Source organism: Beta vulgaris, chromosome 2 (genome assembly GCF_026745355.1).
Source record: "Beta vulgaris subsp. vulgaris cultivar EL10 chromosome 2, EL10.2, whole genome shotgun sequence".
NCBI lineage: Eukaryota > Viridiplantae > Streptophyta > Magnoliopsida > Caryophyllales > Amaranthaceae > Beta > Beta vulgaris.
The window spans coordinates 29,829,373-29,901,461 of NC_079203.1; the positions used below are offsets into that span (position 1 = coordinate 29,829,373).

The following is a 72,089-nucleotide window of genomic DNA, read 5'->3' on the forward strand; positions in this document are numbered from 1 at the left end:
CCTCCCTTAGCATCTGACCACTACTATTCACCCTGTTCCGACCTCTTGCTACGACCCCCACCCCACAACCTGTGACCACCGCAACCCCACCCCCTGCAAGCACCGCCACCCCCAAAACCAGCTCTCCCCACATCTTTCCCCTTCCCGTTCTCGATATTAACCCCCATCCCCGTTACCGATTTCGGCTACCCCTCCCCTTCCCTTCTCCATTTACGGCCCCCCCTCCATATTTCCGGCGACCCCTCCCCTTCCCTTCTCCATTTTCGGCACCCCTTCCCTGTTTCCGGCACCCCTCCCCTTCCCTTCATGTTTTTGGTGCCCCCTCCACGAAACCCATTTCCCTGAAACCTTAACCTACAAGAAAAGTGGAAAGGATGGAGGTGCGTGAAGGGGAGGGGGTCGAAATTGAGGATGGGGTAGGGAGTTGGGGTGGCTGAGGTCGGAAATGGAGAAGGGGAGGGGAGGGGGCGCCGGAAATAGGGAAGGGGCGCTGGAAATGGAGAAGGAAAGTGGATGGGGTGCCAGAAATGGAGAAGGGAAGGGGAGGGGCGCCGGAAGTGGAGAAGGGAAGGGGAGGGGGCGGCGCCGGAAACAAGGTTACCAAAGAAAGTGGTAGGATGGGTGATTATGGTGGGGGGAGGGTTTGACTTTTTTTTTCATTTTATAATCAGTTTTTTGTAATTAAAAAGATCAATTTTTATTTAAAAAATAATTTAAAAATATAATAAGGTCAAAGAAAATACAAAAAATAAAGTAAAGGGTTACCAAATAGAGGAAAGATAAAAGTTGTCTACCAAATAGAATTTAAAAAAGTTGAGGATCACCATATAGAATTTCCCTATATCCTATCAAGGAATTGTTTCTAAACCTGGAGTCAGTATTGTGTCAGCCATGTCATTCAAAACCTATATTAGGAAGGGTTATCCCATATATTTGTGCCATGTGAACGATGTGCGTGTGGAGGATGGAGAGATATCTCAAATACCTGTGGTGAGCGAGTTCCAAGATGTTTTTCCATAAGAAATTCCAGGAATGCCGCCAGTGAGAGAAATGGATTTTAAGATTGACCTAGTGCCTGGAACTGGAGCTATTTCTAAGGCGCCATATAGGATGGCACCTGCAGAGATGCAAGAGTTGAAAGTGCAATTGGAGGAATTATTGGAGAAAGGGTACATTAGGCCAAGTGTTTCGCCTTGGGGAGCACCAGTGTTATTTGTTCGGAAGAAGGATGGAACCTTGAGGTTGTGTATTGATTACAGAGAGTTGAATAATGTTACAATAAAGAATAAGTGCCCATTGCCTAGGATTGAGGATTTATTTGATCAACTTAAGGGTGCTGGAATTTTCTCAAAGATTGATTTGAGGTCTGGGTATCACCAATTGAGAATTCCGGAAGAAGATATACCAAAGAAGGCGTTTCGTACAAGGTATGGGCATTATGAGTTCACAGTGATGCCATTTGGACTTACTAATGCACCTGCAGCATTTATGGATCTTATGAATAGGACTTTTTAACCGTATTTAGATAGATTTGTGGTGGTGTTCATAGATGATATATTGGTGTATTCGAAGGGCAAAGAAGAGCATGAAGGTCATTTAAGGAAAGTTTTGGAGATACTTCGAGAGAATAAGTTGTATGCTAAGTTATACAAATGTGAGTTTTGGATTGAGAAAGTTGCATTTTTAGGTCATGTGATTTCGAAGGAAGGTGTTGTTGTAGATCCATCAAAGATACAAGCAGTAACGAATGTGCAGACCAGTAATGTGACTGAGATTAGAAGTTTCTTAGGACTTGCTGGCTACTATAGGAGGTTTGTGCGAGATTTCTCAAAGTAGCTCAACCTTTGACAAATTTGATGAAGAAAACAACTCGATTTCAGTGGGATAGAGTGTGAGAAAGCTTTTCAGGAATTGAAGCAAAGACTTACTTCAACACCAGTTTTGACGTTACATCTGGATTAGAAGGTTTTAGGTGTATAGTGACGCTTCTAAGAATGGATTAGGATGTGCATTGATGCAACATGATAAGGTGGTAGCATATGCTTCGAGACAACTTAAGCCTTATGAACAGAATTACCCTACTCATGATTTAGAGTTAGCTGCTGTAGTATTCGCATTGAAGATTTGGAGGCATTATTTGTATGGTGTGTCATGTAAGATTTTCACTGATCATAAAAGTCTGAAGTATATATTTACTCAGAAGGAGTTGAACATAAGACAGAGGAGATGGCTTGAACTTATTAAGGATTATGATTTGGAGATATTGTATCATGAGGGTAAAGTGAATAAAGTTGTTGATGCATTGAGTAGGAAGACTAGTCATTCGATGAACATGATGGTATTATCTGAGAGATTGTGTGAAGAATTCAGGAGAATGAGTCTAGAGGTCATGGAGCAAGGGCAAGTGGAAGCTCAATTGAATGTACTATGTGTGCAACCCACCTTATTCGATGAGATTCAAGTGAAGCAAAGTAGTGATGAGTGGATGGTGAAGATTAAGAAAATGAAAGAAGATGGAGTTGCCATCAAGTTTGACATCGATGAAAATGGTGTTGTGAAGTACAAGGGAAGATGGTGTGTGCCTAAGGATGAGGAGTTAAAAAGAAAGATTTTGGAAGAAGCTCATTATACGCCATATTCTGTGCATCCTTGAGGAGATAAGCTTTATGAGGATTTGAAGCAGCATTTTTGGTGGAAAAACATGAAACGTGAAGTGGCAGAGTTTGTTGCAAGTGTTTCGTGTCAGAAAGTAAAAATTCAGCATATGAGACCTGGTGGAATGATGCAGCCTTTAGAAGTGCCGAGTTGGAAATGGGAGTCTATTTCAATGGATTTTGTGATGGGATTACCACTTATTAAGTCAGCTAAGAATGCTATATGGGTTATAGTAGATCGTTTGACAAAGTCGGCCAGGTTTATCGCAATGAAGGATACTTGGAGTATGCAACAATTACTAGTGCATATGTGCGAGAGGTTGTGAGATTGCATGGAGTACGAAAGGATATTGTTTCAGATAGAGACTCAAGATTTTTGTCCAAGTTTTGGGAGAGGTTACAACAAGCCTTTGGGACATTGCTCAAATTTAGTACAGCTTTCCACCCTGCAACAGATGGACAGACAGAGAGAACAATTCAAACATTGGAGGATATGTTGAGAGCATGTGTGATAGACTTTGGAGGATCTTGGGATGATTATTTCCCAACTATAGAGTTTTGTATAACAACAGTTATCACTCAAGCATAAAGATGGCACCGTGTGAAGCATTATATGGGCGAAATGTAGGAGTCTTTGTGTTGAAGTGACATAAGTGAGACGATGACTTTAGGGCCTGAGATGATTGAAGAAACAAGAAACAAGTTAGCTTATTCAGGAGCACATGAGGGCAGCTCAAGATCGACAAAAGGCTTATGCAGATCAGATAGAAGGGAGATGGAATTTGAGGTTGGGGAGAAGGCTTTGCTGAAAGTGTCACCAACAAAGGGGGTCATGAGATTTGGTAGGAAAGGAAAGTTGAGTCCACGTCATATTGGACCATATGAGATCTTGGAACGAATTGGGGAAGTAGCCTATAGATTAGCCTTACCAATGGAGTTAGCTTATGTCCATAATGTCTTTCATGTGTCTCAACTTCGAAAATATGTCCATGATCCTACCCATATCATTCAACCTGAAACCATTGAACTAGATGAGACCTTATCTTTTGAGCAACGCCCAGTTAGGATCCTTGATACCAAAACGAGAAGTACCCGGAACAAGGCGGTAAAGCTAGTCAAGGTGTTATGGTCAAGTCAAACTTCTGAAGAGGCTACTTGGGAAGCCGAAGATGATATGAAAAACCGATATCCCGAACTTTTTCAGCAGGTACGCTTGAGTTTCGGGGACGAAACTCTTTAAGGGGGGTAGAATGTGATACTAACTTTTTGTTTGCATATTAGTAGCGAGCGATAACGTTAAAGTTCGAGGACGAACTTTCTTTTAAGGGAGAGTAGATGTAATATCCCAAATTTTTATAACTATTTTATAAATTTATTTCGTTATAATATGATTTTATAAATATAAAATTTTGAAAAAATAAAGTAAAATCATAATAAATCAGATTTTTTTTATGAAACTGTTTATATTTATTAAATCAGATTTTTATGTTTTAAAAAAAAAATTCGAAAACAAATTTTTTTTTTTTTTAAAATCAGATTTTTCGTTCAAAAAGAAAGATAGAGAGAAAATAAAATTTTGAAATTATAACTTGAGTTAGTTTTGGGAAAGGATTGAATTTTTTAAAATACTTATCTTTTAGTGAAACCCTAGATTTACATACATATATATATATTCCCAAACACCCAAAAATTCCCACGTAATTCACTTTCTTCATCTCTTTGGTAAGTTCATTTCAGATCTGAAATTTATAATGCCCGATACCGCGATTCTAACGACTTAGCCGGAATCCGGCACCAATCTTCTTCTTTTACTTCTTTCTTCTTCTTCTTCTTCTTCTCTTTTCTTCTTTCTTCTTCCTTCTCTTTCATCTGGTTCTGCGTGCCAAGAACTTGTTTGATTATTTACTCCAAGCTTTAAAAAAAAAAAAAGCAATAGAAAAAGGGGAGTGTCAGGGTGTGCAGCAAAAGTCACGAGGCATTGTGATTTTGCTGTCACACAACATCAAAACCTTATTTAAAAAAAAAAAAAGTTTCTTCTTCCAAGAATGACAATTGTCACGTTTTTTTTTTCTAGTAGGAATTTTTTAGTTTTTCTTTGTTTTCGGATTTTGTTATTATTAATTTTGTAACTTTGGTTAATTATTCTTTCGGGATATTATATTAAGTGACTAATTTTAGGTAATATTATTTGTTGTAGACAGAAATTTCGTAGAAGATGACTTTTAGTTGATATTGCTATATTTGGGACGCGTTCGAGGTAATTCGCAATGTCCATCAACAATTAGAATCCCGTTAGGAATTGTATGTGCTATGTGTAATACATGTGGTTATGTGATTCTATGTTTATGATAGATGTATATTATGTGACAGGAATAGTATAGTACTTTCTATGACTAAAATTATTATTATTATTATTATAGTACTATTATCCCTGCGTATAATATATATGTATCTACTGGTATTGTTGTTATGAATTTGGATTTATAATGTACCTAATTATACCATCGTATTAAAATTATACTAATATTGATAATGTACTTAATGGGTATAACTAGTGTGTTAATGATGTAACGAACGGTATTATAAGTTGATATATACTGTGACTCTATGAGGCTCTAATGATGGATAGATTGGTTACCATGAATTATGGACATTGATTATTATAATTTTATTAAGTGACTAAGTTGTGAAAATATTATTTGAACTAAAGACGTTCATGTTAATGTGATATTTGATGTGTCATAACTCTTAAAAATATATTAATCACGTAAAGTGGAAAAATTATTGAGGGAAATAGCCTGTGGACTTGGATCCTCCATAGGTGATGAACAGTACTTGATTTTTATTCTGTTACAACTCTTTATTGTCTTCCTCCTAATACTATTAGTGCGCATTGCGGATACCCATTAGATTAGTGAGGGTGTGCACACTAGGGACGTTCTGCAAAACGATATTGGCCATTGCTCTTAAATTATTGGGTGACGACCCATGTTGAAGTAGGTGGTTACTGGGATTAGTCCCGGCCTACTGACGTTCGATTCCCTCTAATAATTAAATTTGATGTTGTGTGAATCATATAAACTTGGAGTATATACATTGACTAAGTGTGTTATATACTTGTTTGTATTACATTATACATGTCTGTTTTATGTTATACTTGTCTGCATTGTATTATATTTGTATGTATGTTATAAAAACTATTTTTAAAATATAACTATTATTATTTTACGGGATGGAGTTGTAATTACATAGCTTTCGCTAATTTTTGTGTTTTTGTTTTCCTTTGTTCTCTTCCTATTTATATTGTGCAGGTTGGTGAAAGGGACTACGTTGCAAGAATGAGTAAATTTATAGTTTTTAAGTTCACCTAGTTTGATAAATGTTATAGTACTGTTATTTGGGATCGTTTGTTTTGGATTGGTTTAAATTAGATAACTTAGTTGGTTTATTTTGATACTTTGGTTTGTAAGTTAAATTTTTATTTCTAATAATTAGCCTTGCATTTATTTTGAACAATAGATGCGGCGGTAACACCCCAAAGGTTTGGTCAGTTATTTTAATGGAAAGAGAATATTTTATAAAGTTTTAGAATCAAAGTTTTGGGTTGTTACACTATTATTTGGGGTTGTACACTTGTTGTTTTGTTTCCTTTCTTGTATGCAATCGAGCTTCAAAGCTTGTAATGTATTGAAGTGGTGTCATGTATCTGTTATTTGGCTAGTTATCAAATCCTACTAGCCAGCTATTTAAATTTGCATACTAGCTATTAATGCAATAAAGTACCAAAATTTATTAAAAAAGTCATGCATTAGTTTGATTTTTTGTTCCACAAGTTGATTAGGTCATCAGATATTCTCGGATATCTGGTGTTGAAAACGTATGTTCTCGAATATTTCGGGTCGAGTATCCGAAAATATCCAAAAAAATCCCATGTTATGGGTATTTTTTTATATCCCAAATTGAAAGCTTCTAATTCGTATGTGATCCGAAATATCCAAACACCAAAAAAATCAGATCGGATATCCAATTTACCAGATCAGATATTTATGTACACCCTAATTTCCTGTTATTGTAATTTTTTAATAAAATTTTTATCTTATTTATATTATGATTATAAAATGAAGGGTGTTAGAGTTGGTATTAGAGCAAATGAATCAAAAACTCACATTGAGTTGCAACATACTCCATGAGAAATGTGTAGTCTTGCATCTAGGGGAATTAGTACTTTAGGGTTCAAGGAAAGTATTTAGTGAGAGTTATTTGGGTAGGAAGAAAACCTTGAGAATTGTTTTATTATCTAATATGGTATATGCTTTTCTTATGCGTTAGGTAGTGATCTCAAGAGACTAATATTTTCAAGGTTCTTTACACGAAGGTAAACGTAGCGGTTTAGGGGGGTGTATTTAACACTCTACGAGGAAATAATGGATCCAATTGGAGAATGGTGGCTAACTGGCTATGAATGTGATACAAATTTATAACAATGTGCATGGTAGATTGATACGCTTATTGAGAGTATTAGGCAACTTCTATACTCTTCTCTACATATAGCATTCACCATATTGTTTGTGAAGAGAATCGTATTGTAGATTGGTTTAGCTAATTTTGGTCATATAGTTCCTTCGGTTTCTTGTGTAAATGATGTTCGAGTTTCAAATATATTGTTATACCTTCTTGCAGACAAACTAGGTATTAGTTATTACTCTTAAGAGGCGAATCTTTTTGTTGTATTTCATCTTACTTATCCAAGCCACAAACACTTCTTATTATATGGAATTCAAGACCGCTCTAATCTTTAGGACCAAATATTCTTAACTAGGGAGAATATCTTTGGGGTGGGGTGATAAGGTGTTCTATCTTGACCTTCCATATCCACAACCTAGGTTTGATTCTTACCACCCCTTCCCTTACGGTAGTTAGCCCCCCGTATTCCCTAAGATAAGTGAATTGGGATAAGGCTCGCCAATGTACCCAAAAAAAAAATCTTGGCTAGAAGAAAGAGGAAGCTCATTCTCATTGCAATATTTCTCCCAAAAGGCCTCATTTTAAACAATCTAAAGAACTACAAAAAGTCGTTGAGAGTTTTTTTTTTTTAAAAGAGAAATTTCATTTATTGAATGTCAAACGACATCTATAATAGGTATTAAATAAACACAAAATACAATCAAACAAGATTAAATACCTATTGTATTTGATTGTATTTTGTAGAATAGCACAAATTACAATGAATCATATCGAACATTCAATTAATAAAATTTCTATTTAAGAAAAAAAAAAACAAACAAAAAAAAAAAAATTCTGGGGCAGATCAGGAGGAATGGGTTTATGGTGGCGTGATGTGACGGTGAACGTTTGCTCCTTTTCTAACCATCATGTAGAGGTGGATGTTTGTGATGGGAATAATATCGCTCAATGGAAAGCGGTGGGGGTGTATGGTTGGCCTGAAGCAACGAATAAACATTTGACATGGGATCTTATGAGATCCATTAGACATGGAAGCGCTTTACCGATGCTTTTGTTTGGTGATTTCAATGAGATTATGGGGATGCACGAGAAGGAGGGTGGAGCTATTCGCGGAGAGCGACAGATTGATGCTTTTAGGGCGGCTTTTGAGGAGTGTGGGTGTCGTGATTTGGGTTACAGAGGCAACATTTTTACATGGCAGCGAAAGTCCGTTGATACTGTTATTAGGGAGCGGCTGGATCGGTGCATGGCAGATATTAATTGGTGCAACTTATTTCCATATGCGGAGGTGATTCATTTTCCTATTTGTCATTCGGACCATGGGGCTATATTACTGAAGTTTGGAGACAAACCGGAACGAAGGCAGCAGGGGAAATTATTTCGATTTGAGGCTCTTTGGTTGTCGAGTGAGGATTGCAGCAAAGTTGTTGGGGATGCGTGGTTAGCTGGAGTCGGGGACTCAATCCATTCTCGCATTGAGCAGGTTGCAAACTCTCTCTCCTCGTGGGCCTCGAAAACTTTTGGTGATGTGCGTAAAAGAATCAAGGAAACTGAACGAAAGCTAAAAGCAACGCAAGGGGGTCAGCTGGACGCCCATTTGATGCAGCGGTGCAATGAGTTAAGTGATGAACTATGCGATTTGCATAAACTAGAGGAGAGCTACTGGCACGCGAGAGCGCGTGCTAATGAACTTCGGGATGGTGATAAAAACACGAGCTACTTCCATCATAAAGCAACTCAACGCAGGAAGAGGAATTTGCTTAAGGGACTATTTAATGAGCAGGGTGAATGGAAGGAGGACAAAGAAGATATGGACCTGATTATTGACCAATATTTCTCGAAATTATTTGCATCAGAAAATCCGAGTGGTTTCGAGGAAGCAATAGAGGGTTTAGAAGAAATGGTAACGAGGGAGATGAATGAAAATCTTGACTTAGAGCCCACGGGGGAAGAAATTCGAGACGCCTTATTTCAGATGCATCCTAACAAGGCCCCGGGGCCTGATGGAATGCATGCCCTATTTTTCCAGAAGTTTTGGGGCACTATTGGGAGTGATGTGATCCAGTTTGTGAAAGCTTGGTGGCGCGGAGATGTGGACTTAAAAGAGGTAAATAGCACTTGTATTGTTTTAATTCCGAAATAAATGACCCAAAGAGAATGACAGAGTTTAGACCTATAAGCCTGTGCAATGTTTTGTACAAATTATTTCTAAAACTCTTGCAAATAAGTTGAAACCTATGTTGGGATCTATTATTTCCGGTAATCAGAGTGCTTTTGTACCTAAAAGGCTTATTACTGATAATGCGTTGGTGGCTTTTGAGATCTTTCATGCTATGAAGAGAAGGGGGGAGGGGAAGGATGGTACGTGGCATTGAAATTAGACATGAGTAAGGCGTATGATAGGGTGGAGTGGGGGTTTCTGGAGAAAGTTATGTTGAAGATGGGGTTCAGTCGTAGTTGGGTACAACGTGTAATACATTGTATTTCGAGTGTGACTTTCTCGTTTAAGTATAATGGCAGTATTTCGGGATCTCTCTCTCCTACTCGAGGTCTCCGGCAAGGGGATCCAATTTCGCCGTATTTATTTCTCATGTGTGCAGACGCTTTCTCCCGTTTGATTACGAAAGCGGCAAGTGAGAATAAGATTCATGGTGCGTATGTTTGCAGGGGAGCACCTAGAGTTTCTCACCTTTTCTTTGCTGATGATAGTATTTTATTTGCTAAAGCTAATTTACAGGAGTGATCTAAAGCGGCTGATATAATCAGAACGTATGAAAGAGCATCTGGGCAGAAAGTTAATCTAAGTAAAACAGAAGTAGCTTTCAGCAAATGTGTGAATCTTGAGAGAAGAAAGGAAATTGTGGAGACTCTGGGGGTTAGGGAAGTTGATAAGCATGAACAGTATCTTGGCTTGCTAACCATCATTAGGCGATCGAAGAAGGTGGTTTTTATGTGTTTGAAGGAGAGGATATGGAAGAAGATGCAAGGGTGGAAGGAAAAGCTGCTTTCGCGACCCGGGAAAGAAGTTCTGATTAAGGCTGTAGCACAGGCTATTCCCACTTACATGATGAGTATTTTTAAAATTCCTGAAGGGCTCATTGATGAAATGCACTCAGTTCTAGCAAAGTTTTGGTGGGGGTCCACTGCAACCTCCCGGAAAATCCACTGGCATAATTGGGAATCTCTTTGCCTCCCAAAAGCTATGGGTGGCATGGGCTTTCGGGATTTGAAGTGTTTCAATCAAGCTTTATTAGCAAAGCAGGGGTGGAGATTATGTCAGGATACCTCTACTCTTCTTCATGGGGTGTTGAAAGCTCGTTACTTTAAACATGCGACGTTCCTTGGGGCTTTGAGGGGTTTTGACCCGAGTTATAGTTGGAGGAGCATTTGGGGAGCAAAATCTTTGTTGCTGGAAGGCTTGAAATGGCGGGTAGGTAATGGTACTTCGATAAAAGTGTGGGAGGATGCTTGGATACCGGGGGAGGGCGCCCATTTCGTCCCGACTCCTCTTCCAAATAGCAATCTTGAGCTCTGAGTTTGTGATTTACTGGATGTTGAACATGGGGGGTGGAAGGAGGATATGGTGAATGAAACTTTTGATGTAGCAGAGCGTCAATCTGTGTTAGACATTCCTCTACCGTCGACTTGGAAATGTGACACCCAATATTGGTGGCAACTAATGATGGTAATTATACGGTCCGCCAGGGTATTGGTTGGGGCGAATGGGTCATGTGCACACATGGGATTTGTTCTTTGGACGAAGAGAGAGAGACATATGGAAGCTTGTATGGAAGATCGCAGGGGCCCCCAAATTGTGTCATTTCATTTGGAGAACGTGTAAGGGGAGTTTAGGTGTGATGGATGTGCTCTATAGGCGACATATTCGTGAGCATAGCACTTGCCCAGTTTGTGGGGGTGAAGAGGAGACCATAATGCACGCGCTTTTTAATTGTACCTATGCCTCTGAGATATGGCTGCACAGTAACTTTCAAGGCATGCTAATGGAAGCTCCGCGCACATCTTTTGCTGAGAGGTTTATGTGGCTCGTTGGAAGGCTTGATAGCGAAGAGTTAGCTTCATTTGGGGCACCTTGTGTGGGCGTGTGTTCTGCAGAATCAGAGTTTTAAGAGATGCGGGTTGAATCCGTCGCTACTGCGGCCGGATTTCGAAGCTGAAGGTGGACTATGGATTACAAAAATAAGGTTTGCGGTCTCTCTTCCTCGCCTAGGCTTGTTATTGTCTCCTCATGGCAGCCCCCTCCACAATCTTATGTAAAAGTGAATGTTGACGCGCACATAATGCATGGTAATGGTGTGAGTATGGGAATGATTATTCTGATGAGCATGCAGCATCAAAGCTGCGGGCGTGAAGCGTATTGCCTCAAACTGGGCTCCTAGCTAGCTGAACGGGGGCAGCAAGATTTGGCCTTGACGTAGCTCGAAGGCTGGGTTTGATCGAGTAGTTCTGGAGTGCGATGCATCAAATGTGGTGTCGTTATTAGGGAAAGAAGACAAGGAGCAGCTCCTATTTTCCTCTTCTATGATATTTCTAGAAATTATTCCTCATTTCTGTCGTTTGATTGTGTTCATGTTAAGAGTGCGGTAACACGGTTGCTCATTCTTAGCTAGGGGAACTGATGTTAATTCTGAAACTATTTGTACTTCTTTGTTTCCCCAAAGTCTTCAAACTCTGGTGGAACTTGACTTAATATAATTCCTGGCTCTCTTTTCCCCTCAAAAAAAAACAAAAAACATCTATAATAGGTATTAAATAAACACAAAATACAATCAAACAAGATTAAATACCTATTGTATTTGATTGTATTTTGTAGAATAGCACAAATTACAATGAATCATATCGAACAAAGTAGTGCATATCCTTATTTTTTGCTGAAAATTTCAGCTATTAATGGAACACTTTATCATTTTGACATAATTGAAAAAGAACATTCTTGATCAAAAAATATTAACCACATGAGTTTCCAATACTTTCTTGTTGATAGTCTTGAACTTCAACAATGAGAACAATTTCTCATACATACAAATAAACAAACAAAACTTACAACTCACATATGGAAGAATGAGGCGTTCCATAACAAAGACAAAAAAATTTGTACTCGAAAAACTCTTATAAAGAGAATAATTTATTCAACCAAAACAAGAAAATAAACTAAAAATTGAAAACAAAAGGGAAAAAAAAACTTACCATTAAGGTAAAATATCCGTGGCAATCCCTCACAGATGGGAGATTGGTTTTGTAAGCAAATCAAAGAGTTTAATAAAAGTCGTTGGAAGCTTAAAATCGTCATTTGGAACATTCCTAGGATTCAAGATTACTCTAAATTACAACAGTAGGATTGGCCTAATGAGCCTACAACAAGATATTAGAAACATGTATTAGTTACTGGAAAGAACTGTATATATCCACCTTTGCACAAAACATAGCATTCTCCTAAATTGGCTTCAAGCCCCAAAGAACAAAAAAAGATATACAAATAGGACCAAAATTTGAGCTTGTCAGATATATAGAAGTTGAAAAAATATAAAAGTTGAAACAATATAGAAGTCGCAACTAGAAGACCAGGCATCTAAGCACTTTGAGCCTTAGCAGCCTTCTTTGCTTTGTTTTTTGAAGTCTTCTTAACTGGTTGAACTCCAACATCATCCACGTCAGTTACGAGCTCAATCCTAGCAAAGACTGGTTTTGCTTCAGCCATGACCCGCCCTGCCTTGAGACCGCCCCACTTTGTTTCATGCTGCATATGCAAGATCCAAACCAAGTCAGTATAAGTTCAGTAGCCAAGTAACATGGCGAGGGAGGTAAGGGAAGAGATAAGGACCCAAGTCAGAGCATTGTATTCATCTTCTGAGTAGCCAAGCTGAGAGTATATTCTCCAACATAAGCTTGGAGCAGCCGGCAATAATGCAATGGCAATAATGCGCATAGCTTCCAATATGATTACAAGATCCTGAAAAGCATAAAAGAATTTACAATTACAAAGGAGTAAATTGTACTGATTGAATGCAAACTTTAACTCAAAAGTCGCATCATTTTTGGAAAAATAATTTCTGGTTTCCTTTCACCAAGCTTCTAAGAAACAGTTGGATTAGAAGTTTGTTCTTGGCTTTTTTTGAATAAATGCAGGCTTCATAAAGCCTAGCAAGTTGTAACTAGCTATTCACATGTACATTTGGTATTGAAAAGCAATATATGAGTGTGTCTCTAATCTTAATATTCAGGAAGTTTAGCTGAAACCTTTCTGAACCCTTCTGTTGGTCAGTGAAGCAAATATGTCTTATCTTTCTAGCTATAATCTAAGTGAAGTCGTAGCACCTCAAACAGAACCCTTGTACTTATCTCTACTGGGTAAAGGTGAATGGAATTCTAAGTTTTTGCTTTTTATACGCATCATTTCTACTTATAGTGAGAAGCGCTTGAAGGCTGATTCAACGACATCATCCCCCAAAATGTGCAACTAGGTGTTTGCTTCCAACCTTCCCTCCACCACAATCATAGCTAATAAACTGTAGTACTTTCCCCAATATCTCATATAGGAACATCTGCCAAGGCTACAGATGCAGAACAAACAAACCTTAGCAGCAGCTTCTGCAGCAGTGCCCCCTTGCTTAAAAAGAGACCACGGCGCACGCTCGTCCATATAAACATTTCCAGCATTTCCGATTTCCAGAACAGCCTCACAAGCAGATGACAATGAAAGATTCTGATAATGGGTACTGGCTTTCTCAACCTGGCAAAGCAACAGAGATGTGAAATTTCAAGGAAAAGTATTGCTTTAGATGACAATGCTCTGTGACATGCAAAACAGAAAGTAACCCAAGAAAGCTGGTTCCTCTCAGCTTTTCTTGTCTGTATGCTTAGGGGTAATTTGCTCATTCATATAGGTAAAAAGCTTTCAACAAAAGCACATGTAATATGGAACCCTAGATACTAAGAATGATGGCCACTAGAAACAAACACAACTCTCCGACAACCTGGATACTCTGTAGTCTGTACTACAATCAGTCATGCTTATTAGAAACCATATTCACCTCAATGCACACAAAAACTTCTTTCAGAACCAAATAACGATGCAGAAGAAATCAGTCACTTCTGAGAAAATAAGTCCGATTGTAACTTCACCAGACTTGGGAAGTGTATGCATCAGCATACCAAAGTTATCATGCTTTCAGTTTTAGGAGCAGAAAATTACAACTCAGATTTTACACACAAGACCTTGGCAAGGGGTGAAACAAGACATTGTTCAAAGATGAAGGATGAAATGAAACTATTGGGTGAAAATACAACATATAAATATATATGAAAATTTTGTTTTGCCGACTAGTATCATTTATTATTGTTGATCATGAAACACCGATATATCTTGCTTTTCGCTCGCAGGAGTCAGCATGTTCTGGTGTCAGCTTGGCCATTTCAATCAAAGACAGAGTCAAAAACACTTGGTTTAGATCACTCAAATTCAAAAAGGCCTCACCAAATTCTCTACATTAATCTTGAATGTGTTCCCTTCACCAGCAATGGCAGAATCGACAGGCAAAGTTGACTGGCAGTTCTTTTTGAGAAGCCCAAGTGTGCGGTTGAGAAGGTTCCCTGTGTATTGGAGAATTCAAGTTAACCCAAAAGTCACAAATTTATACCGACATTCAGCGACAGGTTCTAGAAAGTAAAATTATGAGCAGTAGAATCACCAATTGTGTTGGCAAGATGTGCATTAACAATGTTGATGAAACGATCCTCTGAGTAATCCCCATCACTTCCAAACTCAACTTCCCTAAGAAAGAAATACCGAACTGCATCAGCCCCAAACCTCTGGACTAACTCATTTGGCTCAATAGTGTTGCCTATAGACTTCCCCATCTTCATGCCATCCTATAATTTCAAAATAAAAAGCATCGCTGCATAACTTGAAAATTTATAAATAAGAAAAACTATACACATGCAACTAGCAAATTTTTCCCGTGAAGCATCCATCACATGGTATTCTTTGAGAAAATCAGTCTGAGATGCAAATATGCAAATAAGTAAATATAAGTGTAACTGTAATTTAACTCTCTTCATTCTCTTATTGGGCTAGCAATATCATCAAGACTGATTATTAATAGGATGATTATAGCAGCCAAATTAACACTCTAACTGTGAGTGCACATTAACTGACCTTCTGACAATTTTCTTGGTTTCTTATTATTGCGTCTCTGAATTTATCTTGTCACGTAATCCAACAAGATAAGAGACAAATTACGAACATTCATTTTATATATTTACACATGCAAAAGAAAAGCTCAAGAGGTTGAAATAAGCAATAGGCAGCTTAAATAATTGATACGGAACCTTGGACCAATTGCAGTAAGCTGCAACTAGGGAGAGACTTGGACCTGGCAATATTGAACCTGAGGTCAATTGCCCAGATAAACCCACAGTATACCCGATATTACATGATCCGAATGACCTGAACCAAGAATCAAGGCAACCAATGGGCAATAACATTTAGATTGACAATACAACTGAATATGATCTGACTTGAACAAACCAAATTTGACCAGAATGACTCGTCACCCCAATATGACCTAAACCAAACCAGTTTGATCGATCCTTTTACCACCTCTGTAAGGACTAAAGAGATCCATCAGAATTTACAAATTACAAAAGAATAGGACTATGAGATGCTCTTAGAGTGCCTTGTTGTTCACTAGCTTTGCAAGCAGCATAATGTTGAGCTCTCTAAGGCCTAACCTATGACTTTGGCAATACTTGCATTATGTTGCTTTTACTACGGCATTTGGTGGTCTCACAAGTGAAAAAGATCCGAAACACTTTCTTTATCTTCCTACATCCATCACAACCTTTTTTGACATTAAGCACTTGGACCAAAGTGCATCACTTAAGACCGCAAAACAAAAACAAGACCAGTTACCAAGAGTATATTGACATGGAGTGATGAAACTCATATATTTAAAATAATAACAGAATCTGACATCGGTAATAAGGCAAGCAGTAGTACCTTTGTCAAGAAACCATGGCCGAAAACCTTTTTTGGAAGGCTTAATTCAGCTGACATCAGCATAGCTGGCCAATACACTGCATGGAATCGTAAGATATCCTGCAAAATAGAAATATTGCTTAAGAGAGCTTTGAGGTATAAGTTATGTAAGGCAGTATTGTGGCATGCGGTATCATAATCAAGAAATTCTTGGAAAAGCAGTCAGCCTGTATACAGGAATACCTGTTACCTACAAAACGAAATGGGACACGATTTGAAGACTAGAAGTGTTCTCAGCAAGCATAATTGTCTCTTCCTTTCTCTCCAATACGTTACTATTGTCTTCCAACAGTTTAATGATTTTTACAAATATTTCACATACAAGATCATGTAGGTGGTGAGAATGACTTGGTCACATATAATTTATTATTCCCATATATTAGAGTTTGCACAGTACCACTTTGATCTGTATTTAAGGTAACAGAAGAGCTACTCAACCCTAATTAAGAAAGCTCATTATAAACTTAATTAATCAAGAAATTCCTATGTAAATTTTCTGAGTTCAAACCTAGGCTAAGCAGCGCAGATCCTCCACAGGTGAATCTGGGACAGGTACTCGGTGTGGAAAGAGATTGAAGGGTCAGATTATATATAGGAGCAGTGACGTTAGGATTGTGGATTTGCTCTGATTCCCCCCTTTTGAATGTGATACTTATCAAGATTGACCTCTTTCAAAGATTATCACTTTTCTAATTTGATTGGCTATTGAAGCATGAGTAACATGATAGATAAAAAGAGGTTTTAAGTTCATGAACAGTAATGCCTTTACCATTAATTGTCTTCCCTTTTTTTTAAAAAGGAAATAAACATTAAAAAGAAATTGCCAAATCAAGTAAAAACGTCACATGATCGGCAAGTGAAGGGTGCTATGTGGAAAAGATATAAAGAAGGTCATACCCTTTTTATAATATATGATAGATTTTTAAAATACATGAAAGATTGAACAGGCAGGGACAATATGTGCTTTTCCCCCAGCCCTCTAAAGGAAATGGCAGCAACTTCTGGGATTCGTTTACGTCAAAAATCCACTGAGATTCCATACCTTGATCAATTTCTCAGGAAGAAGAGAAGAAACAGAAAGGCATTTATGCATGAACCATAAATGAGCACTTTTTTCAATCTTAGTAAGAAGGGAGAAAAAAAAAAACAGAAAAGTAATTCCGCATGAATCTTATAGAATCACCAACAAGAACTCCACAGAAAGTCTCATACGAAGCAACAGAGGGAGAGAAACAATAGAGACATTTGACAAGGGATCAGTTAGTCCTCCTGTCTTAGTTTGGTAACAAGAAGGAAAGCAGCCTCGAACCAACAAATTGTTCATTTGGAAAAATCCTACCTTGCCAATCAAGTGAAGTGAAGCAGGCCAGCCAGAAGCAACTGTATCTTGTAAACTAGGCTGCTCCTCACTCTCCAATAATGCTGATATGTAACTGGTGACATTAATAACAAGGGTATTAAAACAGTCTTTGAAGATTGTTAAAAAATAACATTAAGAAAAGAAAGGTAAGATACCAATTGATCTGCAGAAACAATGGCAGAGCAGAGTAATATAGGAAGCAAGTACAAGAGGGGGAAGAAAGACTAGCAAATAAGAGGCCGTCCTGAAGAAAATTCTTGTGATCCGTTTTGCTATCCAAGTCTTCCAGGAATCGTATTGTCATATTGATGAAACCCAGACCTCTCAAGTGCACAAGAGCGGAAACCTTCTCCTAAGGAGCTGAGCGAAGATAAGAGTACTTAACCTTCTAGACCAAACAATTTTTAACATCACCCCAAGGCCGCCATAGTATGTCCCCCATCGGCTAAATTTTTTTTTTTTTTTTTTTTGGGGGGGGGGAGGGGGGATCGGACATTCACAGCCATACTCCTGTAACTAAGAAGAGGCTATTCCATTACCTGTAGACAACGACCTTCTACTACTTTCCAATACAAGAAACAAGTGAGAAAATTAAATGACTTTGATTTAGACCAATAATACAAGAGTTGATGAATATCAGATCTTTGACTTCAGGGGAAATGGACACATTAGACCAAAAACAAATAGCCCAAGTGGAGTGGGCCCTGAAGGCTGGAAGGTGGATGCTTCAGTTATAATATACAATGTAATACAATAATGCAATGATGAAGCTCCTCGAAAACCTGATTACTGTAGACCCTTACAAAAGTCTCTCCCTTGCCCTCGAAACATTTTCTAGATGTTGAAATTGAAGGACTCAATTGACGGTCCTTTACAGCCAAACAAGTTAAATATAATCAAAAAAAGGTCAGGAGATATGTTAATTTATGAGATAACTCATGCACTTTGCCTAGATAGATATCCCTCCGAATAAGCTTTCCAAAAAGGTACTATAAGGGAAAGTCTGTTTTAACAGGAAGAAGAAGATATGAGTAATTTACTAAAACGGGCAAGAACCAGACACCTTTCATTGTTTGGGTCATATCATGTTCGTTAAAAATGCAAATGGCGATAGAAAGTGGACACCCGTAAGTTACAAGCTCTGAAGGATCTGTGTGCACTCAGATTTCAGCACACTCTGCCCGGTTAGCACAGCAATATCCCTCTGTGCATTATATCAGTCTTTTCGTCTAGCAGCCCCAGAAACTTTCTCGATATATCATCAAACGTCCTCCAAAGTTCAGCAAGTTTCTTCCAAACACTTTCAGTATGTTACTCAAACTCAGCTACAAGTGTCCACTCGGATACGTGTCCCGGTGTTGGATTTGGGTATTTCACAAAAAATGTCTTAGATTTTGGTTTAAAATGAAGTATCCAAGCGTTGAGTCAGACGACATGGATACATAAGGAAATTAGAAGAGACGAAGTAACCTAGCTTTCAGATCTCAAACAAAAACACTTATACCTTCAATCTTTTTCACACCCAGATTCAACTACTCAAACAAACTCTTGTGATACATAGAAGGAATCCTTTAAAGAGTAAATATAATTTCCAAGGGATTTAAATCCTCTTCTCTATTTCACAGATCATATTTCTTTTTTTTTTTATCCTTTTACTGCTATGTTTTATTCAATACTTTCATCTTGTCATGATGTAAAATCTTATATTTATTGTGTATTTTCATGTATGTTAAATTATTAATTCCTTTTCTTTTAATTAATTGCTACATATGGGCCTGGCGTACAAATTGGTAATGAGGAAAATTGATGAAACGGGACCACATTCACATGTGATTTCAGCAAAGGAAGAGAAAGAGCTCGCACATGAGTGGTGAATATTTCATAAAATGGTTTGCAGCAATTACTGTAAAACTTTCAGAAAAGGGAACTGTAGCTACTAATAAAAATACGGAGGAAGTTTTATATTCATAATTTATATAAATTTTTTTATACTTCCACCAGTCCGAAATAAATGAAACACTTCTCTCAAAATACTCTCATATAAAAGATTTATTTCAGAACGGATGAAGTATATTAAAAGCAACATCATCGTCATGAGAATCTTCAAACTGGAAAGACACTTTTGCTTTCTTAATGAAATTGCGAAACAATAGGATGTAGGATAAAGAATGGCAACAAAATAGGAATAAATAAATTAACAATTCCTAAACCTTTATAAGATGAAATCATAAAATCATCATCGAGGAGAATGAGAGAACTTTAATCAAATGATACTGCAAACACGAACAACAAGAAGCAAGGAAAAATCATCCAGATCCAACCTATGACTTTCATCATGAAATAGAATTTCTATGGGATAGATTGTCCCTTCAAGTAATTCAAAACATAGATCAACAACAAGAACATTGTGGGCACTCAATAAGTGTTAGAACAGATAAACACTTGAAAAATGTAACATCATGCCTCTTAAGTCTCTTCCCAAAGTAGAATTACCTATGTTACCTGGACTCTTCGTTTTACTTCAAGTACCCGTGTCGGATCCTCGACACTCGGACATGGGTATAACTCTTAGACACTTCATTTTGGGCCAAAATCATTGAAAACTTTCACAAATTAGCCGAGTCGGACACTTGGATGCGTACCCATGTTAGACATGGGTCCCCGAGTCCGAGTAACATAGAGAATTACATAACATGTAGATAAACAAGGTGGCTAATTCAAATGGGCATCTTAGAAAAAATCAAATATGATATTAGATCTTCAAAAAAAATGAGAGATAGTAGCCTGGGATAAGGGGATAATTTTTTTCTTGGATATTAGTCTCCTCCCAAGGTAGAGTTACATAACATGTCTTTTAAAGAACAAGGTGGCTAATGTAATCCACGGGCATCTTAAGAAAAAATCAAAATTAGATCTTTACAAAAATGAGAAATAGCAGCCTCAGATAAGGGGATGGTTTTTTCTGGAAGATACAAATAATATAAGGAACATAAACATGAATATTAAGTGTAGTGCTCAAGCTACTGGGAATATGCTAAAATAAATGTCTACAACATGGTTGCATGATGAGATCTGAACTCTGAAGACTATGGCTCAACAAAGATCATATGGAAACTCAACCCAATGAAGCCAAACATTTTTACAGCTGAAAGCAATATGATAAGCAAAAGGAGAGAAAAATATTACTAGAGGGAAACCATTTAAGGCGTGAATTAAATGCAGCAGACCATTGGCCAATAAAGGGAAAGGAAAATTCTTCGTCATCAGAGAAAATCTTACCCAAGTAATGCATCAAACCAAACATATATTGTTTGTTTATGGTCACCAGGAACACGGATACCCCAGTCGACAGCTGCTCGGGAAATTGAAAAATCTTTCAGCCCAGTCTTTACCCAACCTTGGACCTAAGATTATTTATCAAACATAGGATAATAAGGTAGGCACTTCTCTCAGAGCAAACCATTAAAGAGATGAGATGCCAACGATAAATGCAAGTGTTAAACAAGAATTTATATGCATCAAGTTGTTTTGGGGAGTAAAGAGCGACAGATTGTGTTGGAAAGTTAGACAGAATGCATATGAAATGGCAACTAAAAATAAGCAGATTTAAATACAGATTTCACTAAAAAGGTTCGCAGCCTTCATAAATTTTCACCTGAAGTCTACATGACTACATCTAATCACGATAGTGCAGTGTTATTTTCAAGCCACCCACAACACTACAGATACACAATATTTAAGTTCAAAAGATTACTCATCTCAGTTATGTGACACATAAGTCAGCAGGTATATGGCATTCTTGTTAAGAGCTCATACACATCATTAAATCGGTTTCAGTGTCTCGGCATGCTTCAACTAACTTTTTGAAAATGCTATGAAAATAACTTAACCCACTATGAAAATATTTTTTTAAAAAAAAAGACGAAAAAGAATGCTATGCAAAGCATGACCTAAACCATCCTTTTTATAACCATCCAAGACAGGCATAAAACCTGTATCCATAGTCCATACAGTATAAAAATACTTTATCTCTGCTTTATATCATGATATTATACAGATATGGTTCAACCACCATAATTTTAACAGCTCCAGCAACTAAAACTAAACTAAATCTTTGCAAGACAGCCAATTAACAAAAGGCAACAAAAAAAGACAGGCAGAAATGAATAGTAAGAGGAGTTATTTTACCTCATTCAGACGAGAAGAAGGCTGGACAAAGTCAGGATTCTGCTCCAAGAGATCTTCCAACTTTTTTTGGTATTTTGACAAAGCAAAGAAATAATTATCTTCCTTCCTTGCTATACACGGCTTAAGATGAATAGGACAACAATCATCCTCATTCAGTTCATTTTTGTCCTGAAGAATTTAAAGAAGTAAGAGCAGCTAGTAGGGCGCGCGCGCGCACACACACATGTATAGGGGGTGTACTAATACATCTGTCTACACACAATGATGCAGGAGCATCTAAAAACAAGGTAGATTTGGCTATTGATGTTGTACAAAGTAACACCAACAATGTTTCGCTATCATTTGAGTCAATTGTGAATGTGCACAGACATATTGTCAGGGCGAGCATGGCCTTGTCTGTAAAGGTGTGCACTAGCAGCGCCACTTGCTGCATGCAAAGTTGTGTAATCTGACAGCAGTGTGGCTGACATTCTGTGGAACTTTGCTAAATATGCCTCATGAGCTAGTGTTTTGTTACCACTAATTATCTTCCATGTTAATGTTCTCTTCAGGTGAGTTGTGGTCTCTTTAGGTGAGTTACTTTATGACCTATAGGGGGTTCGTTCGTATAAGTAACTTGCTTTATCCAACGTTTGTTAGGATTATCTTCAGCTTAGGACTATTTTTATGCAGTCCAATTTGTTGAAATAAGCTCATTATTCAGTTCATTCAATTGAGATTACATAAACTGTCTCCCAAACCTTAGCTGTTTATCTTCCTTTTCTTCAAGCGATATGATTTGAAAATCCTTGCTAAGCGTGATACTTTGCAAGTTAATTCCACCAAATTTGAGCCTTGGACGAGATTCTAGATATTATCAATTTAGAGCCTTAGCGGAGTCTAATCCTTTAGGTTTCGTTCAGTCATGTATCATCTGTGTTTCAAAGCATCAGACACATACCCAAACGTAAGAGTGCGGCTAATAGTTCTCTCTTATTCACAATATTTATCTAACTGAAACTAAATTTCCCTTACTTATTTGTTATGACATGGTATACAGGCAAATCACTCCAACTTTAGGGGCCCAAACAAGGGGGAATAGTTGCCTCTATTTGCACAAATCTTACAGCGGGGGATTTAGGGTGCCACTGACTACCATGGTAATCCTGTAATTTATAGGTCCTGACCTTTACCCAAATTGGTGTTGATATTTGATATTCTTTTAAAAGCCCATTGCAGGTGTTGTCAAGATCCAAATGACATGCATAAGAGGTGTCACTGATCAATATTTTAGCAGTTATGCCACCAAACTATGTGATATAATAGATTCCCTTCTATTTCTAGCGGACCGAGGACTCCTTCCCCTTCTTCTAATCCAATATTGAGATTTTAAAAGAATTCCTAAAATTATTCGTTTCAACAAACAATTTGTAACACCCAAAGGGAAGGAAGGTCCCACTGAGTCTTCAGCTGGGAATAAAATGGAGCAAATTACCAGACTCGGCTGTGGATGACTTTTTCTCTCAGATCCACAGAACCATTAACCATTATATACACTTTGGATACAATGCAATATCATCGGTTCTCACGATGCAATGAAAGAGAAAGAAAAGGACTATGCAGTGGCAAATGAGCTGAAAAGAAAAATCAATAACCTATTACTAAGGTTTATTATTCTAGTCAGATCAGAAATAGGAATATAACAAGCACCACCGACAGAACTTTGTTTTTTGTCAACCAAATAAATGAGTTGACACATGATCATACTGAGTTACTGACTACCATTATAAGATTAGCTCTTTTGATTGTTATGATACCCATTGCATAGCTGGTTGATCTGTTGATAGTACTTATCCTCACTTGTTCGTATAGGTGGACAAAATTTTAAATCCATTGGTGTCATTTTAATAAAATCTTTATCACTTCAAATAACAGAAAAACAAATGGAAGAGATGTTAATCTTCTTTAATCGACCATCATTAATCTCCAAAATGGCCCACTTTAGTAAACACCTCTGCATTGAAGACAAAATGATTCACAGATGGCAGAGTGGGAGAACTACTCTGAGAACTCATCAGATTGGGTTTATGTCAAAGGTACAGCCTGGCTTCAAGCTTATTCTTAAATTTCCTTAATAAAAACAAAGCTACAAAACATAAACTCGACAATCATATATAATAAGAAGCTTAAGAAAGCTAGGAATGGGCTCCCGAGTTTCACATTAGGTCTTCTTTGTGATAGTGAAGTAAATTGTACTTTTCATTCTATGGCATAAAACATTTCTGTATCTATTCCTGAAAATAAAAAATGTCAAATACAAAATTTAAAATTTAAAATTTGCTAAATCTTTTTAAGAAAGTAGTTCCAAAAAGTCCCAAGCCAACAAATCTAAGGCATACGGATCGATAATACAAAGTTCATAGATTCCCTCTAGTAGGAATGACGCTAATGGTCATGACCGTTTTCTATATATGGACTCTCAAGCTGCTGTATTTGATAAAAAGGTAGGATACCAATGTGATATGTAATGCTTATTTACATCACTCTTATAGTGAAACATATGGCTATTTCATAAGAAGACACCAGTAGAAGCTGAAACGATTTAATTACATCATATCAAGGTGTCAAGAAAGGCAAAAGCTGTGGAGACTCTCCAATTATGTTAACAGGAAGCATAGAGTGAAAGTAAATAATACAGCTTATACTGAATGAAGAAAACAAAAGGTTCTTTATTACAGTCAAGAATAATGTCAGCAGGAAGAAAACAAGAAAGTCAAACATCATATCATTCGCTTATTAAGATTTTCCCTTCATCATACTGAATGAAGAGCTGTCTTCTAAAGCTAATGACCCATCACAATTCACAGGGGAATATATCACATAAAAGCATACCTTATACTCTTCGCAATTGACACAATAAAGGCCCTCATAATCAGCCCGGTAAATGTCGCCATTAGCGAGAACTCTGGAGTAGAACTCATTAACAACTGCTTCATGCTTGGGGTTGGTTGTACGAATGAACTTGTCATGAGCAATATCAAGCTGCAGGGACATAGAAGGGATAACTCCTTAAAGAAAGCATTTGTTTTTAGCATAGCCCAACAAAGAAAATAAAATGCCTCTTACACCTCTTTCCATAGCGTTCTATATGCTTGAGAGATGGTATCGCAGTGGTCAGTGGGACTGGAACCAGCTGCAGCTGCTGCTGTAGCAATTTTCTCTCCATGCTCATCCGTGCCAGTAACAAATATGACTTTCTTTTCCATTAACCTCTTACATAAGAAACCAATCAAAACAATCATAAGTTAATTTCCGCACCCTTATCAAACCATAGCGTGTTACTTTCACATATTATTGGAACATTACCAGTGTTGGGATGCAATCCAAGAAGCACAACAAAATTAATTAGAAGTCTATATGTGTAGGGAATCATTATGGAATATTAAGTCTTTGTGTTTTAGGAAGTTTAATAAGATTCAGATATATCATGTTTAGGACTTAGGAGTTTAGGTAGAAAGTAAATTGCTTATTCTCCGAGAATATTGTATCTTAATTGTTCTAGTCTTCTAAAAGGACTAGGAGATCTAGGAAATTATATACTTGTATGTTGAATAGTAGGGAGGTATTATTATGTAGTTGAGAGGAAGAAAAACGGTTAAATATGGGCCTAGGTCGCACCCGTCACAAGGAGAGAGAGTCCATTTCACAACACAAAGGAGGTTCCACCTTAAAACCACATGACAATAAGGGGGTAACCCCCTTGCATTATAAAGTAAACCCATCTCTCTCATTTAATCAATGTGGGACACTCACATGTGTGCGCTATACATCATAGCTTAAACAAAAACGCAGTTCGTAGGAAGAAAAAACATTGAAGTCATCATTTTTTATGTTTATTAACATAAGAGGTGGATTAAAACACCATTAAAGAATCCATATATGTTATTCTTGTTATTTCTGAAGAGAAGTTCCCAAACAAGCAACAACCAGCAATATACAGTACACATAATTGCATAAAAGTCCGGGTAGTAAAACATCATCAGTGAGACCCAATATTACAGCAATGCTCTCTCTTTATCCGATTACACCAACAAAATGCGCGGAACCATTTTTTCTATTCTCTGCATCACATCATACTTCCCCTACTACCCAACTCTGGCTAGCCTCCAACATGGTAAGCAATATCTACGAACCCATCTATGAGAAAGCTGACCACACATTGTTTCTAGGGTATCTTTGTAGAAAAGAAGACTAACAGCGTGAAGAACAAAAAACATAGCAACAAGAAATACCTGAAATCGAGCAATGGCGTCGGCTGCAATGGTGGTATAGGCACTACCCATATGAGGAGGGGCATTGACGTAATAAAGCGGGGTAGTGAGGACAAAAGTTTCATTATGAGAATTGGAGGAAGAATTGGAACAGGTGCACAACATGGAAAATTTTGATGAAACTGGGTTTGGACGAAAAATAACAGACTTTTTTAGGAAATTAAGATTAGGATTAATGGAAGAAAGAGGAGAGAGACTCCATAAGCTGGTTTGTAGAGTTAGAGTGTGGACTCTCCCTGCCATTTTTTGAGCTAGTTGGATAGTTTGCTCTTGTTGCTGTGTTTGATGTTGCAAAAAAAACGAAGGGATGATGGATTGAGAAGATTAGAAACACAAGTGCTATATTAAAAAAATAAAAAAATAAAAAAAAAAAAAAAAAATCAGGCTAAATACAACATTTAAAAGTATGCCTAATTTAACCATGATTAATTTTAATTTTTTTAAATAAAAGAAAAAAGATAATCATGTCTCCCGCATAGCATTGCAAGCATTAACAGTACATCCGCGGAGAAGATGTTGCAAACGGAAAAAACTTTATCTATCCAATGGGTCAACAACCCACTACTAATAGAAACAAATAAATAATGGAATCCAACTCATTACTTCTAATAGTTTTTAATACTCTATTTCTAGTGGGTTAACTACCCACTGGGTAGATGTTACCAGCCACATTATAATCTAATCAGTATTGTGAATTGTGATGCGTGCCGGAAATGATGTTATAACTGGTAAAGAGCAACTAAAGACCAACCATCCCAAGAATGGAATTGTAGGGGATGTTGATCGCATTTTAAACGAAGAAAAAAAATCAACGCTCCGATGAGCCTCAAAACGGGACGAAGATTAAGGAGGAAGTAGGCCCACTGTGCGCTATTCCCTACCAACCCAGTTCAGAATTGCAGCTTACCACCCCCCGGGAAACCGGACCAAAGGAGACCCCAAGCAAAGGTAAGAATTTAAAGTTCCTACCCACTAGTGCTAAAGAGAATTTAGTGGATCCGAGCCTCTTGGGCCCACCAAGACGATTAGCAGGCCGCCCACCGATGCCCAAGCGCCAGATTGTTCAAGCGCTACTCTATGAAAAGAAACGCAAGTTTGAGGACTTTGAGCCTCTCATTGAAGAATTTGTGAATGAAGTCACCTTGGACCTGCATAAGTGGATAGATGAAAAAAGGCAGGATATCCTCCATAAATTCAAGAAATTTAAGTACAGGGCGTTCTTTGGGGAAGAAGGCTTGGACACTGGGTCGAAGCAGTCTCCTGAGACCCCATGAAGATTTTAGCATGGAATTGTAGGGGCTTAAAAACAGCGGACTCCCCTACGATTCCATTCTTGGGATGGTTGGTCCGCCACTTTCTACCTCAAATCTTGTTCGTGTCAGAAACCAAGTCTGATGGTATTACTATTAACAAGCTAGCAGTCTATCTAGGTTTCCCTAATGTCGTCACCGTTGATCCCATAAATAATGCCGGTAGCCTTGCTTTATTTTGGAGAAATGATGTAAATTTAGCTCTAAGTAGCAGCTCTACTAATCATTTTGCTTGTATAATCAACGATGCAGTTGATATTAATGTAAATAAATGGAACCTTATTTTGCTGTATGGATTCCCCTATATAGAGTCACGGAGGGAAATTTGGGAACTAATAACTTACTACCTAAACCAAAACAATTTAGATACTGTAGTTATGGGAGATTTCAACCAACTTGAATTTCTAAATCAAAAAATGGGAGGATCAGCCTTGTAATAGCCCTGTTTTTAAGAACCTTTATTTAAAAGCTAAAAGTGGATAATATCATCATTCTTAATGGTTAAGAAAGCTTATGGATAAGCATCATCATTCTTAATGGTTAAGAAAGCTTGTGGATAAGCATCATCATTCTTAGTGGTTAAGAAAGCTTGTGGATAAGCATCATCTTTCTTAATGGTTAAGAAAGGTCAAAGAGGATAAGAACCATCATTGTTATTGGCTAATAAGGCTTTGGAAACCAATAGATAAGTTAGAAAGTCCTTGAGAGCCTTAAACATTAAGATTATGAAAATCGTTTCGAGATTGTTTTATCGGGTAACGATGAACTTCTAGTTAAAGAGCTTTTCGGGGTTGAATCCGAACTCAGAACCTAACCAAACTTGATATATGACATGCTTGGGATGTCTTAAGGTTAAAATGGTCATTTATCCCGAAGAATTACGTGGATCAATAGGGTAAATTGCTTACATAGTAAAACCTGGCCAGCTGAAATTACAACTCAGACCTATCCTCAAAGAAAGCTGCTTAGCAGCTACTTTATGCATGAAAGCCAACACCTTAGGCTAACACCTCAAGCAAGAATCACCCAAAAACTCCAAGAAACCGACCTTGCCCAGAAGAGGTTTCCCTCCCCTGGGGGTACCGCCAGAACAGACTATAAAAGCCTGTTCTGGATTTTCGTCTCTTTTCTCTTATTCTTCCTCTTGGACACCCATTTTTCCTTACATGTAACTCTTCTAGACATCCATACAAAGTAGTTCAAGCTTTGGTTCCAATCTTTAGACCATAAACTCATATAGAAAACCTTGCTGAAAGATCACATAAGTTGCTGTAAGTTCAACAGTTTACACCTCTTGTATTTAAGCTTAGTTTTTCATATCTATAAGCTTGTTGAAACTAATCTTTAGCATTTTATACGTTTAGGGGAAGCTGTAGGAGTAGTTAACCAATGGATTAAGGAATTTCGTGGCTTTAAGCATCCTTAGTAAGGTACACACTTAGTTTGGTTTTACCCAGAGATTTCCATACCTATAGTTAGGTGATTGTTTCTTTCTAGTGTAAATGTCTATGAAATGAATTTACTTATGATGTGTATTTTATTATGTGTATATTGAGTATATTACATGAGTATAAACATGCTAAGGTTCATTAGAGATGTTTCATTTGACCTAAACAACACTTATACACTAAGTCATTACGATTATGATTCTTAATGGAATGTGTTTAGTACATGGACTTGTGGAGTAATTATGATGATTAAGGTGGAGTTGTTATGTTATTGTTGTTGTTGAGTTGTTGTGGTGGTTGTGGTGAAGTTGTTGTGGAGTTGCTATTGTTGTTGTTGCTCTATTGTAGTAGTGTTGTTGGGTTATTGTTGTTCTGTCATTGTGGTTCTAGTGGAGTTGCTGTGAAGCTGTTGCCTATTGTTGTTGTTGTATCGTTCTTATTGGATAGTCGTTGTTGATGATGCGAGGGAAGTCCTAATCTTAGAATTGGGAAACTGTTATAATTATTGTAGTTGGAGTTGATATGTATGAAGTCGAGTTATGAGTTATAGGAATGACTTCATTAATTTCTATTTGCGGGATTCAGTTTTATTAGCATAATGATTGCGTTAGAAGAAGATAATTAGAATAGTTAAGATTGGTTGTTGATTATTGTTATTGTTATGAGGTGATTATTGGAGGATGATTTTGGAATGGAGTATCATTCGGAATTATGAAGGAGATTATAATGTTGGAATTGATATATTGGTTAAGGATTTGAGTGCAACATAGAAATCAGTTTATTGAGGTTTATTTACGAGTCGAGCTAGCTTTATATTCTCAATATAATTGTTGGTAGCACAATTAGGTGCTTAATTTAGGTTTAGTTGTGAGTTATGTTTAGTTTGTTTAGTTATATAATTTGGAATTATGATTATGAATTGGGATGCAAGTTGATGTAGCTAATATCATCGAAGTTATAGATATTAATTAAGGATTAAGGAAACACTAGTAGAATAAATGCTATTTGCTGCGGTGATATTGCTGCGGTTTTACCTATATGCAGCAATATAACACGCAAAAAGAAAAAAAAATAGAAAATAACAATATTGCTGCGGTTCCCGTCCAAAACCGCAGCAATATTGTTCGACGAATACATTTAGAAAAAAATGTGGGGCCTGGAATAGCTAATATTGCTGCGGTTTTGGGCGGGAAACCGCAGCAATATAATAAAAAAATATTTTTAAAATATATTGCTGCGGTTTCCCGCCGAAAACCGCAGCAATATTGTCTGCTCCACTCACTTACCAAAAAAAAAGCACGCGAATTTCCTTTAAATCTCTCATCCTCCCTTTTTGCCCAACCATTTTCTCTCAAACCCTCACAGTCTCACTCTTATCTCTACTCGTCGTTTTCTCTCTCCTCTCAAACCCTCACACTCATCCCCTCCTCTCCTCGCCATTTTCTCTCTCCTCTCAACCTCTCAACCTCTCAAGCAACCACTCACACTCATTACTCCTCTCATCTTCCAGTGTCTTCATCGCCAACCCCTCGAGATTTTTTCGTCGGCCGTTCGTCGTTCTTTGCAGCCGTCGGCAACGTTTCTTCGTCGGCAACGTTTCTTCGTCGTTCTTTGCAGCCGTCGGCAACGTTTCTTCGTCGTTCTTTGCAGCCGTCGGCAACGTTTCTTCGTCGGCAACGTTTCTTCGTCGCTGTTCGTCGTTCTTTGCAGCCGTGCTCCTCGCCACTCATCCTCGAGATTTCTTCTTCATCGGCTTTTAGATCTGTTTTTCGTTTTTTTACTGTTTCTTCATTGGCTTTTAGATCTGTTTTTCATTTTTTTGTTCATCAGTTTATTTTCATTTTTATTTTCGTTTCTGATTTTTTTCGTTCATAAGCCTTGTTTATAATTTTGTTTTCTTTTCGTTCCTGTTTTTTTTTCGTTTTTATTTTTATTTCTGGTTTTTTCGTTCATTGTCTATTTTATTTTTTCGTTTTTTTATTATTTCAGATCTGTTTTATCATTTTTCTTTTATCGTTCTTTTCTTCATTTCGCAGATCTGTTTTTTTTTTCCGTTTTTCAATTGTTCTGATTTGTTTATTTTTTTCGTTTTTCTTTTCTCTTTCTTTTAGATCTGTTTTTTATTTCGTTTTTTTGGTTTTTTTTTTGGGTTGGCCTCTCATGGTGCTGTTTTTTTGTTTTAGGAAGTTGATGAAGGTTGGAATGACTGAAACGCAGATGAAAACGAGGAAAACTTACATTATTTAGTTCTAATTTTGTTAGTTTATATTAAGTTTGTCTAATGTAATGTTAAGCTTGTTTCTTTATTTTTTTTGTTAATGTATTATAATTAATGTTAAGTTTTTCTGATATATTATTAAGCTTGTCTCTGTATTTTTTTTTGTTAATGGGTTAGAATTAATGTTAAGCTTTTCTAATATAATATTATGTTTGTCTCCATTTTGTTTGTAATGTTAAGCTTCTCTTTCTTTTCTAATGTTTTGTAGTTTAGATTCTGTTGAAAATTTATGATTTTTAGCAATTTTTTTTGATTTATGTTATCTTTCGAATTCAATGATAAATTTTTTTTTTTTACCTACTTATTGCTGCGGTTTTGACTGAAAACCGCAGCAATATAAATATTATTTATTATTAAATAGGGTATATTGCTGTGGTTTGTCTTGCAAACTGCAGCAATATATCGAACTTTGCTAATATAAAATAAATATATTGCTGCGGTTTTTGCTAGAAACCGCAGCAATATGTTCAAATATTGCTGCAGTTTAGAACCGCAGCAATATAATTAATACCTATTGCTGTGCCCTTAATTGCTGCGCGCCCAAAACCGCAGCAATAGGGCACTTTTTAACCGCAGCAAATAGCATTTATTCTACTAGTGAAATTAGAATGTTAAAGGTTGATAATTTGTGAATTGGGAATTAGTTTAAGTTTGGTTATTGATTATTGATGTTATCGTGAGATGGTTGTTGGAGAATGGCTATGTAGACGTATATAATTCAAGATGATATGGGAAATCAAGTTATGATGCTTGGAGGTTTCGTATAATTGTTATAGAGTTGAGGTAACCTTTGGGTTCAGCAAAATATATTTAAATGCTCCCGTGAGCGTTATATTGAATTTTGGATATCATATATCGTTTGTGGTAATGGCCATGATTATAGATACATCTCTGTGAGTTAGTTGTGAATTGCTATTGGATTGTTATAAAAGTATCATTTTGTTCAATTATCGAAATCGTTCGAAAATACTATATTTCTCAAAATATGATTTGGTATGATAATGGGGAAATGATTCAGATATGAGTTAAGACCAGATAAGGTCGAATATGGTGTTATGTTATGAGTATTGAGGATTCAAGTATGAATCATTAAATATCTTATTTTATAAATATGAAAGTGAGGCATGAATAGGCACCCCGAATTAGGGCGGGTAGAGTCCCTAGCTGTTGCTTCCAGGAGGGGCGAATTCCTGGCGTTATAGGACATGTCCGGGTAAGTCTTGCAAGCATAACAATAAAAGGCTGGGTGACGACCCTCAATAGTTTGGAGACAGCTGGTACTGCGTGGTACCCCTCTCCACTCGCGTTCATGCCAAATGATCTGATTTTGTGAAAATATATCGACTAAGTTGAGTGTGATTATCTGTTATTATAACTATGTGTTAGTTTTCAAAATACACCTAAACTTGTATTTTCTATCATACAGTGTGTACTCAGCTTTGCGGATAGTGTTGTCATTTCTGTGGCCTGTCACTTGGTGGGTGGCAAAGTGAAATATTGTTGCAGGTTTGGTGTTGTGAGCTTAGGATTCTAAAGTGAAGCAAGATAAAGATGTCGTCGTAGCTTATGGATTGAGTTTGTATTTTAGATAGTCAATTAAGGAATAGTCTCTGATATATTTCGTTGTATATAATATTTGGGAATATTAGTCGAGATATCGGTGTAATTGAAGTCTTATATAAAGGATTTTGTTTTGTGGGCCAATGACCCACAGGTCCAAGATCGTTTTCTAGGTTATGTTTCCGCTGCGAGTAAATATTTTATTCAAGGCTTATTAAGCATTGATTGTGTTTAGTGAATCTTAAGTGTACTTACCTAGCAGCTCGGGAAAACGGGCTGTTACAAGCCTACATTCCAGGGAAAGATCATTTCTCTAATTGGAGAAGTCACCTAGGGCTTTCGGAAATTAATTTCCGTGGGCAGAATTTCACTTGGTGTAACAATCGATCAGGAACTAAAAGGATTTATTAAAGATTGGATAGAGCTTACGCCTCAGAAAATTGGCTACATCTATACCCGGAGGCTAAAGTTTTAAATCTTCCCATATTTGTATCGGATCACAGTCCAATCCTACTAATTACTTCGCCGACGCCGATCAAGAAAAAGTCGCCAATAAAAATGGAAGATTGGTGCCATGACTTCAAGGAAGCCACACACATCATTTCTCACCACTGGAACCAACCAACGACTGGATTCCCGATTTTTTGCAGTAGCTTAGAAGTGTCGCCAAGTTAGATTCAACCTTTTTAAATGGTGCAAAGACTATAAAGAGCAACACCACATTCAATGGGAAGACCTGATGAATCAGTGTGGTGAAATTCAAGCAAGCTTGTCTGAAAGTAACGGTGGAAGAATAGAAGAAGAAACCAGACAAGAGATCCAGTTAAAGTTCTGGCAACAGAAGGCAAAGAGTAAATGGAAGGCCTAGGAGGACTCCAACACGAAATGGTTCTTCAGAAAGGCTAAAACCAGGAGACATATAGAAATGAAATCCTTATGCTCAAGACTCCGTCTGGGAGATCGGTCACCTCCAAAAAGGACATCCAGCAAGAATTGATTCGACACTTCACAAGCATCTATCAAGGAATCCAACATGAAAATGAGTTTTGGGAAGATCTATCCACGATTCAGAGTCTGGTCCCTCACATCACTCCTGAGCAGCAAATGAAATTAGTGAAACAAGTCTCGAAGGAGGAAGTAAAGAATGTTGTGTTTCAAATGGGTAGCCTTAAAGCTCCTGGTCCCGTTGGAATTTCCGCCAGCTTCTATCAAAAACACTGGGCAAACATCTGCCCAGTGTGATATATTCTCCAGCAATGGAATACTACAAACATCTGCCTAATTCCCAAGACTGAGCGACCTGAAGAAGTAAATCAATTCAGACCAATAAGCTTATGCAATGTGATATACAAAATCATTTCAAAAATTATCACCAACAGACTCAAACCAATCTTAAGATTTATCGTCTCTCCCTACCAAAACGCATTTGTCCCGGGCAGACTCATGTCCGATAATTGTCTTCTCGCTCATGAAATAATCAATACTATTAACCAGCGGAAAAAAGGCAGTCAAATCTTTGCAGCACTAAAGATTGATATGTATAAAGCCAATGATAAGGTAGATTGGGATTTCCTATCATGGCTGTTAGAGCAAATGGGTATACCGTCCATTTGTCGGCAACGGATCATGCAATGTGTCACCACTGTCTCCTATTCTATCATTGTAAACGGAGAACCTACAGAACGCTTCAAGCCTACTTGTGGACTCAAATAGGGAGACCCTCTATCCTCCTATCTATTTATTCTGGTTATGGACATTTTATCTAGAATGCTAACTAACAGAGTTAATGAAAACCGTTTTCAAGGAATCAAGTGTTCTAGGCAATGCCCGTCTTTGTCACACCTATTTTTTGCAGATGATTCTCTAATTTTCTTCAAAGCTACCCCAGAAGCTTGCGAGGAGGTGAAGAAGATCTTATCAAGTTTTAGCAGGCTTTCAAACGAGGTGATAAATTACAATAAATCCCACATAATGTTCAGTCCAAATACTCCCACTAAGTTCAAGAGATTTATGAGAAGTATTATTGGTACCCCATCGGCAGATTCCTTGGGGAAATACTTAGGATGTAATATTGAGGTAGACGGTAGAAGCTCTAGAAAATTCCACCCGCTGGTTGAAAAAATCGAAAAAAGAATTTCGAGTTGGCACCACATCTCACTTTCACACGCAGGACGAGTTATACTCATAAATAGCATCCTGTCAATGCTCAGCCTGAATATCCTCAGCGTGTTCCTCATCCCAAAGAAAACAGCTGATAAGATAAACTCAATATTTGCTAGATTTCTTTGGAGCGGCTCTAGAAACTCCAATCCCATATTCCGGAAAAGTATGAGAACTCTCGAGCTCCCAAAAGGTGGGGGAGGGCTTGGAATCAGAAACGTCCACTTGTTCAACAAAGCCCTACTAGCAAAACAGGCTCTCCGGATTCACAACTCGCCTCAATCTTTGATCTCACAAGTCTTATGTGCCAGGTATAAGGACTCTTCTGTTAACGTAGCTCTACATAGACTTAAACTGGGAAGAGCCTCCTGGGGTTTCCGCGGTCTTTACAGATCTATCCAAGATTGTCGGGAAGGTTTACTAAGCTTATTGGGAATGGATCACACACTAATATACTAGATCATAAATGGCTTCGCAGGGAACCAGTCCAAATCAAACAAGGCGCTTCTCTGGAAGAAGTCGGCGCTCATAGGGTCAAGGACTTAATGAACCCAAATCAAAAAGTTTGGAACCACATTCTTATTAGGCAAATTTTTACTCCGGACACAGCTATAAGGATCCTTTCCACCCATATCCCCAAAGAAAATCTCCAAGATCGATTTGTGTGGAGCGAATCCAAAACTGGCGTTCTCAATGTCAAAGGAGTCTATGCATTCTACCTGAGTCAGAAAGGAACCTTAGATAAATCCCAGGATATCAGGAAATTCTGGAGCAAATTCTGGTCTTCGGGTATCACGCCCAAATGGAACTATTCACCTGGAGATTACTCAGCAACGCTCTAGCGACCAACAACAACCTACAAAAAAAGGCATATCCTAAACCAAGAAAGTTGTTACCTCTGTAGTAAGAGTAAAGAAACTGAAAGTCACCTGTTCCGAGACTGCGATATTTCAACACGAGTGTGGGCGTGCTCGTCGTTAGGAATTCAGGTAAGCCCAACCCCTCAAATTCCCATATGAAAATGGATAAGAAATTTTCTGAAACTATTCTGGAAAGAGGACGGGTTAAAATCGTATCGTGCAAAGGATTTTGTAGCCACTCTTTGGGTTATCTGGATCCATAGAAATAACATTGTTTTCAGAAACATAGACGAGCACCGTACTACCATTTTAAAACGTAAGGAGGCGCTTATTAAAGAACTGGAGCAAAGTACCAAGATCAGAGAGATCTATTTCAACAGACACACTTCCAGCACCATTCAACCAGATGAGAACATTGTGTCAAACAACACATGGCCAAGAGATGTCTGTATTATTCTAGTAGATGGAGCTTGGAAACGGTATAATCAACGTCACCCAAGATCAGGAATAGGTTGGTCAGCGTATACAAACAACATCAAAATCTTCGAAGGAAACGCCAAAACTTTATCGATATCCCCGCTGAAAAAGGAGGCTCACGCGTTGTATCAAGGGCTCTGCGAAGCTTCTAACAAGGGAATCAGACGGGTTCAGATTCATTCAGATAGCGCCGAACTTGTTCAAGCCATCAACAGCCAAAATCAACCATTCGATATTTCCACCTTAGTTCAAGATATTAAGGCCATTTGTAGTAATTTTAGTTTCTATATAATTCGTAAGGTCAGTAGATCGGAAGTTGTCCCAGCCCATAACCTAGTAATAGCAGCTAGACAAGGTAACGTAGTCACTTGATTTCTGTTTGTTTGTCCTTGTTGTAAAAAAAAAAAAACTAAAGATCTACATTTTCCCTCTTTTTTTACTTGGATAATACAAAAAGATAATGCAGTAGCTTATAAAACTTTATCCCCAAAACTTTATCTACCCTACACAATAAAACTTTATCCCCAAAAAAAGCCTAAATGCAGCATAGCTATACGATTGAAACCCCCCCCAAATCAATATCAATAATAATAGTAGTAGCTTATTATTTGTAAGCAATGCGGTAGCTTAGTCCAAAAAATTTAAATCTTGTTTTTCTTCCTATCTTTTTAGTTGAGATCAACATACTTTAACGTAACAAACACTAAATTATCTGTTTAGATTGTAAATTGTAAAAAAACTTATCCTTCATATTGGTTACTATATGTTAAATTTCATAATATAATCTCACAACTATTACTCACCCCCAAAAAAATTTGAGAATATAATTTTACTCACCACAAACACATTTTCCTTAACTACGTTAGTACTCTGTAGTCTCTGCACCCATTTTTTTATTATACTTGGGCTTCAACTATGAAGGTTGCTTTAATAAATGATAATAACAACAGTTCGGTAAGTACTTAATTGTTTAAATTTCAAATTTGTTATCATATTTTTCAAGGTGGTAGGTCGTATTTTATATTTTCCGGGTTGCGATTATATGTACTAAAATGGGGAATGGAGTCATTACCCCGGGGGGTCATTTGTCATAGATGACCCCCGGCCCCCACAGGGGGGGTCATTTGTCATAGATGACCCCCCGGGGGATCATTTGTCGTAGATGACCCCCCGGGGGATCATTTGTCGTAGATGACCCCCTCTTGAGGGGTCATTTGTCATAGATGACCCCCCTAAAATGGGGTCATTTGTCATAGATGATCCCCCTACTGATGGGTGCTGACGATACATATAAGCTATAGTTGCAGCACTCTAGAAATAACCACTTACCCCTTATATTATATAAAATTTGAAATTTAAAATCTTGAAAATAATAGTGAAACTACCCTAGCTAAATTAAGAGTATGTGATTAAACCTTTTATGTCACTTTAGCTACAAAATTTAGGTTAAGCTGTTTCTAGTTGCTGCATGTGACATCTTCTAATCATCAAACATGCACGTTTAGTGTACACATAATCAATATTTCTTGTAGTATTTTTTCAAGTAAATATGGAAAAGGTTTAGTATGATCATGTTGCATATTTGATAATGATCGACAGTGATTTACATGTTCAGTCAGGATAACAGCGGAGACGAGAGTCCAGACACTAGTCATTAACTTAAAACCAATCAAAGTTTTAAGAATCGTCAAGAGTTGGAGGAATGGGTGAGAGAAATCGGAAAGGAGTGTAAGATTTGGTTTTATGTGCAGAATTCTTTTAGCAACCGTGTGTATTTGAGATGTGAAAGGGGTAATCCTTATAGAAAATTTATATCTTTGAAAGAGAATCGTAATAGGAGGAAAGGAACGGGAACAAAAAAAAAAACCATTGTCCTTTTCAAGTCGTGGGTGCTAAAGTAGAGGAAGGTGTTTGGAAGGTTTTTTGTGAATGAATGGAGGAGAAAATACAACCACATAGTAGGTAAGTATAATAAGTGGCATACTTCGATTGCAAAATTAACGAAAGAAGAATTTGCAAAAATTGGCACGTATCGTCAATCTAATTTAGTTTGTTTTGAGTTTCCACGTTTCGCTTTTGCCCATATCTTGGATTGACACTTACTATACTGTGTAAGCCACTGGATAAAGCACCACATTAGCTGTTATCTTTTTTATGCTTAAGAAGATTAAAAGAATATTATTAGGAAGATGCAATAGTTTGTAGTTGTGCTTAAGAGGATCTTATGAGCCAATAAGTATTATTAGCAAAACTTGAAAGAAACTCACTTACTAAGGATCTTATGAGCCAAAATGTATCATTATTTGACAACCACTTTCACATAATGAGCAAAAAAGATTAAAACACACCATATACCAAACAATTATATACCATTTTCTCGCGAGTTAAACAAACAATAAGGACCCCAAGTTTGCTTTTTTCACCGTTTGGGACCTGTCCTTTTTTTATGCACCGTTTGGTATCCAAAACAGAGTTCTGAGCATAAATGTGAAAACCCCAAAAGTTATCATTTGTTGTTTTCCCCAAAAAAAATTTATCAGTTGAGAGATAAGTAAGCCGTCAAAACGACGAGTGCAAGGGGATAAAAAAAGGGGTTTTACCTGTCCTTGGCGCCATTCCATCTTCCACTCCCCTGTTCCAGAAACCTTGAACTCTCTTTCATCTCTCTCAAAGGCGAAAAAGAAGTGCTCAGAAGAAGAAGCTTCATCTCCAAAAAATTCGGCTAATAATTGCTTATATCTCTGTGGTAATCATCTAAACTCTCTATTTCTTGTCTTTTTTAGTGAAATTCAGAGTTTTTGTTGGGTCAGTTGGAGGGGTTTTGGATGTTGGAAATTTGGAAATTCAAAATTCTGATTTTTTTTTTTGTTTATGTTTGTTGTTTTTTTTGTTTGGATTATACTTTGTGTGGTGGTCTTATTTTATTTTGTATGTGTATCTGCTATAAATTATGATGAACACTTAGAGTTTGTTTGAACTTTGTTATGATATTAAGTAACTACAACAGAGGGTATTAGGTTTATTTTTATGTAGTCATTATTTGACTTTAGATGTTATTTTTTAAAGGAAAAAATGGCTGAAGAAACTGAAGCTCCCCACCCAGTGTTGTTCATGCTTGAGATAATGACTATGCATGTGTTCCCAAAGCTGAACAGACATGACAAGGGGGTAGTCTCACTTGTATGTAAGGATTGGAGGGACATGTGGAATTGGAAGTGGTGGATCCCTGATAGAGCTGCAACTTGGGCTAACTCCTTCCGCAATTGGATATGTTGGGACATTATTCACAACAATGCTGCTTATTTGTATGATTGGTTGGCTGATTATGATGGTGATTATGAGTGATTGGTTCTTGTCCCCTGCTTGCAAGTAGTACATTTAGGTTTTTTATGGGTAATTTGGTTGTTGTAGCAGGGGTTTGGGTTGCTAGTATAGGGCTTCTTGTTGTTTTTTGGTGATAGATAGCCCTGATTTAGTGTAGGTAATGTTGAATTCTGAATGAATTGAACTTACATTTGATGATGGAAATGGATTCCTTTTGTAATTGTAAGAATCCCTTTCCAAGACTAAGTGAATTGATATGTAATCTAACTTCTATTTGACTCTGATATTTGAATGGAATGACTTTATTGGAAATCTCATATTGTGTTAATTTATTACTTATTTTGTTCATCTCATTTCTTAATTTGTAGTTTTGGGGACTGAAAATATGCAAATAAGTATGTGCATTGTGGTCCATCATGGTGGAAGATGGGTGCCTAAACCGGATTTAGCATATGAAGGGGGTGAGGTGAAGATTATATATGATTTACCACATGATCTAGATGTTAATTATCTTAGGTCCCTGATCAACCCTCTTAGGACATAAGAATGCGATTAAGTTACACTATTGTGATCCATTTAAGGAACTAAAGCTCGGTGTTAGATTCTTTGACTATGATAGTACAACTTTTGGCATGTTCTTAAGTTTATTGGAGAAGTGTAGGATGATTGATCTTTTCACAGAGCATGAGGATCTTCCCACTAAAGTCATTAATGTTGACGAAAGTGACAAACATAATAGTGAGTTAATTGATTTGGAGGAAAATGATGTAGTTTGGAATGCTTATGTGGAAACCTGTCATGTGTTGGAAGATGTTGAAAATGCTGATGTGTTAGAGCAAAGGATGGATGATGCAAATATGAGTCAATCACTTAGCTTAGGGTTTGTTGAATCTAATGATATAGACTATGATGATCAAGGAACTGACCATGAGGATGATGAAGTGAAAGAGGCAAGGCACATCATTTTATTTGAAGAAAAAGAAAGAAATGGCATACAATCAGGAGCTTCAGTCACTTGACAGAGTGGCTGAGAGGAAGGGTATAAGTGATGATCATGGCTCTGACTATGAAGGTGATTCATCTGACTTTGATAGCCCTCCTAATTCAGAGGATGAGGGTGATTGTGGCTAACTTCTACCACCCCTGCCCCTAAAAACAGGAAGAACAACCAACCAACTACTAAGAAAGTTGGTTTGCTGGAGCAGGAATGCCCTTTCTTTTTGGGACAACAGTTTGAGAATGCAAATGAGTTTAGGGATACAATAACCAACTATTGTTTAACTGTTGGAAGGGACACATATTTTAGCAAAAATGATGCAAAGAAGGTAGGGGCTAGGTGCAAATCACAGAAGTGTCCCTTTTATGTTTGGTGTTCACTTGAAAGCGGAAAAGGCACCTAGTTGTTAAGACCCTGGTTCCCACACACAATTGTGGAAGATTAGCCACTGTGAAGAAAATTAGGGCAACTTGAATTGCTAAAACCTACCATCAGAAGTTCAAAATTAACCCTTACATGAAATGTCAGGAGATAGTAGATACATTGTGGGCTGAAAGAGGAATTAAAGCTCCATTGTGGCTTGCTCTTAAGGCCAGAAGAAAGGCACAAGCACTTATACTAGGTGAGTATGAGGAGCAATATGGTCTGCTACATAGATATGCACAAGAGTTGTTAAAGTCAAACAGAAATAACAAAATAAAGTTTAAACTGACCTAAGATGTGTTTGAAAGATTGTATATGTGTTTTGATGCACTTAAAAGAGGGTTTCTTGCTGGTTGCAGACCGTTCTTTGGTATTGATGGTTGTTTTTTGAAAGGTCCATTTGGTGGGCAATTACTTGTAGCTGTTGGAAGGGAGGGAACAACCAAATGTTCCCAATTGCTTGGGCATGTGTTGAGGTGGAATCCACAGACAATTGGGGATGGTTCTTACAGCTTTTGGCAGATGATTTACGGACAAGTGATGGTCATTGTTACACAATCATGCCTGACCAACAAAAAGGTTTGTTGAATGTTGTGTCCCAAATATGGCCAAAAGCAGACACAAGGTGTTGTGCAAGACATGTTTAGCAATTTCAAGCAGGTCTTTGGTGGTGGCTTAGAACACAGAAGAGGGTTTTGGAAGGTTGCTAAAAGCACAATTGAAGCTGACTTCAATAGACACATGGAGCTTTTTGGTGATACATCAAAGGCTGCTGCAGCAGATTTGAAGAAAAGGAACACAAGAAAATGGGTCAGGGCCTTCTTGACCACAACTTCAATGTGTGACAGCGTTGATAACAACATGAATGAGGTGTTCAATGCATACATCTTATATTCAAGGCACAAACCTATAATAACAATGCTGGAAGACATTAGAGAAGGTTGATGGAGAGGTTGCACAAGAAGAGAGACTTCATCTCAAAGAAGGAAGTTGAAATCTGCCCTAGGATTTAAGTAAGACTGGAAAAATCTAAGGGTGATGCAAGAGGTTTGTCTGCATATTGGGATGGACACTTCTCTTATGGAGTTAGAGAAGGAGCTACATAAACAAGGTATGTTGTGAGCTTGTTAGAGAGAACCTACAGTTGCTATGCTTGGCAACTCAGTGGTGTTCCATGCAACCATGTAAGTAGCTGCAATATGGAAAGCACATGAGCTGCCTGAACACTATGTGTCCCATTATTTCTCCAAAGATACCTACCTCAAAGCTTACCAATTCCCACTAGAACCACTAAATGGACCTCAACAATGGCCTACATCACCCTACCAACCTATCATTGCACCACCACTGAAAAAATTCACAACAGACGCACAACTAAAAGAAAGCCATCCTTAGGAGAGGTCACTAGTTGTGACACAAAGTTGTCAAAGAAAGGAGTGATTAATAGGTGCAGTAACTGTGGTGAACAAGGGCACAATAAGAGAAAGTGTCAAGGCACACCTAAGGAACCAGCAGCCCCTCAACCACCAAAGTAGCCTAAGGCACCAACTCAACAGAAGAAACAGAAGCAAAGTGGAAATGCAATTCCTAGGCCACCTCAGGGAGTTAGTATGTACACATACCCAAATGGATTCCAGACATAAGCAAGGGTAAGTGTAACGCCCCGACAAATTTACATGACCTTAACCGTCAGCGGAAGCATAACCTAATCATGTGGGTTATGGCCCACAAATAAAAATAATAGCCTAAAATTGAAAATCATATAAAATACTCATCGTATAATAATACTTGTTTATCCATCATACAGAATATCCTAAAACCTCATAGAATCATACATAATCTCCTAATGCAGTCTATCAGTGATCCACAACTGTTCTTTCCATACCTAAACATAAAACAAAATGTCGTGAGCCGAGGCTCAGTAACATACTACTCTAACATCGTAATTCATTTCACATCATTTTGGTTAAAAACAGGGAGGAGAGAATAAGTAAAAATTTCACAAATATATCATAGGAGGCTACATTATCTCTTTATCATGTTCATCATCATATATATTTACTTTGGTAACTTGGCTAGTACAACGGAAAGACGTCTCCCCAGAACATATAATACAAACGGAAGGCAGCCACCCGAGGACAAAAGCCTCACTAAACGGAAGGTGGCGTTATTTGCCCAGATTTGCGCGGTGCCACCGAGGACAAAAGCCCTCACTAACGGAAGGTGGTTAACCGGCCGGAAGGTACGTGCACGACACGGGAAACATAATACTTGCAAGAACCGTCTTTCACTTGAATTTATCATGTTTCATTTCCTTTAAGCATATCATCATCATCGTGAATAATTATATTCTTTCATTTCATATCATAACAACATCATTGTCATTTCATAGCATCGTATCATCATAAGTTCATAACCATCATAAAACATTTCATTTCCCGCAATCCACATATAAAACATAATATTAATCATGATCATAAAACATACTTCGAAGGGGAATGCGGGTGTTAGCAGTAGACGTTATCTGAATTCCTGCTTACCAACCATGATAGCCGGGGGAGGCTTGTAATATCCCTTTATCTTCTTTAATCTATTCAAGAATAATTATATTAATGAACGTTTCATTATTTAGCTTTTAAGCCTAAATATTAGTTAACGCTTATTAAGGTCATAGCGGTTATTATAACGTCGTAAAGGTCTCCTTAAAGGTCATTATTTCTTAACCGTTAATAACTTTTTTTTAAGGTGACTCTTTAGCAACTAATCAATGAAATAACTCATTTGGTTATATTTTTAGAAATTATCGAAACATTAAAGTTATGTTTCTACATACTATATAACCTTTCGAAAACGTATCATTATTCTAGTTCATAGTTAACAACTTAATTAGTCATCCATTAATAAACTATAATAGGGCTATTAACATTATTTTAATCACTTAAAACTATTAAGTCAAGCTATATTGTTATTATAAATGAACTCAAGTATTAGTGAAGTAATAATATCTTAAACTCATATTATAAATAACAAGCTTATTGGATTTTAATTAGTTTCAAACAACTCAACTTTATTTAGTAATCATGAAATATAGCCCAATACTAGATTTTAGAAAATAAATTGGGTGGTTTTATTAAGCGAATTTGGTTTTAAGCGCAATAATTATTTTTAATTAATATACTAATCTATCATGATCAGTTTCAGTTAGTCTACATTGGTTTAATTCAACATTAAGAAAATCTACATTTAGCCCAATAAGTGGTAGTGACAAAACAAAATAGGTTAATTACTTAAATCAGATTTTTAGGCCCAACACTAATTAATATATCAATAGGTTCAATTGGGCTTGGGGCTTATAAGAACACAAGATGAACGTAAGAGTATGATAATACCTCTGCTCATTGAGCAGGGATGAACCACACAACAGGGGAGCGGAGCAGAGCTCCGGCGAACGGGTAACGGCGGCGGCTCCGAGCAGCTGGACCACGCGACGGTGGAGGAGGTTGTCGGTGGTGTGCGCGGCACAGCAGGCGCGAAAAAGAGGAGGGGAGCAGGGGAGGACGCGAGTGCGAAGAGGAGAGAGAGTGCGCGGGTGCTGGAGCCACGGATCTCCGGCGAGTTGCGCTGGTGGCCGGCGAACGACGACGAGGCCAGGGGAAGGTGCGACGAAGCACGGCGCAGGTCAGGCGTCGCCTAAGGTGGACGACGGGGGTGTCGTGGGGGGGAAAAACCGAAACAGAAGAGAGAGAGAGTAAAAATTTGGGGTTTCTTTTTGGATTTCTTTTAGTTACAAATTTTCTGGCGATTATTGACTAAATTTCTGTTTAGAGAGAGAAGAGAGGATGAAGGTTATTGTTGGTGGGTTCTTGATGTTGAATCTACATGGCTATTTATAGTGGAGTTTGGAGGTTTAAAATCAGTGGTTGGGAGGAAGATGGTGAAGTAAATAATCTGATTTTGTTAACTTGAAGAAGCTTTGGGTGAGGATTAGTGACAAATTTGTCTGAAGAAGGAGAAGAAAGTTGTGATTGCATGAGTGACAAATGGACATGGTGGAGTGAGGAAGAAGACACCATTAATGGGGGGAAGTTGACCATAGCTTTGCTTTCTCTTTTCTCTTTTTATTTTGCAACCCAAAAATCAGAAATTTTTCCATACTAACACTCCTAAACGTGACTTAATGAAATTTTGGGTGAAATGTTGACATTTTGTACTTTAAGTAAATTATCAACTATATTAGCCTTCTTGTTTAACTCATGAAATCGTAAATTATAAATTATCGCCACTATTATTAATATTTTTAAGTTGGAAATTTTTATATTCGTTTTATTATACGTTAATTAATTAGTGGAACTTTAGGTAAAATATAATTTAACAGTAAATAATTAATTAATTATTTACTTAAACACGTTTAAGTTTTCAGGATATTACATCCTTACCCCCTTAGAAAAAGTTTCGTCCTCGAAACTTGCAATTTAGTTAATTGATAAAACAACAAGCTAAATTCATTTAAACAGACCAAGATCTCAAGCCTTCATGGCTTCGTTAGATATTCAGCCTCCATTCCGCCATCATCTTTTGTATCTCTACTTCAACTCGACTCGCGAAAGAGGAGCAAAGAAAACAAAAAGGGCAAACTTGTTGGCAATGAATTCCAACTAACTCATTTGATGAGACCTCGTTTGAAATTCTTTTGGTTTCTCAAATTATCAAGATACATACTTTGAGTAACTACATATCATAAAAAAAATGCATGATACTACGTACGCATTAAGAGGTGATAACACATGCACCACATCTTTACATAAACAGATTCATTTGCACACGCAAAACGCAACGCTCAAATGGCTTGGTTCATCTATACCTAATTTTTAGCCAACCCATTAAACCTATCTAAAACCTTTACACTACAATATGGAGATCATAGTGTTCCTGAATCTAACCTCAAACTTTCTCAGTACAACTTTACTTTCCATAATATGTGTTGAATCCTTGTGAATTTAAATATCCATGACACAATTTCATACTACGACCGCCAGTTTTACTTAGACATTAAACTCGAATGTTAACATGCCCCTTAATATCAACCCATTCTTTTCTTACTCATTATCATTTGACGATTCTCATCCTGCTTGGTATATAATATACATCCTTTCAATTCCACAATATAAGCTTAATAAGGCCTTCGTAAACATCACATTTTGGTTCATGTCTGTATAGTAACAGTGTCATCTAATAAGGTATTCACTAAAGATCCCTAAACCTAATATTTGTGCATTCCTAAATTTTCAATCATCACATTATCTACCAAATCAATATCATTATCATAGCCTCAACGTTAAGCACTTACTAATCTGACAATGCATAACGTACTCCTTACAACTTCCTTACCTAGCTAACATCAATACTCAAGATCTTAATTATCCAAGGCTTCACCGATCCAAATAATAGTTTACTTCTCATCACAGTTTCAATTTCCTCAATATTTTTCTCTTATCCTCTTTTATTTGGAATTTGATCACTTGAATTCATTTCTAGATCATCTCATAACTATACGAAGAACCCAACATTTCAAATTAGAAATTCTTTGTCCCAAATCTTGATAAAATAAAAAAAATCAAGCACTTATGCACATTAAGTTTCGTCTCGACGTCTCGACATCAATGCTTATTCCATATAGCTAGTACATCTCCAAGTAGCAAATTCCTATTCCTTCAAAACATCGATTTGTCTAACTCTTCAATTACTTATCATAATTTATTTTTCACTACAATCCCATAACATCCCAAAAAGTGGTTCGCATACATTATGAAGTGCTCAACCATTAAAACTAAAATCCTTAATAACTGAAGTAATGGTAATTGCTTTCTAATTCCTCGAGTAGAATTTCTAAATCCCTTCAAAATTTTCGAATCTCCAAAATCGTCATATGAACTCCTATAAAGTAAAATTCAATCTCAACTTATAACCATCAGGATTTCATATAGCTTAGCCTTTTTATCATCCCACAAATAATATAACCCTACTCATCATAGCATATCTAAATATTATTTCGTGTATTACCTCGAGCATCAAATATTACTACTCATACCTCAAAAGATCATTCACCTTGGTCCCTATTACTCAATACCATCATTTTATCCTCAGTTATTCAACATCTGATCTTTTAGATAATTCACGCCAAGTTTAAATCGCAAAATTTTCCATTTAACATCTTACACTCTAGTAACCCCAAAGCTTTAGGTTGTACTAATCTTCAAATAATACCTCAAAAGATCATAAGTTCAAATCCTCACTTCTTTAAGATTCTAATAACCCAAATAATCCTCAACTCCTAATAACCATTCATGGAAGTAAACCTCATATTTTTCATCCATTGTCTTATATCTCATCTTATATCAACCCAAATGGTCATTTACTAACCTCGAGTTTTCCTCAATATCTAATTTTCCAAAGGACCACTCCTAGGCGGTGCAAAGTCTATTACTCCGCACTTCCGGCTAGGTTTCGGCTCTGATACCACTCTGTAACGCCCCGACAAATTTACATGACCTTAATCGTCAGCGGAAGCATAACTTAATCATGTGGGTTATGGCCCACAAATAAAAATATAGCCTAAAATTGAAAATTCACTATACAAATACTCATCGTATAATAATACTTGTTTATCCATCATACAAATATCCTAAAACCTCATAAATCATACATAATCTCCATAATGCAGTTATCAGTGATCCACAACTGTTCTTCCATACCTAAAACATAAAACAAAACGTCGTGAGCCGAGGCTCAGTAACATACTACTCTAACATCGTAAATTCATTTCACATCATTTTTTAAAACAGGGAGGAGAGAATAAGTAAAACATTTCACAATATATCATAGAGTTACATTATCTTCTTTATCATGTTCATCATCATATATTTTTACTTTGGTAACTTGGCTAGTACAACGGAAGGGACGTCTCCCCAGAACATAGTAACATCATAAACGGAAGGCAGCCACCCGAGGACAAAAGCCCTCACTAAACGGAAGGTGGCGTTATTTGCCCAGATTGCGCGGTGCCACCCGAGGACAATAGCCCTCACTAAATGGAAGGTGGTTAACCGCCGGAAGGTACGTGCACGACCCGGGATAACAGAATACTTGCCAAGAACCGTCTTTCACTTGAATTTATCATGTTTCATTTTTTTAAGCATATCATCATCATCGTGAATAATTATATTCTTTCATTTCATATCATAACATCATCATTGTCATTTCATAGCATCGTATCATCATAAGTTCATAACCATCATAAAACATTTCATTTCCCGCAATCCATATATAAAACATAATATTAATCATGATCATAAAACATACTTCGAAGGGGAATGCGAGTGTTAGCAGTAGACGTTACCTGAATTCCTGCTTACCAACCATGATAGCCGGGGGAGGCTTGTAATATCCCTTTATCTTCTTTAATCTATTCAAGAATAATTTTATTAATGAACGTTTCGTTATTTAGCTTTTAAGCCTAAATATTAGTTAACACTTATTAAGGTCATAGCGGTTATTATAACGTCGTAAAGGTCTCCTTAAAGGTCATTATTTCTTAACCGTTAATAACCTTTTTTTAAGGTGACTCTTTAGCAACTAATCAATGAAATAACTCATTTGGTTATATTTTTAGAAATTATCGAAACATTAAAGTTATATTATATAACCTTTCGAAAACGTATCATTATTCTAGTTCATAGTTAACAACTTAATTAGCCGTCCATTAATAAACTATAATAGGGCTATTAACATTATTTTAATCACTTAAAACTATTAAGTCAAGCTATATTGTTATTATAAATGAACTCAAGTATTAGTGAAGTAATAATATCTTAAACTCATATTATAAATAACAAGCTTATTGGATTTTAATTAGTTTCAAACAACTCAACTTTATTTAGTAATCGTGAAATATAGCCCAATACTAGATTTTAGAAAATAAATTGGGTGGTTTTATTAAGCGAATTTGGTTTTAAGCGCAATAATTATTTTTAATTAATATACTAATTTATCATGATCAGTTTCAGTTAGTCTACATTGGTTTAATTCAACATTAAGAAAATCTACATTTAGCCCAATAAGTGGCAGTGACAAAACAAAATAGGTTAATTACTTAAATCAGATTTTTAGGCCCAGCACTAATTAATATATCAATAGGTTCAATTGGGCTTGGGGCTTATAAGAACACAAGATGAACGTAAGAGTATGATAATACCTCTGCTCATTGAGCAGGGATGAACCACACAACAGGGGAGCGGAGCAGAGCTCCGGCGAACGGGTAACGGCGGCGGCTCCGAGCAGCTGGATCACGCGACGGTGGAGGAGATTGTCGGTGGTGTGCGCGGCACAGCAGGGGCGAAAAAGAGGAGGGGAGCAGGGGAGGACGCGAGTGCGAAGAGGAGAGAGAGTGCGCGGGTGCTGGAGCCGCGGATCTCCGGCGAGTTGCGCAGGTGGCCGGCGAACGACGACGTGGCCAGGGGAAGGTACGACGAAGCACGACGCAGGTCAGGCGTCGCCTGAGGTGGCCGACGGGGGTGTCGTGGGGGGGGGGGGGGGAAACCGAAACAGAAGAGAGAGAGAGTAAAAATTTGGGGTTTCTTTTTGGATTTCTTTTAGTTACAAATTTTTCGGCGATTATTGACTGAATTTCTGTTTAGAGAGAGATGAGAGGATGAAGGTTATTGTTGGTGGGTTCTTGATGTTGAATCTCCATGGCTATTTATAGTGGAGTTTGGAGGTTTAAAATCAGTGGTTGGGAGGAAGATGGTGAAATAAATAATCTGATTTTGTTAACTTGAAGAAGCTTTGGGTGAGGATTGGTGACAGATTTGTCTGAAGAAGGAGAAGAAAGTTGTGATTGCATGAGTGACAAATGGACATGGTGGAGTGAGGAAGAAGACACCATTAATGGGGGGAAATTGACCATAGCTTTGCTTTCTCTTTTCTCTTTTTATTTTGCAACCCAAAAATCATAAATTTTTCCATACTAACACTCCTAAACGTGACTTAACGAAATTTTGGGTGAAATGTTGACATTTTGTACTTTAAGTGAATTATCAACTATATTAGCCTTCTTGTTTAACTCATGAAATCGTAAATTATAAATTATCGCCACTATTATATTAATATTTTTAAGCTGGAAATTATTATATTCGTTTTATTATACGTTAATTAATTAGTGGAACTTTAGGTAAAATATAATTTAACAGTAAATAATTAATTAATTATTTACTTAAACACGTTTAAGTTTTCAGGATATTACAGTAAGAACTGTATGCTTGTGTTAATTTTTTTTTTTTGCAAGAGACTATTTTTTTAAAATTTGCATCAGACTAATAAGTTATCATTTGGCAGGTGTTTAATTTAAGTCAATCAAAATCACAGTCAAATGCATCAAACATAACTCAATCACAGTCAATCAATGCAAGGACATTTGGTTCATTATGGAAAGGACCAACTCAGTTATTTTGAAAGATAAGCTTACAAGGTAATCACTACATTTGTACTTCACATTTTCTTAACAAAAACTGCAATTATCAACACTAGCACTACAATAAACACTCCCATTTTCTTAATCTTTGTTTTCAGTTCTTGCACTTCATCCTCAAGCTGCATCCTCTTCCTCATATAAGCCACCATTTCGTTGCTCAATTCAATATGGTGAGGCCTGCCTATCCATTCAAAGAAATCACAACCATGTCTTGTTCTAGAATTCTCACAAGTATAAAACTTCATGAATGGATTTCAGAGTGTTTTGGACACCCTTTTTTTGGCAACCTTAGCACAGTAGCAGAATACTTGACTGTGATTCATCTTCTTCACTGCAGGACTGCCAATACTAAGAGATGCTGCAATGGAGTTCCTGAACTGAATTGTGGTTTTTTTTGGGTTTTAGATTATACAGTTTTTTTTGGGGAAGAATTAACATGGTGTTTTTGCTTTTTTTGGAGGAAAAATTGTGAATAACCACCTGCCAGACCCTTATTTTAATAACCACCCCAATTTCATTTGCGTTTAAATAACCACCTCTACTTAGCTCAACGTTTTTAAATACCCACCTCTTAACAGAAAAAGGTGACTATGTTACCTCTTAGGCCTGTTGACACGCTTTTTATTAAATTTCCCACCAATTTTTCTCGACTTTGACCTATATATATATATCTCTAACATTGACAAACTTAATCTAAACAAATTTGGCAAAGATTAACTTCAATTCCACTGTGATTCTTCTTGAAGCTCAAAATTCAAGTATGTTCTTTGCAATTTCTAGGGTTTTAATGTATATATCTAGGGGAAATTATGGCTTTTTCTTATATTCTTATGAATTCTAAAAATTCTATCTGTATGAACTTGTTAGGAATTTGCTATGGCTGAAAGGGAATCAATTACTTGCCATTGTACTCTCCCTGTTGCAAGGAGGACTTCTTGGACTAAGAAGAATCCCGGACGAAGGTTCATGTCTTGCAAATTCTATGAGCATGAAACGGAGAGGAGGGGCTGCGGTTTTTTTAGATGGATTGATGAGAGACAAACTGCATGGAAAAAGCTATTTATCAATCAACTTATGCTGCAGAAGAGGTTGTTGGAGGGCAGAGTTAGGTCATTGGAAGATGAAGTGAGCAGTTTGCAAGGACAAGGAAGACGTCTGGTGAATGATTATGGTAATTTGGAGGTCAAGCATAAGACTTTGAAGGGCGAATTGAAGCTGAAGAAAAAAGGCAATCCAAAGCAAATGAAGGGTGGATTATGCAAGGGATTTATGTTTGTTTGTGAGTTATGTATGTTGTTGATCGCAGCTGCTAGGGCAATATAAGATGCAATTAGGGTTGTATTAGCTAAGTTAGGAGGGAGGTTTATTGTTTTAGTTTGCTTTCCAGTAGTGAGAAAGCTTATTGTTGTAGTAGGTGTGTTAGGAAAAATGAACCAAGTTAGTTAATGAAGAATGAACTTAACTAGGCTATGTAATGGTGGAATGATCATGTATTTTGACATTCACTCTTAATGAAGAATGAACTTATCTTATCTATATCATCATCCATATGTCACTTTATTGAACTGATATATCGAACAGATTCATTGATGAACTGATATATGTTTTCCAAACTCATATCGCACACAAACTGAACAGAAACTGATATTCACACACTTGCACTTTTCCATATTAGAAACTGATATCATTCAGCTTAAACCAAAAAAAATCCAGAGCATACAGTTACTAATATCAGATTACAAAAAATACAGCTTGCTATTAATAACTTTCAACACATCAAGTTCTAGTTTGTCATCCTAACACAAATCACTACAAGTCTCAAAGCTGTTTCTTCTTTAAGCCTTTGAGAGGTAGCTTAGGTTTGAACTGGGGTGTGGATGTTGTTGCTTGTTTCTGAAGTGAAGATTTTCTGGTGACAGAAGGAGCTGTTGGTGGTTTTGGAGGTGTTGTAGATGATTTAGGAGGTGTTGTAGGTGGCCCACATGCTGCTGGTTGTTGTGGCTGTGGTGGCTTCTTTGATATGTTTGGTTGCTTGCTTGTAGGGGGTTATGCAGAGTTGAAGAGATTGGTTGGGGAGCTTCCTATGATGTTGTCTGCTACTTGCTGAAATAACAAAAAAGCATATATATGTTAGTGAAAAAATATGAATTTCATTTAAACCTCATAACACAGTTAGATAAATACCTTTTTGTTCTTAGCTTTGATAGCTTTTTGATTTTAGCGACTGCCCATTGTGAAGTGCTAGGATCCCAACTTCTTTTGTATTTTAAACTGTTGTAGCTTTGCATCCCTTTTATTGTGTCCCACTTGACCACAATTGCTACATTTGCACTTTGCCATCTTAACCTTCTTTGCTTTCTGTCCAGCCTCTTCCCCCTTTTCCTTTTTCCTCTTTTTCAAACTAGGTCTCCCAGGCATAATTTTATGAACTGGTGGTAGAGGATGGGGTAGATCAATTTTTTTTCCAGTAATTAACACCAGACATGAGGTTAATGGCTTGGCTATATGCATGTAAATATGTCTCTCTACTATAGGCTGCATCAACATAGTCATTTGGATCAGCATTCTTGTCCAAAATGCATCTAAATGCATGCACACAAGGGATGCATGTCAACTGCCAGTGATAACAAGTTCATGTCCACAAAGCCAAATCAACTTTCAACTGATCACCCCTATGACTAACTTCATACATATCCTTTCTACTAATCTGCAACACACATTTCCTTGACTCTTCCTCCATTCCATCAAAAGTCTTCTTAATATATGGCATGTTTTTCCCTTCATAAGATTGAACTCCTTGCCATTTCTCATAGTTTCTCTTCATCAGATACCTTCTTAACCATTCTATCATGGTTAGAACTGGCTTGTCTCTTGCCTCCTTCATGACAACCTTGAATGTCTCGCACATATTGTTCACCAACATGTTGGATTTGCAATTGGTGGAGAATTTGTGCCTTGACCAGTGTTGTGGAGGAATGTCAGCTAAGTATTCGTAAGCTTCTTCAGATAGACACTTGATGCTCTCCATGTTAACCTCAAAGAAAAACTATAATTAATTAATAGATTAGTCAAGTACATAAATGCCATTTAATGAATGAGAAACAAAGAAAAAATTCCATGACATTACTTTTGTTGTTGCCCTTGCTGCATTCCAAAAGAGGGACTTGAAAATACTCCCACTGAAATTCAGTTTAAAATTTGCCCAGATGTGCCTAACACAAAATCTGAGCTCTGCTTTTGGTGCAAGCAAAGAAAAAGCCTCCAACAGTCCCTATATTTTAAAAAAAACCATCACAAACTGATTTAATATCTTCACCTAATTGACAAATAAACTATAGACTATACAAATGTATTTTAAAATCATACCTTTTATCTATCAGACATAAAGGTCCATCCTTCACCCGATGGAGCTCCACCAATGTCCTTCAACAACGATTCAATGAACCAACACCAACTATCTTTGTTTTCCACCTCAACTATTGCCCAAGCAAAAGGGTATATATTGTTATTTCCATCTTTCCCGACAGCAACCAAACATTGTCCAAGATAAGCTCCTTTTAGGTGACACCCATCCACCCCAATAATAGGTCTATATCACTTCTTAAACCCTTCCTTGCAAGCATTCAAGAACACATACATTCTAACAAACAGTGGGGGAGGTCTCTCAATGCTATCAACCGTAACATATGCACTGCTACCAGGATTATGTTCAATAAGCGCATTCACATAGTCCCACACTTTGGCATATTGTTCAGATGCATTTCCAAAGATGATAAGTTTACATCTAGCCCTTGCATACCAAGCCTTTGTATACTTAATAACTATGCCAGTGTCCCTAAAAACCTTGTTAATAAAGGCCTTGAGCTTCCAATTAGGATCAACTCTAAAATCCTCAATGTATCTCTCTGCTAGGCATTCACTAGTCAACTTATTAGTCAATGATTTTTTCACACAATCATGCTTCATGTTCATAGATTTAAATTGCCAAGTACCACTATTAGGTAATTTCCTAGCATTACACTTCCAGTCAAACAACATACCAGGCTGAAACTCAATTGGATGCTTGAAAGCAACCTCTGGATTGAAGTGTGGCCATCTTTGTTCATCATCATTGCTACCATCAATGCTCCTCAACTCATCAGAATCATCTTCAATATTGGCTTGCAAACTGATTTCTTCCCCAGCAACATCTTTCACAACCTGTTTTTCTCTTTTTGAACTTGTTTCACCCTTGTGAAACTGAAGTGAACCATTCACTTCTTTCAACAAATTATCCTTTGCAATTCTTCCCCTAGTTTTCACAAAAAGCTCTTCATGTTTACTACCTTTCAACTCAACTTCTTCTTCCCCAGCAACCCAAGCAATATCATCTAAGCTTGTGTATTCAGACGAACTCTCACTTAGTGAATCTGCCTCACTGTCACTCTTAACAAAAAGCTTTTTCTTTGCCTTTGGCTTCCTAACAGCCTTGCCTTTCACCTTCCCCTCATCTTCAATATGCTTTTGCTTACCTTTTTCTTTTCTCTTAGGTTTATCCTCTGTTAATTCCTCTTCACCACTCTCCACTCTATAACTTTTCTTCTTCCTAGCAATGTGATAAGCCCTAGGAGTGGATCTATGTCCCTTTGGTAGTCCTCTCTCAAACTCTTCTCTGCTCATAGGCCAAACATCGCTGTCATTTTGTACATCTCTAGGTGGCAGATTGAACCTTGGGCTTTTCGTTTGTTCTAGTTTAACCTTGGCCAACTTCAGATTTGTTTGGCTATTTTGAGTTGGAGGGTTTATTGTGGCTGGGTTAGAGAAGGTAGAAGAAGTTGTGGAGTTTCTTGTATTGGGTATCAAAGTGGGCTTTTGTTGAGTGGGTTTTTGGGTTGAATTTTGTTCTTGTTTAGGAGAGCTAACAACTGTGCAAAAGGAGTCCAAAGTTTGGCTTTTGTCAAAAGTTTCAAGCCACAATGAAATGGACTCTTGGTTTGTCAATTCAACTAACCCATTGCTTAATGTTTTACCCTTCTCACTAAAATGAAACTTTAATCTACTTGGCAAACTCATACTACTAGCAGCATATGCGTTCTCTGCCATTCCCCATAAATACCTCAAATTAATTAATTCTTTCTCTAATTGACAACAAAGGTAACTGAACCTCCCTCATACTGAACCACCTTCCTCCCTTTAATAATCTTCTGAGCAAAATCCCCACCAACTTGAAGCCTAATTTGATATTTCGACATTCTAGCAAGGGAAAAACTGAAATTAGGATTCTACCAATTTCATAAGGCAATCAACAACAATTAAAAATCAATCAAAAACGAAAAACCAATTGCTTAACCAAGCTTCTAATTACTTGATTGAATAATTTATACATAGATTAGTATAGTATAAAGATTAAAGTTTCAGTTTTTTACCCTATTTAGGCCATATAATCAACTTCACTGGTCCCCAACTTCATCACGACACAATGCAGTAACACCACCGTCACTCACACCTTCTTCTCACTGTAAAAGAACTGAGTTGCAAATTAGAGAGAGAAATAATCTTGTCTAGAAAATTGAATGAAGAATTTAAAATGGGGAGGGGAAGGTGAAACAATAATTGAAGTTTGAAGAAGAAAGAGGAGAGAGGAAAGAGAGAATAGGAAGAAAAGTATGAAATGCGTGGTTTGTTGGAGGGAGATTAGGTCAGTCAAAAAAAAAAATGGGCCCCACTGTTAACGGATTCACCTTTTTCTGTTAAGAGGTGGGTATTTAAAAACATGAAGCTAAGTAGAGGTGCTTATTTAAATGCAAATGAAATTGGGGTGGTTATTTTGAAACAAGGGTATCTGGTAGGTGGTTATTCACAATTTTTTCCTTTTTTAGATGAAGAAAACTGGTTCATTTGTTCCATGTTCCAGGAACCCATGTATTTATGCAGTTGATGAAGTAACGATTACTTTTTTGGATTTTACGGAATATTTAATGCTTTTGTTTTTTTATTATTATTATACCTCTGGTGTGGTTAAAGTGTGGTTAGGTTACCGGATTTCCCAACCCAGGTCCCAAATGGTGCATAAAAAAAGGACAAGTCCCAAAGGGTGAAAAAAAGCAAACTTGGGGTCCGTATTGTTTGCTTAACTCATTTTTTCGCACATATTTAACTAAAATCGTCCAATTAACAACTAATAACTCTACGGACAATCAGGATGTTTTATATGCACGCTTAAAACAGAAAGTCATTACTACTCCAGAATTAATATGGAGCAGGCAGATAATTGGAGAAATTTGTTCATATTTGGGAAAAAAAGTGCGACCACCCAAATGATATTCTAGTGGGTTCTTTCGATCAATGTATACAAGTAGTGTAAATAACATAAAGAAAGAAACTCAATGTGCTATATACAACAAGTTCAGAGCAAGAAAAATTCAAAAGGACCAAGAAAAATATGAACTGGGCAAATTTCAAGTTCAGAAGACAAATACAAGTAGTGTAAAATGTATACAAGTAGTGTAGATAACATAAAGAAAGATAACTCCCACTTTCAAGTTTCAAAATTCATAATCATTGTTAAATTGCAAGTTCATGAACTGGGCAAGTTGCAAGAGGCTGAGCAGAGCAGAGAACAAGTCTATAGTTGCTGTAAATGCAAATGAATGGTGCCATCACTTTCAGACGTAGTTAATTCAGCAAACAAACAATAAAACATGCTTTAATTCAGTAGGTAATTCAGCAAAAATGCTCTAATTCAATAGTATAGGTTCTCTTCAAACAAACAATCACCACACATCTCAATCAAAAAACACCCAATTCAAGAATCAAATCAAATCTACAAGAAAAAAAAATAATTGAAGGTTATTTCAAGAAAACTAACCTTATGTGGTCGATTCTCCCGGCGAGGAGCGATTGCCGACGATATAAATGACCAGCGTCAACGCGTCGCACGAGAAGTAAAAGGATGATGGTGGTCGGCGCGTCGCACGAAAAGGAGGAGGGTGGGTTCGCGAACGTTGCTGCTGATTCACATGTGAGGAGTGGGGAGATGTCGGTGTTGGCATGAGGGTGAGGGTGAGGGTGGGTAGTTTGTTTTAGGTGGGTTAAATTTTAAAAAGCTAAGGGTAGATTAGTCTTTTAATATGTTTTGCTACATATAGCCTTTTTTTTTTGCAGTATTTAGCCTTTTTTTTGCTGTATATAGCACACCCCCATTAGAAATTGGAAAATTTTATTTAATAAAAAAAGTCCCTACTTCAATTTTTTTCCTCCGTTTTTTTTCCAATCGCAACACTTTCCTAAAATGAAATAATTAATTACTTGCAACACTTTTTACTTTTGTCTTTTCCTTTCTCTCTATCTCTCTCCAATCACATGGGGCCCTCTCTTTCTTTCCTCTCTGTCTTTCTCCTATCCAAATTTTGCATTGGAATTGATGGAAAAAAAGTGTTACAAGTAAAAAAAAACGGAGGAAGTATTATTGTTCATTCCTAACTTTGGAAGGCACTTTATAGACCAGTAATCAATCAAATAGGTTAGAAAATTTGTTGACTTCTTTTATTTAAAATATAGGGGAATGGGTGGCAAGGAGGGGGTTTTAAAGGAAGGGGATGGGGTGGCGGGGGAGGGGAACGAGATTTTCGTGTGTTGAAATTAAGTTTTTACAAGCCTTCACGTGTTTCTAGATTGTCGATCTTGGCGTCCCGCATCCGGGCTAGATCTTCGGTCAGCAATCTCCAGTGAGATCATCTCGCTCACCAAACTCTGACAATATCTCACCAAACTCCAACGAGATCTTCATGGTTTTACCCACAACGACTTCTTTCAAATCGAAAGGAGAGAGGGAGAAGAGTGAGAGAGGGTGAAGTATAGTTTTTGAATCCGAAGTGAAGAGGTGACCGAGAGGAAGGGCAACACTTGTGACACGTCAGCAATGAGAGTGCAACGGAGTGAGCGTGAAAGAATGGATGACTAGCGAAGGAGTTTTAGTGGGCGATAAGTAGTTTCAGGTGGCGGGGAAGGGTGACTAGGGCAAGGGAGGGGTTTCAGGGGTAGGGAATGTAATATTAAAACATCAAAATAATCATTAAAACATTAAAACTCATCATTAAAATAACATAGAGGAGGAAGAGAAAATAACTAAGAGGAGAGAGGAAGAAACACGACAAGAGGGAGAGGAGAGGCGTCGGCTAGTTGCGGTGGCTAGCCAGCAGTGCTAGCGTGGGCGAAGGAGGAAGAAAGAAAACGAGTGAGGAGAGAAGAGGAGAGGGTGTTAACTATTTTAAAAGTCAAAGGATTCTTTAATAATTTGAATAATAAAATATTTTACTAAGTCATACTTTGAAAGTTATTTTCTAATTTAATTAGTTGAGTTGAAGTACAAATATTTTAATATTGGATAGAGGAGCCCAAACATACATCTACAACTTTTATATGATCACCTTTCATTTAAATAACCCACAAAGCTCAATTATCTATATATGTGTTAGTATTTAAATAATTAATTTCTTAAAGTGTTAACTATTTTAAAAGTCAAAGGATTCTTTAATAATTTGAATAATAAAATATTTTACTAAGTCATACTTTGAAAGTTATTTTCTAATTTAATTAGTTGAGTTGAAGTACAAATATTTTAATATTGGATAGAGGAGCCCAAACATACATCTACAACTTTTATATGATCACCTTTCATTTAAATAACCCACAAAGCTCAATTCTCTTTTAGACCCATAATGGGAGAACCTATAAATACTCTCCTCATTAACAATTTTTGCCATTACACAAATCTATCTCTCACGGTTCACTCTCTCCTCTCCTCTTCTCTCCTCACTCGTTTTCTTTCTTCCTCCTTCGCCCACGCTAGCACTGCTGGCTAGCCACCGCAACTAGCCGACGCCTCTCCTCTCCCTCTTGTCGTGTTTCTTCCTCTCTCCTCTTAGTTATTTTCTCTTCCTCCTCTATGTTATTTTAATGATGAGTTTTAATGTTTTAATGATTATTTTGATGTTTTAATATTTAAAGTTTGTATCTTTGATTATTTAAATATAAATTTCAGATTATATAATTAGTGTGGGAAAGGAATTAAATTTCAGAGATAATATATATGTTTAAAGTTAGAGTTCTAACTTCTAAGCATCAAAGTATGGATATTTAATGTTTTAACAGTTGAAAGATGTAATACTATGTTATAGTTATGAAAATTGAGGACTTTAATATTTATAACTATGTTAGAGTGACTTTAAAAGGGTTTTAAAAATATTATAAGTTGCTCGAAATTTTATTAGCACATAAGGTGGGTTTTTAAATATCAAAGTATGGATTTTTCAAGGCTTTGATTACTAGTATGGTAGTATTATAGGCACTAAAAGTTGAAGTTTTAATGTTTAACAAGGTTTCAAACACTTTTTAAGAAGGTTTAAAATATTTTAAAGTTGTAATTTTTATTAGAGTATTAATACTTGGATATTTTGATATTTGGTAGGTGAAGATTATACCTTGAGTTATTTATAAGGTTGTGAAAGTGACCTCTCGTTTTATCTACACAATGTACATATATATATATACCTATTGTAACACCCCGACAATTCTATATTTTCCAAAATACTTTTTTATATAAAACTTAGAGAATTACCAAAGTATTATCGCCCGAATCCATGATGTATCATCTTCAGACCTGTTATGGTCGATGCTCTATTGATCATCAAGAGACTGCTCACCAAATGGGTCATCACAGGATTAATAAGACACAACCATGATCGACATACAAAAAAGCACGCAATCAACAAATCTTGGTACTACATAATAAATAAAATATAAAACCTAACATGGTAATAATAACACATTAACTCAAAGATAAATGATAAAATAACAGATTAACTAAACTGAATTTGACTCCACAACCAATAGGTTAATTATAATTAGATTGAATAGGCGATGGATAGGGTCGCCCAAACCAAACCAGTCTTCAATTTAGAAGACAAAGTACGGGCGCGACTCCGTACTCCTACGACCAACGATATTGAGGTACTAATTAAATAAAATAGAACACCATGATCAATCCGGTTCCATGAAAAGTCATGGGATACCACCATGTACACCAACTCATTAGTACCATACTTCAGACATGCACAAGTGTAAAGCTTATTGCTATTCACTTTCCACTTTAAGTTATTAATAAATTATTTATTTGTTGTGACTCATTAAATAAGACAACCAACATAAATATCATGGATCAACAACTCAAATAATCCAAGAATAATTCCATTACTTAGTTTAATAACCTACCAATATTTATTTGTTGACTTAGATCAACAATCAACCAACATTTCGATAAATGAATATCCAACTTACCAAACAAGGTCCACGGTCCTTATAAAGTAAATATAATAATAATAATAATAATAATAATAATAATAATAATAATAATAATAATAATAATAATAATAAGAATAAGAATAAGAATAAGAATAAGAATAAGAATAAGAATAATAATAATAATTAATAATAATAATAATAATAATAATAATAATAATAATAATAATCCAAGAGAACAACATGATCCAATTCATGATTCAATAAACAATATAAATAGTAATCCCTCATGTGAATTAATAAAAAATATTTTCAATCCAACATGATTGAATCAATCATCCATACAGACATATAATAACCATCATAGGCAACATGCTTCACATAACAACATAAAACCTGCAAAATCACTTCATTATAAGCCACATATGAACTATAAAAAGTTACCTCTACATGATATTAGATCAATCTTAATCTTAGGACATGATACTAGTATACTAACACATAGTTATATCCGTACCTTGTGTAGACAAAATGAGAGGCCACTTTCACAACCTTAGAAATTGCTTAAAGAATATTCTCTGCCTACTAAATACCAACATAACCAAGTATTAATACTCTAGCTAATAAATTTCCAAGAACTTTATAATATTTTAAACACTCTTAAAAAGTGTTTAAAACCCCTCTTGAACATTAACTAACTTTTAGCGTCCTCTAGTATAGTACTACCGTATTAGTCATTAAAAACCATTAAAACTCCATACTTTGATATTTAAAAGTCCATCATAAGTATACTAATTAAAATTCCAGCAACATATCATCTTTAAAATCCTTTTAGAGTTACTTTAACATAGTTATAAATATTAGAGTACTTAATTTTCATAAAATATAACATATTACTGCAAAAATTCCAACTCTTCAAAAATTAAAAAGTCATACTTTGATGCTTAAAACCCTAACTTAAACATATACATTAAATCTAAAATTTGATTACTTTATTATACTAATTATATAATCTGAATTTTATATTTAAATCATCAAAGATATGCACTTTAATTATTAAAACAATACTTAAAAACATAAAACTAATCATTAAAATAATATAGAGGAGGAAGAAAGTAACCAAAGAGGAGGGAGAAAGAATTGGCAGCTGAGAAGAAAGGAGGAGGAAGGACGGCTGAGTTGCGTGGCTGACGGCCTGTCGATGGTTGCTGCGGTGGCAACCGAGAACAGAAGGAGAGAGGGAGAAAATCTGATGGAGGGAGAAGATGGGAGAGAGTGGCGTGAGAGAGAGAGAGAGAGAGAGAGAGAGAGAGAGAGAGAAGAGGAGAGGAATTTAAGGCTTAGTTTAAGTGACAAAATTTGTGAGATTTATGAATATTTATAGTTTTCCATTAGGGTCCAAAAGAAAATTGGACTTGATGGGTTAGTTTAATTGCTCATCTCTATTATATAAAGCAACTCCTGAGGACTTTGGTGTCCACTTGAATTGCCCAAATTACCCTCACAACAAAACAAAATTACAAAATCTACCACAAATTAAATTTAGAAGGAAAAAATTAAATTTAAATTGCATTACTCCCTTTGTCCCAAAATACTCTTGACACTTATCAAGGCACGTTGTTTTAGATGATAAGTTATTGTTTGGTTAATAATTATTATTTTATTGAAAAGTAGATGTGATAAGAGTTAGTAGTTAATAAAAGTAATATTATTTTATTTTAAGGAGAGAGAATATGGGCCATGGTTAGATATGATAGGTAGTAAGAGCGGTATTATTTTATTTGGAAGAGAGAGAATGTGGGCCAATAGTTAAAGGTAGATGATTAAAATAATATTGGGACATATCCCAAAATAGAAGTGTAAAAAGTTTTCTGAAATGGATAAAAAAAGTGTAAAGAGTATTATTATGAAACAGATGGAGTATTTGAGAAAAACTGAACAACATCACACACACACAAAAAAAAAACTGTCATGTAGTTTGCTTATTCACTTCACCAATTTTATGAGGAACTAAAAAAACCAACTAGAGCACAACAAAAAAAAACAACGTCAAATCCTCTCCTCCTAGTTCTATCATCTGCAAAAATCTCCATTCAATTATCTGCAAAACAGAACGAAAGAGTCAAATACAAATTAGAGCAATGTAATTCTACAGGCCCATAAACTCTTCAAAAACTGATGCCAAGACAAGCATAAAGGAAAACGAGAATTCAATTAACAAACACTCAAAAGGTATTTTGTGCTTCGTAATTTATAGTATTATCAATATACAAAGTAAATAAGATATCCTCCTAATTCATGTTGTTTGTTAGAATATTTCTTTCAGAGATAATGAAAAAGTATAATATGGCCGGTTTTTAAAACTCTCACTAGTATTTGGTCCCGGGCGTTGTCCCGGATTGGTATTGTGTTTCCGAACTTGATATGCATTTTTTTTCCATTTCCACTATAATATATTAAGGAAAACTCAACATTTAAAAGGTACAAGTATAATAATATGGATACTTAAAGCATGATTAAAAGTTGGTTGAAATGGTAATTATGCTATGTATAATAGCAAGAGGTCACGAGTTCAAATCTTGTTGCAAGCTAATTTTATTTTTGTTAATTGACATGACTTATGTATACATTTGACAATTCTAGTGGAGTAACAAAGGTGCCACATGGCGTGCATACATTGTCACGCACACCTTTTAATATATTTGTATAGATAGAATCACAATAAAAATAGTGTTACTACTTATAAAAGGTAAAATTACAATAACAATGAGATAGAAAAAATTATCACACGATGCCGATGCCGCAAGTTTGTCGTGGGACCCACCACCGTCGAAAGTGGTAGAAAACTGTCAATAGGCAAACATATAAACTTAAGGCATTTCTTTGGCTCCAAAAAGCAGAGAAATTTGTGAGTAAACAAATATTCAATTCACGTGCTCTTCCTCTATCATTCTATTCCAATTTCGTAGTTGAGTGAGATTTGTAGGGTTGGTCGAAGGGAGGAGAGAGATGTAGAGGAGGGGGTTATTGATTTTTACGACATGTTTGGTTAGTGGTATTAAATTGTGGTAATTGTAATGCTTTTTAGTGTAAATTTGTGAAGACATTTCAATGTTAACATCTATGGTAATTGAACTTGATGTCAAAGCATGTGTTTTCCTTCATAAATTTTCATTACCACCTAATACCACCTTTCCAAGTGGTAATGGATGGTAATGAAATTTTAGGAAGAAAATTGGTGTTTTGGGATAATGTAGCATTACCATGGATGTTGACATGGGAATGCCTTCACAAATTTGCACTATAAACCATTATATTGTATAATATGAGCACTATAAGAGGGGGGGGTGAATTATAGTGAGAGAATAAGCTATACTTTTTGCGGAATCAAAAGTAAACTTGGGAACAAACAATGGGAACACGAGAGATTTTACGAGGAAAAACTTCCTAGGCCTAGTAGGAAAAAACAACCTCGACCACAAGGGATTTTAAACAACTTTCCACTATAATAGGCCAAAACAACTCTGATTACAACCTATTACTTTTCTCTCGATTCTCAACTTAAGTCACTCAACTCAAGTTCCCAACGACAGTTCCCAACAACTGACGTTTTCTCTCAAACTTCACTCGAAGTTCCTTTCTCTTTCTCTTTCTCTTTCTCTTGCTTCACTCAAAGCTTTCTCACACTTACAAGAGTTCACTCAAACCCTTTTTCTCAAAAATACACTTTGTAAAACAATGGAAGAGTAATAAACTCGATTAATGTAAGTATGAATTCTCTTAAGGAAAGGCACTGACACTTTAGATAACTTAAGACAAATTAACTAAGTCAGACACTTTTCTCAAATGAATTAGGCGCCTATTTATAGACATTAAGACAAGACATGTTTCCACTAATTAACCATTATCACATGTTCTCCATGATTTAATTAAAATTAAATTAATTATTCCATGTCATGTACATCCACTAATCCACTACTTCACTTCATAGAAGCAGTAACATATTACGTGGTTTTGCAAACTTGGAGAATAATTAACTTATTTAATTAATTAAATACTTGGAGGATAATTAACTTAAGCCACTAAATCCACTAACTACATAAACTGTAGCAGTAACTTTAGGCGTGAATCAATTTAGGAAATAAATAAATAAAATCTTTAGCTAGTTTTTAGGAAAAATATCTTTTTCAAAATTTTTAAAAACCGGAAAACAGTTTTATATTTAAAAATCCGAAACATTTAAAAACCGGAAAAATATTTTTCGAAAACTAAATCTTTTAAATAAAATATAAAGATAAAATATAATAAAAAAGATAATTTGAAAATCAGTTAATTTAAAATCAGAAAATCTTTTAAAATCTTTTCCTAACAAACTTAAACTAACTTCCTAAAATATGGATCTTAGTCAAATTATCCCTAAAAACTCTAACAACTATATTGGGACACAATATTTACTTAGGCGCACAATATTAGTCACTTAGAAGTTCCTAAATTAGTTTTAAGTCTTGTTCCCTAATTTTAAGTCTTGTTCCTAACCTTGTTCCTATAGTGCCAGGTCTGTTCCTTTCATGGGAACAGAACCAAGTTCCTTTGAGAATTCACCACGAACTTAATAAAGCTTTACTCAACCTTAACAAGAAGATTAATAAATACCCTAATGTATTCTAATCTTCATTCCATGCTTGATTCTTCATTCTCGAACATCTTTACTTCGATCTTGATTAATTCTCCGCTTTAATCTTCAATCAAGTATTCTCTTAGCTCGAGCATGAATTACCTTGCAACAACTAAATAAAATATACTATGTCTTTTGTGGTTAGGTCATCTTCAAAACTCAAGGGTCAACAATTTCCCCCTTTTTGAAGATGGCAACAAAAGGCATATACTAAAAATAATACACATAAGTCATATAAAAATAATTTTAACAAAGTATGTAACCAAGTTAAATTAAGTATTATAGACTCGTTATTTTATTTTGTAAAGTAAATATGAGAACATAAATCATGAAAAAAAAAATTTACTCTGATTTGCCTTATCTTTCCCCCTTTGGCATCTTCAAAACAATAGTCCACGATTTAAAAAGATGAATATTATTCACTAAACACATCACACCACCAAACTTGTAGAAAAAGTTGGTTAGTATAAGCAAATAAAGCATTCAACTCTCAAAAACCGCAATCCAAGAATATTAGCCATTCATTTAGACGCACACATGCAAAAAGATCAAACTTAGAATATAACAAAACAAGTTCCATTGTAGCATGATTAAAGGAGAAGGATAGAAAAGACAAATATTAAACAAAGTTCATGTTCCCACACAAAAAACAAACTAAAGAAAAGTTTATGATTTAGGAGAGGGAGGTTGTCACTTCTTCCACCACATCATGAAGTTTGCCATCACTTCTTGATGATTTTCGGCCAATTGTATCATTTCCTTGAGCACAATTCTTCCAACTTCAACAACCAGAGTTCATGCTTGAATGGAGGAAGAAAGTTCACCAAGCCGAGCCATATCTCTTGTTGTCCATCCAAGGCTTTGTCAACTTTGTCATACCCCTTTTAAACCCATTTAAATCCTTAGCTTCCGTAGCAAACTCCATCATTGCTTCCGAATGACCCATAACCAAGGAAAACAAAGAATCCAACCTTCTAGCATGAGCTAGAGTATATGTAGAACCAATGGTAGGATTTTGAGAAGAGAGGGAGCTTGAGAAGGATTTGTGCGCGTTTGTTCCTTTGGTTTGGGAACAGCAGGTTGTTCCTCTAGAATGGGAACACCAACTGTTTCCTTAGCTCTAGGAACAGAACAGGAGGGTTTTGAGGTAGAGGGAGGGATAGGATCATTTTGTGGTGCTAGGGTAGAAGGTGAGGCAGATTTTTGTGGAGATGGAGGAAAAGGAGGATTGGTTTCCATGGGAACAGGAGTCGGTTCCCTAGAAGGAGGTAGGTTAGATTCATAATCTTCCCTATCAATCACCTTACTTCATCTTCCTCAAACTTTCTCGCATCAAGAAGGAAAATTAAGCACTTTCATTTTTGAACCTTTGACTAGCTCTAGTGCTTTCAATCCGGTTTCACCACCTCATCAACCACCTTCTTCCCTTTCTTCTTAGTTTCTTTTTTTTTCTTTCTTTCTTTTCTTTTTTCTTTTCTTTTTTTTCCTTTTCGTTTTCTTCTCTTCAATTCTTTTCTTCTTCTTCTTCTTCCACTTCATCATACACATCATCATCCTCATCATCATCAAGTTAGCCCTCCTTAATAATTCTCCATTCACAACACAAACATTTAAGTTATTCAAGGCACGCACATTCAACATATTTCCCGTGAGACACCAATGGACTGAGTTCCCGAAATTTTCATTAAACTTAAGTAGAATTTCGGTTACTAAGCTCCATAGACCAAACAAATCCATTTTCAATGCAATGACTCAAATGTTGAATCATTAAAGGGAAAGTTTATGTGTTTGGAGGCTAAACAATGAATGTAAATTAAATCCAACATGCTAACTTGAGCACGTTTGGAAAGACGAGGCAATAAAGCTTTCTTGAGGATGTGAAAAAATTTTGTGATAAGGGGAAAGAAGATTATGATCAAGAAATGTTTTTCCCTTTTGACCACCATTTAACAATCAATTGATCAAAGAAATGTCCGAAAATGGATGAACCACGTTGTTTCTTGAAATAAACATCGTTCCTCTCACGGGAACACCAAGCATTTACCCAAATTTTAGCATTAAAATCAATTTGAGTTCCTTTCACAAGTGGAACAATTTCCTTCTTCATCCATGGAAAAGTTTTCACAAAATTCATCCATAATTTAGGAATAAACTATTTCCATAACATTTCACAAAAAGATTTTCCCAACCTTGAAACTTAATCATATTAAGAATTGACGAAATTTACTCTTTTACACCAAGAAACATCAATAAAAAGTCCATGCACATACCTAGATGCCGTGGAATTTTTTCGAACAACGAGTTGTTCCTCTCTCGGGAACATCTGATTCCCCCTCACTTGTTGCATGAGCTTCTTCAACCTCCATTTCAACCGTTCTTCTTTTCTTCCTTTTTCTTAGAATTCTATGATGAAATAATTGGAAAATATCCATGGGTTGGTGATTCAATTTTAGGGAGAAGGAGAGGGTTTTTCGGCTTTGTGGGAGGAGAGAGAGTGAGAAGTGTTTTTGGTTCATTTTTGTGGAGTAATTTTCGGTTTTATGAGAAGGAAGAAAAAATTTGTTTTGTTTAAGGAAGAATAAAATAAATATAAACCTGTACACGTTTTATGAAAAAAAATCTTCTATTAAAAAATATCTTCAACTAACTTGAGAGATATAAGGAAAAATCAGATTTTTAGGAAATAAAATCTGAACAGAATATTTTTGGTTTTTCGATTTTTGAAAGAAAAAAAATCTAATTAATACGCTGGGAACAGGCTTTGGGAACAATGAATGGAACAAGAAATTTTGCTACTTTGGAACTCCATTAATTCTTTTAATCCTTTGTATCACTTAAGGCATAGAATTGTCTATGAACAATAAGGGGAATATTATTGGACATTGGTGAGCAGTTTTCAAACATCTTTACTTATACATATGAAATAATCATATAAGTATTGTGATGTATTTAAGCAAATAATAACACAAAAATGCACATCCAGACATAATGCCAAAGAATTAACACAAAGGGGAATATATGTAGCAATCATTTCTTGATTAAGCCAAGTTCAAGTCTCAATTTCTCAAACCTATCTCTATTTAAGGGTTTTGTCAAATGTCTGCAATTTGACGTTCAGTCTCACAGAATTCCATTTTAATAAGACCCTTTTCAACATTATCTTTCAGAAAGTGATGCCTAATATGGATGTGTTTGACTCTTGAATGATGACGGGATCTTTAGAAATACTAATAGCACTAGTATTATCACAATAGATGGGAACACATTCAAAGTAGATTCCATAGTCACGTAGTTGTTGTTTTATCCATAGCATTTGGGAACAACATGCTGCTGCTGCAACATATTCAGCCTCTGCTGTAGATAAAGCAACTGTGTTTTGCTTCTTGGTGCTCCAAGAAACTAAACTATGACTAAGGAACTGAACCATACCTGATGTACTCTTCTTATTGACCAGATCTCCTGCATAGTCAGCATCCGCAAATCCTTTCAATTCAAAGGTATCACTCTCGAATAGAATAGGCTTAAATCATCTGTTCCCTTGAGGTATCTTAGGATTCTCTTCACAGCTGTGAGATGAGATTCCTTTGGATTGGCTTGAAACCTTGCACATAACCTACACTGAAAGCAATATCAGGACGACTTGCAGTTAGATATAGTAATGAGCCAATCATACCTCGATATTGGTTTGATCCACACTTTTCCTATAGAATCTTCATCCAATCTGGTTGAGATTCCCATAGGTGTATGATTTAACTTTGGATGCTTCCAAACCATACTTTTTCAATAGTTCCTTTATGTACTTTTGTTGATGGATGTAGATTCCTTCTTCTGTTTGCTTGATTTGCAACCCCAAGAAGAAGTTGAGCTCACCCATCATACTCATTTCAAATTCTTTACTCATGAGATTAGCAAAGTCCTTGCACAAAGATTCATTAGGCACCAAATATAATATCATCAACATATATTTGAACAACTAATAAATGTTTTCCTTTTGATTTTAAAAACAAGGTTCGATCCAATTTTCCTCTTTTAAACTCATTTTCAAGAAGGAACTTAGAAAGTCTTTCATACCATGCTCTTGGAGCTTGCTTTAACCCATAAAGAGCTTTGTCAAGCTTAAAGACATGATTAGGAAATTCTTTATTTTCAAAACCTGGAGGTTGTTCTACAAATACCTCCTCATTAAGATAACCATTTAGAAAAGCACATTTTACATCCATTTGATACAATTTAAACCCATGAAGGCAGCAAAAGCTATGAAGATTCTAATTGCTTCCAATCTTGCAACTGGAGCAAAAGTTTCTTCATAATCAATGCCTTCCTGTTGATTGTATCCTTTCACAACTAACCTGGCCTTGTTTCTTATGATAGTTCCGAACTCATCTAATTTGTTTCAAAACACCCACTTTAAACCAATAACCTTGTTATGTTTAGGCTTAGGTTCAAGGTGCCAAACTTTGTTTCTTTCAAATTGATGAAGTTCATCCTGCATTGCTACGATCCAATCAGCATCAGTGAGAGCTTCTTCATGATTCCTAGGTTCCAACATAGAAAGAAAAGCATGAAAAGCACAAAAGTTTTTCAATTGAGATCTCGTTTGAGTTCCCTTTTTATGTCACTGATTATTAGTTCCACAGGATGGGAACGATGAGTTTTCCAAGGCTTTGGTTGGAAATCCTGGATGGAAACTTGGTTTCCTTGATCATCTTCATTTCCTGTACTTGGGAACCAGGTTCAACAATAGTGGATTCATTCACTAGTGATCATCACTTAGTTCTTCTTCTTCCTCATTGGGAACAGGAACAGGATGTTGTTCCCTTGGCTTTGTTCCCATGACTTCGTCTTCCAAAGTCTCATCAATAAGACTTAGATCTTTTTCAATCCTATTTCGAAGTCATCTTCAACCTGTGTGCTTGCATCAAATTTATCTGTTTCATCAAAAATAACATGCACACTTTCTTCTACACACATAGACCTTTTATTATACACTCTATAAGCCTTGCTACTAGAAGAATATCCTAAGAATACAGCTTCTTCACTTCTAGCATCAAATTTTCCAATATTTTGTTTCCCATTATTATGAAAAACATTTACATCCAAATGTTCTGAAATATGTAATATTGGGCTTTTTACCAAAATACAGCTCATAGGGCGTTTTATTTAATAAAGGTCTTACCATGGCTCGATTTATAATTGACAAGCAGTATTCACAGCTTCTGCCCAAAAGTTTTTAGGAACCACTAGCTATCAACATAGTCCTAGCCATCTTTCTAGTGTTCTATTCTTCCTTTCAACAACACCATTTTGTTGAGGTGTTCTAGGGGCTGAGAAATTGTGATCTAATCCATTGTCTCTGCTAAAGTCATCGAACTTAAATTTTCAAACTTTTACCATGGTCGGATCTAAGGTGTAGTAATTTGACCACTCAAATTTTGTACTTTCTTTGCAAAGACAAGGAACTCATCATAAGTCTCGTCCTTGCTAGAAAGAAAAATAACCCAAGTAAATCTAGAGAAGTCATCTACAATTACTAACACATATTTCTTTCCACTCCTACTTTGTATCCTCATAGGTCCACATAAATCCATATATATTAACTCTAAAGGTCTTGTGGTCTTACCACATTCTTGGACTTGAAAGAGGACCTAACATGCTTCCTTTTGCGCATGCATCACAACATGATCTAAATGAAACTTAGTAGAGGGTAAACCTAAAACTAGTTCTTTAGAACGCAGTTTGTCAAGCAAGAAAAGCTAGCATGACCTAGACGCTTGTGCCATAAAATGAATCATCATCAATAACACTAAGGCATGTGAATTGTTTTTGGGAACAAGGTTGAGATCCACAACATATGTGTTCCCTTTCCTTGTTCCTTCCAAAATGATATCCTTTGTGCTATTGTTGACAATTAAACATTTTTCACTATTAAACTTCACACAGTTCCCTCTATCACAGAATTGGGAAATACTTAACAAGTTATGCTTTAATCCATCAACTAGAAACACATTTCTATGGAATGTGACGATGACTTACCAACTTTGCCCATGGCAACTATGTTACCTTTCTTGTTGTCACCAAAAGTCACACTTCCACCATTTAGGCTGAGAGTGAGAGAAATCTTGATTTATCTCCAGTCATATGCTTAGAACAACCACTGTCTAGGTACCATGTGTTGTTCCCCCTCACTCCAACCTGCAAGAAAACTAATTGTTAGAGTTAGGAACCCAATCTTTCTTGGGTTCCTTTCCTTCAGGAACAATAGATTTCTTTTTCCAAATTACTTCTACTTGTTTCCAAGTTCTCATTGATGCGACCAAGTCTTTTAGGACAAGAGTTCCTAAAATGACCAGTGTTCCCACAAAACATACAAACTTTATCACTTGGTAAATCAACTCTCTTTTTAGGTTTTTCAAATTTCTTTTTGTGATTAAAACCAAGACCTTCAGTTCGTTTTGTTTGAGGGTTCTTAATCCAGTTTGGAATAGGTAGCATTTTCTTTTCATTTCTCATTTGGTGCAGTTCCCCTACAAGTTCTTATTTTCAATTTCCAAAAATGAAACATGATTTTTCAATTCGTTTATTTCAGATTTGAAACTTTGCAAGGGAACTGACTTAATGTCAAATGAACTTACTTCAGGAACAAACTCTTTTAGTTGTGATACTCAAGACTTAACAAGTAGTTCTCATTTTTAAGATTTTCGAAATCCTCTTTTAATTTAAGATTTTTGTCAAACAATTCGAA

At 36.3% G+C, this 72,089-nt stretch overlaps 2 protein-coding genes across 2 annotated transcripts; one reads left to right on the top strand and one right to left on the bottom strand.

Annotated features, from left to right (window-relative positions):
• The first annotated feature begins 7,971 nt into the window (after positions 1-7,971).
• On the top strand, positions 7,972-10,653 carry LOC130590489 (uncharacterized). Its single transcript, XM_057392944.1, has 3 exons — positions 7,972-9,225; positions 9,386-9,479; positions 9,869-10,653. Exons 1-3 carry the CDS (start codon positions 7,972-7,974, stop codon positions 10,651-10,653), a joined length of 2,133 nt encoding a protein of 710 aa, XP_057248927.1.
• A 1,836-nt stretch (positions 10,654-12,489) lies between these two features.
• On the bottom strand, positions 12,490-26,364 carry LOC104887027 (methionine--tRNA ligase, chloroplastic/mitochondrial). The gene is made up of 12 exons (XM_010671609.4): positions 25,993-26,364; positions 24,829-24,972; positions 24,593-24,742; positions 21,722-21,889; positions 20,813-20,937; positions 17,513-17,606; positions 16,135-16,233; positions 14,825-15,005; positions 14,611-14,726; positions 13,711-13,866; positions 12,958-13,086; positions 12,490-12,873 (listed from the first exon to the last, which is right to left on the bottom strand). The coding sequence occupies exons 1-12, from the start codon at positions 26,272-26,274 to the stop codon at positions 12,706-12,708; spliced, it is 1,812 nt and encodes a 603-aa protein (XP_010669911.1). The 5' UTR covers positions 26,275-26,364; the 3' UTR covers positions 12,490-12,705.
• Positions 26,365-72,089: the final 45,725 nt, after the last annotated feature.

Excerpts from the sequence above, each read along its gene's own strand:
- LOC104887027 (XM_010671609.4), bottom strand. The coding sequence starts at position 26,274 with ATGGCAGGGAGAGTCCACACTCTAACTCTACAAACCAGCTTATGGAGT. Across the intron at positions 15,006-16,134 it reads GCCATGGTTTCTTGACAAAG|GATGGCATGAAGATGGGGAA; the intron begins GTACTACTGCTT and ends TTGAAATTATAG. Across the intron at positions 14,727-14,824 it reads ACATCTTGCCAACACAATTG|GGAACCTTCTCAACCGCACA; the intron begins GTGATTCTACTG and ends TCCAATACACAG.
- LOC130590489 (XM_057392944.1), top strand. The coding sequence starts at position 7,972 with ATGGGTTTATGGTGGCGTGATGTGACGGTGAACGTTTGCTCCTTTTCT. Across the intron at positions 9,226-9,385 it reads GAGATGTGGACTTAAAAGAG|AGTGCTTTTGTACCTAAAAG; the intron begins GTAAATAGCACT and ends TCCGGTAATCAG. Across the intron at positions 9,480-9,868 it reads AAGGGGGGAGGGGAAGGATG|CGGCTGATATAATCAGAACG; the intron begins GTACGTGGCATT and ends AGTGATCTAAAG.